Source organism: Manis pentadactyla, chromosome 1, assembly GCF_030020395.1.
Source record: "Manis pentadactyla isolate mManPen7 chromosome 1, mManPen7.hap1, whole genome shotgun sequence".
NCBI lineage: Eukaryota > Metazoa > Chordata > Mammalia > Pholidota > Manidae > Manis > Manis pentadactyla.
The window spans coordinates 38,903,783-38,975,871 of NC_080019.1; the positions used below are offsets into that span (position 1 = coordinate 38,903,783).

The window sequence follows — 72,089 nt, forward strand, 5'->3', positions numbered from 1 at the left end:
ATGTTAGAATGAGCAGACAAGGATTATTTTTTAAAATGTGTTCCACAGTTAAGCAAACAGCTTGTGACCATAAGAAAGCAAATTTCAACAAATTCTGAAAAACTGATACCATATAGTGCATGTTCTCAGACTGCAGTACAATTAACTTTACAATAAAAGTTAAAAAGACAATAGAACTTTCCTTATACATTTGATTATTAAGAAATACACATTTATAGATTGAGTAGAAAAAAAACAATGGGCATTAAAAATGTTTTTACTGGATGATATTGAAAACACTACATTTAGAAACTTGTAGGTTTTATTGAAGGTCAAACTTGGAGGGAAATTTATAGTCTTAAAATTAATATAGTTAAAAAAGAAAAAAGAAGGGCTGAAAATAAAGCCAAGCATCCATCCCAGTAACTTAGAAAAGAAATAGCAAAATAATAACAAAGAAAGTAAAAGGAAGGAAAATATAAGAACAGAAATGTATAAAATACAATATAGAGGGGATTCAACAAAATATAATAGGATTCAACAAAGCCAAAAGATGATTCTTTAAAACTGTGACTATAATTCACAAATGTCTGGTAAATCTTGTGAAGGAGACATATTTCTAGGTCCAAAATGATGTGCAGAATCTACATGTTTTTTAAAATGTTCTATAGGAGATATGATGTACAGTCATGTTTGGAAACCATGGAACCAAAATATATTTGCATTTTTAGCAAGAAATAATGATTTGGTTTAACTCATTTTCACACACTTTGCAAAGCCAGTATGGCCATGAGATACTTTTTCACCAATTCTATTACTATTTGCCATGAAATAACTCCCATAACTTAGGTGAAACTGGGCTTGAAATTCCAGCCCATTAGGGATATTTTTCTTTAGTTAGTTATTACTCCTTTCAGTTGTCCTTGTTCAAGTGCATATGTCTCTTAGTGGAGTGAAATATAAAATCACTAACCAATTTGTCAAACTTCCCTGACTAGGTATCTTTTTGCTATGCTTAGCAGCAAGAAGGATGGCAAAGGGGAAAGAGGACCTGAAAGAGGGGCAAAGTGAATTCTGACAGAGTCTGGTCCCAGTGTTGTTAGGTTTTAGTTCATATGTACCTGAGACTGTTTCCACTCACTACAAATACCTTCTGAAAGCTGAATACCTAACAGTAAGAAACCACAAAACAGTAAGAAACAGTAAGAAACCACCAGATAGTGGTGCTCTCACTGATGTATCAGCCTCAAGGAATGTACCTTCAAATTCTAATCTTGGTGAATGATAAATTATTAACATTTCAAACACCTTTGGTGTCACTGGTAATACTTGAAACCATAAATGTGAAATTCTTCAAAGTCAAAGATGTATATTGTAAATTGCAATTCAACTGAGCAGTAAGAAAACTGAGATGTCTTATCAATGCCTCAGCCATGTGCGAGTGTCTACAATCCCATGTATCAAAAGTTCTATGCAATATGCAGGTGTTGACAAGGCATAAGAATAAGGGACATGAACCTATGGTTAAGTACTGTTTTGGAGTAGAAACACAGAAGTGTTATTTTAACATTTTAGGACATACCTATTTCAGGCAGGGAAAGACATAATATAGAAAACAAGAACTATTCCTAAGTGTAGCACTAATAGGTTAGAATTTGACTTAACCTTATTGCTTTTTAAAAAATTCTAGACTTGAAAATCTCCATGAACTGGGTGGGGGAAAATGTCTTCCTTCACACTTATACCTAAGAAAAGCTAAATTTTGTCTTAACAATTAGTCTTTGACCAACTATAAGTCCCTGCCAGCATAGTCCTCCAAAGTTGTGACTTACTTACTATTAACTTTGTGAAAGGCTGTGATTCAAATAGAAGAGGTATTTACAATAAAAAAAAAAGTGGTGGCTATTCTGTGGGGCCCCTGTTGTCCCTACTCAGGTCATTCTCACCCTAAGGCCTTCACGGATTTGGAAGTGGAACAGCCAGTAAGACTCAGGCATTCTCCCAGACTTTACCAACTACTTTTCAAAGAAGGCCCTCTAAGAACATGCTTAAATGCCCTGGAACTTGGGCTGTCAGACCTCCCTGGGGCTTCCAGTTTTCTGTTCTTGGAAGCTAAAACAGCCAGATCTGAAAGTAGGTAGTTTGTCTCTAGCAGTATCTCCCTTCCCTGAAGCCTCTGTCTCCTCCACACGGGCCCAGCCTCCAACATGCTGCCCACCCCTTGCTGAATACCATTTTTTACAGCACCCCAATCTGTATTGCTGTACTTAAATAATTTCTGGGATTCTGGACTTCTTTTGATAGTTCCATTTCCAGATGGATAGTGATCTCAGTTAGCTCTTCTGATAAGCTACTTTAAAGTGTTAACAAAAATAATTTAGATATTACCTCCTTGAGGCTGAAGTTACTCCACTTCCAGAGAAAGGAGGTTGATCTAGACTTATCTAAGCTTTATTTGGATCTTGAAAATGGCCATTTTATATTTTTAGACACTCATGGATACTGAATCTTCTAAGAACTAAGGTTGGAAATGTTCTGTGGGCCATACTTAAGAGTGACTTAAAAAATCTAATGAAGATTAAAGAAAGCATCTCAATGGTTTTAAGAATAAGAAATGTAAATGATTTACTTTCTCATTTAAAATAATCATTTAGGGATTATATAATCTCAGTCCATAAAATTCTTATGTAAAATTGTCATGACATTAGTTCTTATTAAGAATGTGAAGTATATACAAATATGACAAAAAATATTGTCCTAATTAAAATTTGAATGTTAACATTAAGTGAATAAATAGGAAGTCTTTGCAAGACTGTTCAAGTTAGTCAAGGCAATGGATTTTCTGTCATGCAAAATCATACTGTTGCCTCCAGAATTTTGGTTTGGTAAAAATTATCTTTGATAGTTAAAGTTAGTATGTATGTACATGACTATCTTCTCAGTTTTAAATAAGGGTTAAAAATGCTAACTAAGCAGTTTTAGATACTTTATTTGTTAAACTACTAAGAAGATGAGTAAGAGTTCTTTAATTTCATGAATGAAGGACCAGAGACACAGAAAGGCAGAATGATTCTCCTGTGGTCACAAAGGAAGACAGTGGCACATTTCCAATATATTTGATGTATCCCATCTTACTAGACTACACTTCATTTAAACGGCTAAAGCACAGAAAACTCTGGGATTGGCTCACATAATTTTTTCCTTTTCCAAAAAGGTGTGAAAACACCCGCTGAAGTGTTAAGGTTGGGCAGTGAAGCCAGATGTGAGCAGATGGTACTCTGTGTGATTAGCCATGACTCCTGCAAGGTCAACAGAAGGCTGTGGGGCATTTGTTCAGTATTTACATTCCAGTCTATAATCTGTCAAGGCACAGAAGGAGGGAAGAGTCTTCCCGCCTTGCCAGGACAACCCTGTAGAAATGAAAATAGGCATTTCTGTAGGTCAGTGAAGGACCAGAAAAGAGAAGACAGTTGGTACTGACACTTGCATCCTCTCCTTCTTGCTGTCAGCCTGCACTTGCCCTTCCATTGCACGCACAGACTTACATGTGCACAAGGTAATGGATGCAAAGATGTTCATTGTAACATCGTGCGAGAGGGGAGAAAGACAAGCAGCTTGCTGTCCATCAGTAGGGTTGGGGACAGGTTCTGATTTTTTCATTATTAAGGCAGTTAAAGTAAATGAACTACATCTAAAGAATCATCAAGTTTCAATGGCATTATGTGACAGAAATCAAATGAAATAGGAGTTGCTGGTGCCTTTTAGCACTATCACTGGAGCCCCCTTTTGGTTGTAAAATCCTAATCAAAGCAAGACAAAGACTTTCCAAGAAAATCTACATCTTTGAAATCTTTGGTATTATATTTTCTAGTGTGTCTTCTACAGTAATATAATCTATAACATATTTATTAGAGTAGTGAGTTTCTCTTTTCCACTATATCTGTTAGAATTACAGCTGGCTCTGATAAATTCTATGTGCAGAATTCCTGTGATGTGGCACTGGACTACATACCTTGTATATGTTTAAAAAGAAAACTTAAATATAAACTCTTTATTAAAAGGCCCATTTACCAAATCAACTTTTAAGCTTTTAAATTAATATTTCATAAGCAATATATATAAATAATTCAGACACTGAAAAGAATAAAAGAGTACACAGAAAATATTTGCCCTACCTCTGTCTTCCATCTACTCAGTTCTCATCCCTACAACAGAAAAATGCTATTATTATTTTCATGTTATATTTTTTGAAGCCAACTGAAGAGATGTATGATAGCTATGTGGTCCTAGTAACTTATTTGTTAGGAAATGCATATATTTATACAGAAGCTGGAATATGGGAAGAATAGGTCAGACCCATTTTCTTCTACTGCAATGCCCGTCATCTAGGAAGGAAAACTAGCAAATTCAAATGTAATAAAAGTCCAGCACTGTCAGTGTGGGGTTCACCCCATTGTTGGAACCCATGAGGCCACAAGTGCCGATCATCGTTCTGGAAACATGGTACCATAAGCTGTAACCATAGAAGTTGTACGAATAAAAGAACACAAAATTACGTCTGACTTGTTAAAGAGAAGAGACATTTACTACTGTCTTAAATGATGTCTATGATGTTGACATTGAGGGGAAAAGCATTACAAATGGGAAAAACCATATTAGCAAATGTATCGGCATGGGTGAGCATGGACATGCATAAGGAATTATAGGCAAACTATTTTATTTGAAGGGTGGTATGTAGCTGATATTTTTGTTTATATTTTGGGAAACAGAGACAAGCCAGGAAAGTTTAATTTGTGACCATACAGTGTTAAATCCCTAAATACTGAGGTAAGTAAGCAGTTTGTATTTAATCCCGCACATATAGTGAAGCTATTGAACTTTTTTCTCTGGTGTGCGGAGTGATTAGTTCTGGGCTCCAAGAAGAGTAACTCAGTGACTGTACAAACCTATGTGGAGAAAGCGAAGGTCACTATGGCCAGCGCTCTCACCTGGCCCTGGTTGGCTTGCTCACTACACACATGTGGGCAATACGTTGTTGTTATGCTCTGTATAAAGAGCTCTGTCCAGTGCTCAGGACTGCTGCACTGCTGCACAGGTGCAGGAGAGCAGAGGCTGGAGTGGCGGCAGCGCCGAGAACAGAGGCTGAGATGGCTGTGGGGGCAGAGAGGCCTGGGGGCAGAGACTGGCTTGCTGAGTGCGGACTCGCTTTGAGTGGATGGGATTCTAGTGACTGACCTGCCACATGGAAATAAAGTTGGGTATAAACCCTTTCATCCCAAGAATGTTCCACTGTCATTTTTCGGGCTCACTGAATCCTTGGACTTGTCCGGGACTGAAACCCACTGGCAAGACAACCTGAGTGGGAAAATGTGAAAACTAAACAAAAAATGGTGAGTTGGGACTGGGATAAGCATGTGCTGGGTTATTTGTAGTTATACCTCTTTTCCTTTTATAATCATTAATAGAACATTATTTCAATCCCAACTATATACTGGTTTGGATTATAAATTAATATGCTTCCCCCCAGTTAGGAGACTTTCACAACATTCCAGGCATATGAAAGTCAGAACTGGGACTGGGGAAGCAGTTTCGAGACAGGGGAATCAGTCTTCATGGTGCTTGGTGATAAGATACAGGGGCGACAGGAAAGGTCTTGTCTAAGAACCGGTTGAGTATTTCGAGTCCATGGAATTAGAGGGAGAGAAGTGGTGCCAAGAAACAAAGCAGGGAAGTCAGGAGAAGGAGCAAGTACAGAGGTCAGTGTCCGGAGGCATCTCTGGTGGCCGGTCCCAAACTTTCCCTCCCCGCACCTCCGTCCCGCTAGGAGGGGCACAGCTGCCTTTGGCTGTAGTCATTCCTCTTTTGCTGCACAGCCTGTTCTGGGGGACGAGGAATCTGAATCACCCTAAGCCAATCCTGGAGACCCGTTGATCGCTGCCAGCGGTGGGCCTGGAAAGGGCCACACGGCCTGGTTCGGCCAGTGAGAGGTGAGAAGTCTGACGGGAGGGGACCTGTCTGGAAAAACTTTATTACCTCTTAGACACGTAGGGGAGGGAAAGAGTCCCTGACCCCGCCTTCAGACATCGGTACGTCCACCGCTGCTGTCCTGCTGCCGGAGTCAGAACGGACCACCCGGAGCTGCGCCGGAGCGCGGAGCCCGGGGCGTGAGGCGGAGGAGGACTCTCGACAGTGCCGGCTGCGCAGCCGGTCACTGCCGGCCGCTCCCGCCTCGGGGCTCCTTGTAGGAGGTGGCAACTCCTCCTACTGCTCAGAGCACTTTGAATTGTGTCCTCTATTACTTGTATCCCCCAAATTCTCCCAAGTGATACAGAGGTAAGTGCAGGTCTGGATTAGGGAGGGAGGAAATCATGACTTCTGATTAGTATCTCAAGCCGGAGTAAGTGCTTCATCACTTAAACTTCCACAGCATTCCATCTACACTTCCCACCTCCCTTTTCCATTTCTAACCAAAACTATAGCTATCAAAATAGATGTTCTGTTTCTCCCATTGGATTGCAAACCCTTCTAGATTAAGTTCAATTTCAGATTCAGGTTGTATTTTAGCAGCACAAATGCTTACATAACAGAAGTCCTGAATAAGTATTCCTATAAGTAATTAATGAATACATTGAACAAAACTAAATAAGGTACTTAGAAGGTAAACAGTCCCAGATGTCAAAAAAAAATTAGGCAATATTGTGAGCTAGACTTACTAGTCAGAGGTGTTTGAGAAAAGGTTATATGTATATCTGCCATTTTGCAGTCTGTCCTATTAGGATAATTTTAGCATAGAAATTAAAGGGTTTTTTTTTGCAAAATGAGTAAACTCATTTTAATAACTAGACATGCTCTTTGTAGAAATACCAAAAGCATGAGACTTAATCTCAATAGAATAACATATGCAATGGTCTTTAAAATCTCTCCACCCCCCCGGAAATGAGGAAGATAAATAACCTAATGTATGTGAAATCTCTTTGAGTTCTTTGGAAATTGCTGTATGAATCAAATATATTGTAAATACTAATGATCCATATTTGTAGTTTGCCAGATTTTTAACAGTGCACATTGATGCTCATGTCCCCAAAATAAAATTTATTTTATCCCAGAAAGTTCTAAAAAACAATAATACATAGAATAATGGTTATTGCTTTGCATAATTGTTGTTGCCAAGTTGAATTGTTAATGAATTACCATGGAACTCTAACACTTCACATCATTTGGAGCTTGGACACAATTTCATGCTTACTAACACTAGAAGCAGGAGAAGTTTGGGTTTGTCAGGTTATAAATATAAATCTGTAGTTTCTTGAAGCAGAGATTGATTTTAGAGGTATAGAAGGAGAGAGATAAGCTCTAGGTAACCATGAGCCAAATGCGAAAAGAACCATAGATAAGGTGACTCATTCATTATCCAAACCAAGAATGCTTTACATTAAAAGGGATCAATAAAAATAATCGAAAAAATGGTATTTTTGTGATAGTCATTTATTAAAAAATTTATTATATAGTGAATTTATAAAGTAGTTATATTTAAAACATTTTTGAAGTAAGTACACACTTATTTCAGGTATATAAACATGTATATATGAAATTTATTTTATACTTACAATAAAACTTTAACATTTTTAACTAATTAGTACTAACAATTTTATTTGGTATGATAGTTATATTTACTATTAGATTTGTTTATTGTATACTTAAAATAAATATGTATAAATCAAATATTAGCATGCATTCCATCAGTCTATATTAAATAAGAATTTCAAAAAAGTTTGTCAATTACCTGAACATAAAAAATACAAAAGCAGATAATAGTAACTATGTAATTTTTATAATTTCTCCAATCTCTTATTAATAGCAGTTTCTGAAAAAATATTTTTCTGAAACTTGTTAAAAGCTTCAAAAGTGGAGCTTTATTCACTCCATTTTTTTGATTATTTGAAAATATCTTCGATTGATTACTTTCTATAGACCAGGATCTTCTCAATAGAGAAAATATTCTTTCATTGGGTGCTGATGTGACTAATAAATTCAGAAAAAAACTTTGTCAGATGGATATAATAAAAAATTTTTTTTACATTAAGCACCAAAATATTTCCACAAGTACTGTCTTTCTGCCTCCATTTAGATTATCGTTCTTCAGCAAATATTTTTATAATACAAAACTCATCAATAAGTTACTTCTACTCATTATTCATTTGAATGTTTTGCCAAATTTAGACACCACAATATCTTAGGTCTTTTTAATTTGATTTCATTCCACAGCAAAACATAAATTTATATGAATAAAATATAAGCTACATCAAATAAAGGTCAAGATATTCCAAAGTATAACTATGTAATTTCAAAATTGTATCTTGTACACTGCTAGAACTCTCTTAGCTGAATTTGTTCGATTTCTTTCTTGCTTTTGTAGGGTAAATTTAAATATTTCCTATTTACAAATTTTGTTTTTATTAACTGAAATTTGTTAAAAGCTTCAAAAGTGGAGATTTATTCACTCCATTTTTTTGATTATTTGAAAAAAAATATCCAACTGACTCTAAACAGAATACAACCCCAATTAATATAAAAGATTTACTTTCAAAAAGGTGCAATATCATAGTAGAACACATTAGGTTGACTTAAAAAAATGAGTTCTATAAAGAATCAAAAATTTTACAAATATAATTTGTGATGAGCAGTCAAAAGAGGAATGACATACTAACATGCTAAATTTTTATCAACATAACCTCTGAACCACCCCTCACCATTCCAAGTACATTTTTGCTTAATAGATTTCTTAATTTAGCAAAAATATTTTTTCCATGTTTGTTTTTATTCATCAAAATTTGTATTTGTATTTTCACTGAAAAGCAATGAATTTTTTTCTTCAATCATGAATATTTTAAATGAATTCCCATTCATAGTAACAAGACATATTTTATTTTTGACAGAACGAAACTCTAAAATACTATGATTCTTTTAATTGGATTTAAAAACAAAATTATTAGTGAAATTAGTTGATTTTCTATTGAAGCATCTGATGATACTGAATACCATTCTGGTATTAAAAGTCATTTAAATATTTTATTTCTTTCTTTAGTACTGGAGCTAACATATTTAAAAATAATGCTCTCACATGTGCACAAAAACTTGGATATGAGTGAAACAAGTTATTTAATGTAAATGAAAAGCCATGCTCTATGAAGTCTTATATTAACTTATCATTTACAGCTTGTTGTGTTAAATCATCATTTTTGGATACAGTATTTCTAAAATACTACTAATTTTTAGGTAGATTCTGATGTTTCCTTATCATATTTGTATCTTCTAGTTTTATAGTCTGTGATGTCACTATGGTCCTACTGGGGTTAAATGTTAACAATCATCTTGTGTAAGTTACAAGTTCATTATAGTCATGAACTTTCATGACCAAAAAATTAAGTATTTGTTAGAATTGCTTAGTCTCTATTTTCTACACATATTTCATACCTAATCTATTTTGCCCATGTTTCTCAGTAACCTGCTGGGTAGGTGCAGTTTTGTGCTTCTCCAAGCACTTAATGTACCCGGTACAGGAGCTGATACACTGAGCAGCCAGTGTGCTCTCCAAAGTCACATACTTCTCCCTCTACCATTAGACAACAGAATGAGGGGGGCGTCTACAGCTACTTGTATCTAAGCATACATAAATTCATCAGCAAGAGCTATGCTCTAAAATAAGGAGTGGTAGATCATTATACTAATGGCCTCTAACATAGCCTGCCTTTCTGCATAAGCGCTTTGCGGCAATGGCATGTCGTCACACTTGCTTCAAGAGACAGAATCTATTTTTCTACTCTTGTAATGTGAATTGACCTTATGTCTTGCTTTGACCAGTAGTGTGTGGTGGAAATGATGTTGATTGAGCTCTGGACCCTGAGCCTGAACAGGAAGCCTTACAGTCTCCACCTTGGACCAAACAGCCTGGCCCAGCCACCAACTACAGGCGACCATCTGAGTGATCCCACAGGTGACCAGCAGAAGAAGCACCCACTCAGTCTACAGAATTGCTAAAAAGATGATAAACCATTGTTATTTTAAGCCACTAAATTTGGAGTGGTTTAATATGTCACCACAGATAGCTGATACAGAAGGTGCTAATTACATTCTATCTGAAATGGGTCAGCCAAAGAGGAATAAATTAACACTGGTAATCCTTCAGATTTAGCCACTTGTTAAGTGTGAACTATAATCACTACATGTGTTTTACCTGTCACTAGATGAGGCCACATCAGAAGCAGAAAGTACAAAATGGAGGTCTATGAAACTCACCCTGGCTTATTTTCATGCAACTATTATTAATAACAATAATTTAAAACAATGTTTAAATGCATTTTGGACTAAGTCAAGTGAGATGCCAAGATACCAGGGACAAACCATGGCTGTTCCAGGGAAATGGGGAATCTGGTCACATTAGCCATAGTCCAAATGAATTCCTTATGATCAGGGAGTCAGAGTTTTACCAATTCTATGCAAAATTCAAAAGGAAGATCTTGAAAGTGCTCAAATCCCATTGGGCCCAGTCTGAGCAAACAGAAAATTGCTATTTCTGTGGCTCTGTGAACTTTTACCTACGTGGTGAGAAAGTAAGATATCAAGTCTCTTACTAGTAAATATTTTTAGATTTTTTTCCTTCAAGAAATTCACAGTTCTTAAAACCTATGATATCCAATCTCATAAACCCCTCAGAGCACTGTGACATCTGTGAGCCAAGAGTTCTCTTGCACCCACACTGAGAATTGTTTAAAGTGTTTTGATAACACCCTACCACATTTTTGAAATCTTACTTTTCTTTTTTTTTTTTTTTTTTTTTAGATAATTATTTTTTATTGAAGGGTAGTTGACACACAGTATTACATTACATTAGTTTCAGGTGTACAACACAGTGATTCAACATTTATATACATGATAATTCTAGGTACCAGCTATCACCATACCAAGTTGTTACAATATTTTGACTATATTCCTTATGCTATACATTACATCCCGGTTACTTATTTATTTTACAATTGGAAGTGTGTACTTTTTTTCTGGTTGTTGTTGTTAGGGCATCTCTCATATTTATTGATCAAATGGTTGTTAACAACAATAAAATTCTGTATAGGGGAGTCAATGCTCAATGCACAATCATTAATCCACCCCAAGCCTAATTTTCGTCAGTCTCCAATCTTCTGAAGCATAACGAACAAGTTCTTACATGGAGAACAAATTCTTACATAGTGAATAAGTTACATGGTGAACAGTACAAGGGCAGTCATCACAGAAACTTTTGGTTTTGCTCATGCATTATGAACTATAAACAGTCAGTTCAAATATGAATACACATTTGATTTTTATACTTGATTTATATGTGGATACTACATTTCTCTCTTTATTATTTTTAATAAAATGCTGAAGTGGTAGGTAGATACAACATAAAGGTAGAAAACATAGTTTAGTGTTGTAAGAGAGCAAATGTAGAGGATCAGGTGTGTGCCTGTAGACTATGTGTTAATCCAAGCTAGACAAGGGCAATAAAACATCCACATATGCAGAAGATTTCTCTCAGAACAGGGAGGGTGAGGTTCTAAGCCTCACCTCTGTTGATCCCCAATTTCTCACCTGATGACCCCCCTGCGACTGTGACTGTCTTAGGTTGTTCCTCCCTTGAGGAATCTTACCCGTCTCTGGCTAACCAGTCATCTTCCGGGGCCATACAGGGAAATGTTAAGTTGGTAAGTGAGAGAGAAGCCTTATTGTTTGAAATGGTTAGCTTTTTATTTCTTTGCATATTTATGCCCTGTGGCTTCCATGCCCACCATTTGTCTTGAGGTATCTTTACCACTTGAAGGAGTTATGATACTCGGTAAATTTGATATGAGACACGAATTCTATTTAAGAATTCGTTGTAATTAGGAAGGAAGAAGAAAAGCTATAGAAGTAGCAGGCGGAAGAAAACATGGGAAGATTGATTATTTCTTTGACATATCTTCTTGTAGAGTAACTTCAGCATGTATAGATTTTAAACTACTACTTAAATTGCGCACACACATTAACATAATAGGAGTATAGTTACATAACCCAAGCATACCTGTAATTACCAGACATCTCCAGTGAAACGAAGAAAACCAGTTAGGCACCCTAGGCATTTGTGAAAACTTATCAATGATATGATGGTTATTATCTAACTGAATTTGAATAGTTTGAGAAAAATCAGACAAATTAAAACAACCCATTCCTGGGCACTGTTCACATCCCATATGTTCTTTTAACAGTAAATAGTCTGTAGTTGTAAGATTTTGGAGCGCTACAGTTTGCACTTCTCCTAATTCTTGGTTGAGTTCCAACAGTATAGATCCAGTCAAATTTGTTGTTTTACTGTATGCACAGGCCAGCTTAGATATCTCCTTCATTCCCATGGCAAGTCCAGGAGCTGGTGGGATGAGTGCATCTACAGCTGTAGCAGTGCGTGGATCTTTGTTGGGGTTTTTTGATGATCATCTTCTGGCATGAGTCTTCCCGAGAGTGCTGATGTTGGAAGTTCTCTTTCATATCGTATCTTAGTTCATTTTCGGGGTAGCCAAATTAGGCTTTGATCCTCTGTATAAACACAAACAGACCCTTTGCCTACACTTTTATATGTCCTTTATATCATTGTGTAGAACTCATTAGAGGTCACCACATAGGAACTGCATTTTTTTTTTAATCATTAATCTACACTTACATGATGAATACTTTGTTTACTAGGCTCTCCCCTATACCAGGTCCCCCCTATATACTCCTTTACAGTCACTGTCCATCAGCGTAGCAACCTGTTGTAGAATCACTACTTGTCTTCTCTGTGTTGTACAGCCCTCCCCTTTCTCCCACCCCGCTATGGATGCTAATCTTAATACCCCCCTACTTCTCCCCCCCTTATCCCTCCCTACCCACCCATCCTCACCAGACCCTTTCCCTTTGGTACCTGTTAGTCCATTCTTGAGTTCTGTGATTCTGCTGCTGTTTTGTTCCTTCAGTTTTTCCTTTGTTCTTATATTCCACAGATGAGTGAAATCATTTGGTATTTCTCTTTCTCTGCTTGGCTTGTTTCACTGAGCAAAATACCCTCCAGCTCCATCCATGTTGCTGCAAATGGTTGGATTTGCCCTTTTCTTATGGCTGAGTAGTATTCCATTGTGTATATGTACCACATCTTCTTTATCCATTCATCTATCGATGGACATTTAGGTTGCTTCCAATTCTTGGCTATTGTAAATAGTGCTGCGATAAACATAGGGGTGCACTGATCTTTCTCACACTTGATTGCTGCATTCTTAGGGTAAATTCCTAGGAGTGCAATTCCTGGGTCAAATGGTAAGTCTGTTTTGAGCATTTTGATGTACCTCCATACTGCTTTCCACAATGGTTGAACAAGTTTACATTCCCACCAGCAGTGTAGGAGGGTTCCCCTTTCTCCACAGCCTCGCCAACATTTGTTGTTGTTTGTCTTTTGGATGGCAGCCATCCTTACTGGTGTGAGGTGATACCTCATTGTAGTTTTAATTTGCATTTCTCTGATAATTAGCGATGTGGAGCATCTTTTCATGTGTCTGTTGGCCATCTGTATTTCTTTTTTGGAGAACCGTCTGTTCAGTTCCTTTGCCCATATTTTAATTGGGTTATTTGTTTTTTGTTTGTTGAGGCGTGTGAGCTCTTTATATATTCTGGACGTCAAGCCTTTATCGGATGTGTCATTTTCAAAGATATTCTCCCATACTGTAGGGTTCCTTTTTATTCTATTGATGGTGTCTTTTGCTGTACAGAAGCTTTTCAGCTTAATATAGTCCCACTTGTTCATTTTTGCTGTTGTTTTCCTTGCCCGGGGAGATATGTTCAAGAAGAGGTCTCTCATGTTTATGTCTAAGAGGTTTGTGCCTATGTTTTCTTCCAAGAGTTTAATGGTTTCATGACTTACATTCAGGTCTTTGATCCATTTTGAGTTTACTTTTGTATATGGGGTTAGACGATGGTCCAGTTTCATTCTCCTACATGTAGCTGTCCAGTTTTGCCAGCACCATCTGTTGAAGAGACTGTCATTTCGCCATTGTATGTCCATGGCTCCTTTATCAAATATTAATTGACCATATATGTCTGAGTTAATGTCTGGATTGTCTAGTCTGTTCCATTGGTCTGTGGCTCTGTTCTTGTGCCAGTACCAAATTGTCTTGATTACTATGGCTTTATAATAGAGCTTGAAGTTGGGGAGTGACATCCCCCCTACTTTATTCTTCTTTCTCAGGATTGCTTTGGCTATTCGGGGTCTTTGGTGATTCCATATGAATTTTTGAATTATTTGTTCCAGTTCATTGAAGAATGTTGCTGGTAGTTTCATAGGGATTGCATCAAATCTGTATATTGCTTTGGGCAGGATGGCCATTTTGACGATATTAATTCTTCCTAGCCATGAGCATGGGATGCGTTTCCATCTGTTAGTGTCCCCTTTAATTTCTTTTAAGAGTGACTTGTAGTTTTCAGAATATAAGTCTTTCACTTCTTTGGTTAGGTTTATTCCTAGGTATTTTTTTTTTGATGCAATTGTGAATGGAGTTGTTTTCCTGATTTCTCTTTCTGTTGGTTCATTGTTGGTATATAGGAAAGCCACAGATTTCTGTGTGTTGATTTTGTATCCTGCAACTTTGCTGTATTCCGATATCAGTTCTAGTAGTTCTGGGGTGGAGTCTTTAGGGTTTTTTATGTACAGTATCATGTCATCTGCAAATAGTGACAGTTTGACTTCTTCTTTGCCAATCTGGATTCCTTGTATTTTTTTGTTTTGTCTGATTGCCGTGGCTAGGACCTCTAGTACAATGTTAAATAACAGTGGGGAGAGTGGGCATCCCTGTCTAGTTCCTGATCTCAGCGGAAATGCTTTCAGCTTCTCGCTATTCAATATAATGTTGGCTGTGGGTTTTTCATAGATGGCCTTTATTATGTTGAGGTACTTGCCATCTATTCCCATTTTGCTGAGAGTTTTTATCATGAATAGATGTTGAACTTTGTCAAATGCCTTTTCAGCATCTATGGAGATGATCATGTGGTTTTTGTCTTTCTTTTTGTTGATGTGGTGGATGATATTGATGGACTTTCGAATGTTGTGCCATCCTTGCATCCCTGGGATGAATCCCACTTGGTCATGGTGTACGATGGTTTTGATGTATTTTTGAATTCGGTTTGCTAATATTTTATTGAGTATTTTTGCGTCTACGTTCATCAGGGATATTGGTCTGTAGTTTTCTTTTTTGGTGGTGTCTTTGCCTGGTTCTGGTATTAGGGTGATGTTAGCTTCATAGAATGAGTTTGGGAGTATTCCCTCCTCTTCTATTTCTTGGAAAACTTTAAGGAGAATGGTTATTATGTCTTCTCTGTATGTCTGATAAAATTCCGAGGTAAATCCACCTGGCCCGGGGGTTTTGTTCTTTGGTAGTTTTTTGATTACCGCTTCAATTTCATTGCTGGTAATTGGTCTGTTTAGATTTTCTGTTTCTTTCTGGGTCAGTCTTGGAAGGTTGTATTTTTCTAGGAAGTTGTCCATTTCTCCTAGGTTTCCCAGCTTGTTAGCATATAGGTTTTCATAGTAGTCTCTAATAATTCTTTGTATTTCTGTGGGATCTGTTGTGATTTTTCCTTTCTCATTTCTGATACTGTTGATTTGTGTTGACTCTCTTTTCCTCTTAATAAGTCTGGCTAGAGGCTTATCTATTTTGTTTATTTTCTCGAAGAACCAGCTCTTGGTTTCATTGATTTTTGCTATTGTTTTATTCTTCTCAATTTTATTTATTTCTTCTCTGATCTTTGTTATGTCCCTCCTTCTGCTGACCTTAGGCCTCATTTGTTCTTCTTTTTCCAATTTTGATAGTTGTGACATTAGACCGTTCATTTGGGATTGCTCTTCCTTTTTTAAATATGCTTGGAGTGCTATATACTTTTCTCTTAAGACTGCTTTTGCTGCGTCCCACAGAAGTTGGGGCTTAGTGTTGTTGTTGTCATTTGTTTCCATATATTGCTGGATCTCCATTTTGATTTGGTCATTGATCCATTGATTATTTAGGAGCGTGTTGTTTAGCCTCCATGTGTTTGTGAGCCTTTTTGCTTTCTTTGAACAGTTTATTTCTAGTTTAATGCTTTTGTGGTCTGAAAAGTTGGTTGGTAGGATTTCAATCTTTTGGAATTTACTGAGGCTCTTTTTGTGTCCTAGTATGTGGTCTATTCTGGAGAATGTTCCATGTGCACTTGAGAAGAACGTGTATCCTGTTGCTTTTGGATGTAGAGTTCTGTAGATGTCTATTAGGTCCATCTGTTCTAGTGTGTTGTTCAGTGCCTCTGTGTCCTTACTTATTTTCTGTCTGGTGGATCTGTCCTTTGGAGTGAGTGGTGTGTTGAAGTCTCCTAGAATGAATGCATTGCATTCTATTTCCTCCTTTAGTTCTGTTAATATTTGTTTCAGGTATGTTGGTGCTCCTGTATTGGGTGCATATATATTTATAATGGTTATATCCTCTTGATGGACTGAGCCCTTTATCATTATGTAATGTCTTTCTTTGTCTTTTGTTACTTTCTTTATTTTGAAGTCTGTTTTGTCTGATACCAGAATTGCAACACCTGCTTTCTTCTCTCTGTTGTTTGCTTGAAATATCTTTTTCCATCCCTTGACTTTAAGTCTGTGCGCGTCTTTGGGTTTGAGGTGAGTCTCTTGTAAGCAGCATATGGATGGATCTTGCTTTTTTATCCATTCTATTACTCTGTGTCTTTTGATTGGTGCATTCAGTCCATTTACATTTAGGGTGATTATTGAAAGGTATGAATTTATTGCCATTGCAGGCTTTAAGTTTGTGGTTACCAAAGGTTTAGGGTTAGCTTCTTTACTGTCTTACTGTCTAACTTAACTCGCTTGTTGAGCTATTATAAACACAATCTGATGATTCTTTATTTCTCTCCCTTCTTATTCCTCCTCCTCCCTTCTTCATATGTTGGGTGTTTTGTTGTGTGCTCTTTTTAGGAGTGCTCCCATCTAGAGCAGTCCCTGTAGGATGCCCTGTAGAGGTGGTTTGTGGGAGGCAAATTCCCTCAACTTTTGCTTGTCTGGGAATTGTTTAATCCCTCCTTCATATTTAAATGATATTCGTGCTGGATACAGTAGTCTTGGTTCGAGGCCCTTCTGTTTCATTGCATTAAGTATATCATGCCATTCTCTTCTTGCCTGTAGGGTTTCTGTTGAGAAGTCTGATGATAGCCTGATGGGTTTTCCTTTGTAGGTAACCTTTTTTTTTTCTCTCTGGCTGCTTGTAATACTTTGTCCTTGTCTTTGATCTTTGCCATTTTAATTATTATGTGTCTTGGTGTTGCCCTCCTTGGATCCCTTGTCATGGGAGTTCTGTGTACCTCTGTGGTCTGAGAGGCCATTTCTTCCCCTAGTTTGGGGAAATTTTCAGCAATTATTTCTTCAAAGACATTTTCTATCCCCTTTTCTCTCTCTACTTCTTCTGGAATGCCTATGATTCTTATATTATTCCTTTTTTTTTTTTTTTTTTTTTTTTTTTTTTAATAATTATTTTTTATTGAAGGGTAGTTGACACACAGTATTACATTACATGAGTTTCAAGTGTACAACACAGTGGTAGAACATTTATATACATAATTCTAGGTTCCAGCTATCACCCTACCAGGCTGTTACAATATCTTGACTATATTCCTTATGCTATACATTACATCCCGGTTACTAATTTATTTTACCATTGGAAGTCTGTCCTTTTTTTTTTTTTTTTTTTTTTTTTTTTTTTTTTTGTGAGGGCATCTCTCATATTTATTGATCAAATGGTTGTTAACGACAATAAAATTCTGTATGGGGGAGTCAATGCTCAATGCACAATCATTATTCCACCCCAAGCCTAATTTTTGTCAGTCTCCAATCTTCTGAAGCATAACAAACAAGTTTTTACATGTAGAACAAATTCTTACATAATGAATAAGTTACATAGTGAACAGTACAAGGGCAGTCATCACATAAACTTTCGGTTTTGCTCATGCATTATGAACTATAAACAGTCAGTTCAAATATGAATACTCATTTGGTTTTTATACTTGATTTATATGTGGATACCACATTTCTCTCTTTATTATTATTATTTTTAATAAAATGCTGAAGTGGTAGGTAGATACAAGATAAAGGTAGAAAACATAGTTTAGTGTTGTAAGAGAGCACATGTAGATGATCAGGTGTGTGCCTGTAGACTATGTGTTAATCCAAGCTAGACCAGGGCAATAAAACATCCACGTATGCAGAAGATTTCTCTCAGAACGGGGGGGTGAGGTTCTAAGCCTCACCTCTGTTGATCCCCAATTTCTCACCTGATGGCCCCCCTGCGACTGTGCCTGTCTTAGGTTGTTCCTCCCTTGAGGAATCTTACCCGTCTCTGGCTAACCAGTCATCTTCCGGGGCCATACAGGGAAATGTGAAGTTGGTAAGTGAGAGAGAAGCCTTATTGTTTGAAAAGGTTAGCTTTTTACTTCTTTGCATATTAATGCCCTGTGGCTTCTATGCCCAGCATTTGTCTTGAGGTATCTTTACCACTTGGAAGAATTATGATACTCGGTAAATTTGATATGAGGCACGAATTCTATTTAAGGGTTGTAATTAGGAAGGAAGAAGAAAAGCTATAGAAGTAGCAGGCGGAAGAAAACATGGGAAGATTGATTATTTCTTTGATATATCTTCTTGTAGAGTAACTTCAGCATGTATAGGTTTTAAGCTACTACTTAAATTGCACACACACATTAACATAATAGGAGTATAGTTACATAACCAAAGCATATCTGTAATTACCAGCCATCTGCAGTGAAACCAAGAAAACCAGTTAGGCACCTTAGGCATTTGTGAAAACTTATCTATGATATGGTGGATATTGTCCAAATGAACTTGAACAGTCTGAGAGAAATCAGACAAATTAAAACAACCCATTCCTGGGGACTGTTCACATGCCATATGTTCTTTTAACAATAAATAGTTTGTAGTTGTAAGACTTTGGAGCGCTACAATTTGCACTTCTCCAAATTCTTGGTTGAGTTCCAACAGTATAGATCCAGTCCAATTTTGTTGTTTTACTGTATGCACAGGCCAGCTTAGATATCTCCTTCCTCATTCCCATGGCAGGTCCAGGAACTGGTGGGATGAGTGCATCTACAGCTGTAGCAGTGCGTGGATCTTTGTTGGGGTTTTTTGATGATCATCTTCTGGCATGAGTCTTCCAGAGGGTGCAGATGTTGGAAGTTCTTTTTCATATCGTATCTTAGTTCATTTTCGGGGTAGCCCAATAAGGCTTTGATCCTCTGTATAAACACAAACAGACCCTTTGCCTACACTTTTATATGCCCTTTATACCCTTGTGTAGAACTCGTTGGAGGTTACCACACAGGAACTGCCCTTTTTTTTTTTTTTTTTTTTTTTTTTTTTTTTTTTTTTTGCTATCACTAATCTACACTTACATGACGAATATTATGTTTACTAGGCTCTCCTCTATACCAGGTCTCCCCTATAAACCCCTTTACAGTCACTGTCCATCAGCATAGCAAAAAGTTGTAGAATCACTACTTGCCTTCTCTGTGTTGTACAGCCCTCCCTTTTCTCCTACCCCCCCATGCATGTTAATCTTAATAACCCCCTACTTCTCCCACCCTTATCCCTCCCTACCCACCCATCCTCCCCAGTCCCTTTCCCTTTGGTACCTGTTAGTCCATTCTTGAGTTCTGTGATTCTGCTGCTGTTTTGTTCCTTCAGTTTTTCCTTTGTTCTTATATTCCACAGATAAGTGAAATCATTTGGTATTTCTCTTTCTCCGCTTGGCTTGTTTCACTGAGCATAATACCCTCCAGCTCCATCCATGTTGCTGCAAATGATTGGATTTGCCCTTTTCTTATAGCTGAGTAGTATTCCATTGTGTATATGTACCACATCTTCTTTATCCATTCATCTATTGATGGACATTTAGGTTGCTTCCAATTCTTGGCTATTGTAAATAGTGCTGCAATAAACATAGGGGTGCATCTGTCTTTCTCAAACTTGATTGCTGCATTCTTAGGGTAAATTCCTAGGAGTGCAATTCCTGGGTCAAATGGTAAGTCTGTTTTGAGCATTTTGATGTACCTCCATACTGCTTTCCACAATGGTTGAACTAACTTACATTCCCACCAGCAGTGTAGGAGGGTTCCCCTTTCTCCACAGCCTCGCCAACATTTGTTGTTGTTTGTCTTTTGGATGGCAGCCATCCTTACTGGTGTGAGGTGATACCTCATTGTAGTTTTAATTTGCATTTCTCTGATAATTAGCGATGTGGAGCATCTTTTCATGTGTCTGTTGGCCATCTGTATTTCTTTTTTGGAGAACTGTCTGTTCAGTTCCTCTGCCCATTTTTTAATTGGGTTATTTGTTTTTTGTTTGTTGAGGCGTGAGAGCTCCTTATATATTCTGGACGTCAAGCCTTTATCGGATGTGTCATTTTCAAATATATTCTCCCATACTGTAGGGATCCTTCTTGTTCTATTGATGGTGTCTTTTGCTGTACAGAAGCTTTTCAGCTTAATATAGTCCCACTTACTCATTTTTGCTGTTGTTTTCCTTGCCCGGGGAGATATGTTCAAGAAGAGGTCACTCATGTTTATGTCTAAGAGGTTTTCGCCTATGTTTTCTTCCAAGAGTTTAATGGTTTCATGGCTTACATTCAGGTCTTTGATCCATTTTGAGTTTACTTTTGTATATGGGGTTAGACAATGGTCCAGTTTCATTCTCCTACATGTAGCTGTCCAGTTTTGCCAGCACCACCTGTTGAAGAGACTGTCATTTCGCCATTGTATGTCCATGGCTCCTTTATCAAATATTAATTGACCATATATGTCTGGGTTAACGTCTGGATTCTCTAGTCTGTTCCATTGGTCTGTGGCTCTGTTCTTGTGCCAGTACCAAATTGTCTTGATTACTATGGCTTTATAGTAGAGCTTGAAATTGGGGAGTGAGATCCCCCCTAATTTATTCTTCTTTCTCAGGATTGCTTTGGCTATTCGGGGTCTTTGGTGTTTCCATATGAATTTTTGAATTATTTGTTCCAGTTCATTGAAGAATGTTGCTGGTAGTTTCATAGGGATTGCATCAAATCTGTATATTGCTTTGGGCAGGATGGCCATTTTAACGATATTAATTCTTCCTAGCCACGAGCATGGGATGAGTTTCCATCTGTTAGTGTCCCCTTTAATTTCTCTTAAGAGTGACTTGTAGTTTTCAGAGTATAAGTCTTTCACTTCTTTGGTTAGGTTTATTCCTAGGTATTTTATTTTTTTTGATGCAATTGTGAATGGAGTTGTTTTCCTGATTTCTCTTTCTGTTGGTTCATTGTTAGTATATAGGAAAGCCACAGATTTCTGTGTGTTGATTTTGTATCCTGCAACTTTGCTGTATTCCGATATCAGTTCTAGTAGTTTTGGGGTGGAGTCTTTAGGGTTTTTTATGTACAGTATCATGTCATCTGCAAATAGTGACAGTTTAACTTCTTCTTTACCAATCTGGATTCCTTGTATTTCTTTATTTTGTCTGATTGCCGTGGCTAGGACCTCCAGTACTATGTTAAATAACAGTGGAGAGAGTGGGCATCCCTGTCTAGTTCCCGATCTCAGAGGAAATGCTTTCAGCTTCTCGCTGTTCAATATAATGTTGGCTGTGGGTTTATCATAGATGGCCTTTATTATGTTGAGGTACTTGCCCTCTATTCCCATTTTGCTGAGAGTTTTTAACATGAATGGATGTTGAACTTTGTCAAATCCTTTTTCAGCATTTATGGAGATGATCATGTGGTTTTTGTCTTTCTTTTTGTTGATGTGGTGGATGATGTTGATGGACTTTCGAATGTTGTACCATCCTTGCATCCCTGGAATGAATCCCACTTGGTCATGGTGTATGATCCTTTTGATGTATTTTTGAATTCGGTTTGCTAATATTTTGTTGAGTATTTTTGCATCTACGTTCATCAGGGATATTGGTCTGTAGTTTTTTTTGGTGGGGTCTTTGCCTGGTTTTGGTATTAGGGTGATGTTAGCTTCATAGAATGAGTTTGGGAGTATCCCCTCCTCCTCTATTTTTTGGAAAACTTTAAGGAGAATGGGTATTATGTCTTCCCTGTATGTCTGATAAAATTCCGAGGTAAATCCATCTGGCCCGGGGGTTTTGTTCTTTGGTAGTTTTTTGATTACCTCTTCAATTTCGTTGCTGGTAATTGGTCTGTTTAGATTTTCTGTTTCTTCCTGGGTCAATCTTGGAAGGTTATATTTTTCTAGGAAGTTGTCCATTTCTCCTAGGTTTCCCAGCTTGTTAGCATATAGGTTTTCATAGTATTCTCCAATAATTCTTTGCATTTCCGTGGGGTCCGTCGTGATTTTTCCTTTCTCGTTTCTGATACTGTTGATTTGTGTTGACTCTCTTTTCTTCTTAATAAGTCTGGCTAGAGGCTTATCTATTTTGTTTATTTTCTCGAAGAACCAGCTCTTGGTTTCATTGATTTTTGCTATTGTTTTATTCTTCTCAATTTTATTTATTTCTTCTCTGATCTTTATTATGTCCCTCCTTCTGCTGACCTTAGGCCTCATCTGTTCTTCTTTTTCCAATTTCGATAATTGTGACATTAGACCATTCATTTGGGATTGCTCTTCCTTTTTTAAATATGCTTGGATTGCTATATACTTTCCTCTTAAGACTGCTTTTGCTGTGTCCCACAGAAGTTGGGGCTTAGTGTTGTTGTTGTCATTTGTTTCCATATATTGCTGGATCTCCATTTTGATTTGGTCATTGATCCATTGATTATTTAGGAGCGTGTTGTTAAGCCTCCATGTGTTCGTGAGCCTCTTTGCTTTCTTTGTATAGTTTATTTCTAGTTTTATGCCTTTGTGGTCTGAAAAGTTGGTTGGTAGGATTTCAAACTTTTGGAATTTTCTGAGGCTCTTTTTGTGGCCTAGTATGTGGTCTATTCTGGAGAATGTTCCATGTGCACTTGAGAAGAATATATATCCCGCTGCTTTTGGATGTAGAGTTCTATAGATGTCTATTAGGTCCATCTGCTCTACTGTGTTGTTCAGTGCTTCCGTGTCCTTACTTATTTTCTGCCCAGTGGATCTATCCTTTGGGGTGAGTGGTGTGTTGAAGTCTCCTAGAATGAATGCATTGCAGTCTACATCCCCCTTTAGTTCTGTTAGTATTTGTTTCACATATGCTGGTGCTCCTGTGTTGGGTGCATATATATTTAGAATGGTTATATCCTCTTGTTGGACTGAGCCCTTTATCATTATGTAGTGTCCTTTTTTATCTCTTGTTACTTTCTTTGTTTTGAAGTCTATTTTGTCTGATATTAGTACTGCAACCCCTGCTTTCTTCTCACTGTTGTTTGCTTGAAATATGTTTTTCCATCCCTTGACTTTTAGTCTGTACATGTCTTTGGGTTTGAGGTGAGTTTCTTGTAAGCAGCATATAGATGGGTCTTGCTTTTTTATCCATTCTGTTACTCTGTGTCTTTTGATTGGTGCATTCAACCCATTAACATTTAGGGTGACTATTGAAAGATATGTACTTATTGCCATTGCAGGCTTTAAATTCGTGGTTACCAAAGGTTCAAGGTTAGCCTCTTTAGTATCTTACTGCCTAACTTAGCTCGCTTATTGAGCTGTTATATACACTGTCTGGAGATTCTTTTCTTCTCTCCCTTCTTGTTCCTCCTCCTCGATTCTTCATATGTTGGGTGTTTTGTGCTGTGCTCTTTCTAGGAGTGCTCCCATCTAGAGCAGTCCCTGTAAGATGTTCTGTAGAGGTGGTTTGTGGAAAGCAAATTCCCTCAGCTTTTGTTTGTCTGGGAATTGTTTAATCCCACCGTCATATTTGAATGATAGTCGTGCTGGATACAGTATCCTTGGTTCAAGGCCCTTCTGTTTCATTGTATTAAATATATCATGCCATTCTCTTCTGGCCTGTAGGGTTTCTGTTGAGAAATCTGACGTTAGCCTGATGGGTTTCCCTTTATAGGTGACCTTTTTCTCTCTAGCTGCCTTTAACACTCTTTCCTTGTCCTTGATCTTTGCCATTTTAATTATTATGTGTCTTGGTGTTGCCCTTCTTGGATACTTTCTGTTGGGGGTTCTGTGTATTTCCGTGGTCTGTTTGATTACTTCCTCCCCCAGTGTGGGGAAGTTTTCAGCAATTATTTCTTCTAAGATACTTTCCATCTCTTTGCCTCTCTCTTCTTCTTCTGGGACCCCTATAATACGGATATTGCTCCTTTTAGATTGGTCACACAGTTCTCTTAATATTGTTTCATTCCTGGAGATCCTTTTGTCTCTCTCTATGTCAGCTTCTATGCGTTCCTGTTCTCTGATTTCAATTCCATCAATGGCCTCTTGCATTCTATCCATTCTGCTTATAAACCCTTCCAGAGTTTGTTTCATTTCTGCGATCTCCTTTCTGGCATCTGTGATCTCTTTCCGGACTTCATCCCATTTTTCTTGCGTGTTTCTGTGCATCTCTGTCAGCATGTTTATGATTCTTATTTTGAATTCTTTGTCAGGAAGACTGGTTAGGTCTGTCTCCTTCTCTGGTGTTGTCTCTGTGATCTTTGTCTGCCTGTAGCTTTGCCTTTTCATGGTGATAGGAATAGTCTGCAGAACTGGGACGAGTGACGGCTGGAAGGACTTCCTTTCTTGTTGGTTTGTGGCCCTCCTCTCCTGGGAGAACAGCGGCCTCTAGTGGCTTGTGCTGCGCAGCTGCGCGCAGACAGGGTTTCTGCTTCCTGCCCGGCTGCTATGGAGTTAATCTCCGCTGTTGCTGTGGGCGTGGCCTGGCTCGGGCAGCTACTCCAAAATGGTGGAGTCGCGTTGGAGCAGGAGCTGCTGGGAGGCTATTTATCTCCGTAAGGGGCCTCCCTGCTCCCTGCAGCCCAGGGGTTAGGGTGCCCAGAGTTCCCGGATTCCCTACCTCTGGATTAAGTGGCCCGCCCTGCCCCTTTAAGACTTCCAAAAAGCACCCGCCAAAACAAAACAACGACCACAAAAAAAAACAAGAAAAAAAAATTTTTTTAATTAAAAAAAAAAAAAAAATTTAATTAAAAAAAAAAAGGTGGTCGTTCGTTTTTCTTTATTCTCCGGTGCCAGCCTCAGGCCTCTGCTCACCGGTCTTTCTGCCCTGTTTCCCTAATATTGGGGTCCCTGTCCCTTTAAGACTTCCAAAAAGCGCTCGCCAAAACAAAGCAGCAAAAAAGCAAAAAAAAAAAATGGTCGCGCGCTTTTCTTATGTCCTCTGTCGCCCAGCCTCCAGTGCCTGCTCACTGTTCTTGCTGCCGTGTTTTCCCAGTATCGAGGGCCCTGCACTCTGTCCCGGATGGCGGGGGCTGGGTGTTCGGCAGCCCTGGGCTCCGTCTCCCTCCCGCTCTGCCTGCTCTTCTCCCGCCGGGAGCTGGGGGGAGGGGCGCTCGGCTCCCGCGGGGCCGGGGCTTGTATCTTACCCCCTTCGCGAGGCGCTGGGTTCTCTCAGGTCCGGATGTGGTCTGGATATTGTCCTGTGTCCTCTGGTCTTTATTCTAGGAAGGGTTGTCTTTGTTATATTTTCATAGATATATGTTGTTTTGGGAGGAGATTTCCGCTGCTCTACTCACGCCGCCATCTTCCGCCCCCCCCAAAATGATTATTTTTATAATAATTATTATTTTTATAATCAGAGAACACAACCACACTCTTTTTACTGCTAAGTTACAAAAAACATACAGAGATTCCTAACTGGAGTTTCCCCTCTACTAATCCCAAGATATCTGTTACAGTTACTGGAAGAAGTGTGAATGAGATGTTTATATTTGTGAAAAGTCAGCATTTTAAAGGGCCAAGAAACACTGCAGTAGGAAGAACTGGTCAGCCCTGTGAGCCCAGTGGGAGTCCAGGCTCCAGGAAGTAGGCCTGAGAGACAGGGAGAGCTTGAATCTTCCCAGTTTTCTATTTGATCAGAGCTCTCAGCCAGTCCTCAGAGGTCTGAGATAGTCCCTGGCCTATCTGCTGTTCATTTACATAGAAAAATAAAACATGTGCTTGGATTTATAAAGAATGTGGGCCCTCACTTTCCCTCATATAATTAGCAGGGCCTTACTAGTTTTAGAAAACCAAATAATTTTTTGTTACACCTGACCGATATAATGGTTGCCTTGCCAATGGGTTTCAGCCCCGGGTAAGTTCACTGTGGATTCAATGTGACCAAAGAAATTGACAGCAAAACGTTCTTGGGGCTAAAGGGTTACACCCAACTTTATTTCCACGGCAGCAGGTCAGTCACTAGAATCCCATCCACTCGGAGCGAGTCTGCACACAGCAAGCTAGTCTCTGCCTCTGGGCCCCTCTGTCTGTACAGTCGTCCGACACAGCTGTCCTCTGGGCCTCTGTCCTTGGCACTGCCTCCACTCCAGTCTCTGCTCTGCTCTCCTGCAGCCTTTCAGCCCTGCCATCAGGTCACACCCAGAGCACTGGGCAGAGCTCTTTATATAGAGTCAAATTGCCCACAGGTGTGCAGTGAGGTAGTCAACCAGGACCAGGTGAGAATCTGGGCCAAAGGAACTCTCATTTTATCCACATGGTAATATCCCAGCTCTCTCTTTTTACCTAGAGGTCTGGAAGATCTTTCAAGTCCAAAACCATTCTCTGTCTCCTCTCCGCAGCTCTAAGAACAGTTTTAAAAGAAAAAAGACTTTACATGATTTGAGAAGAAAACTTTCTTTTGCAGAAGGATTGTGAATCACCTTCCAGTCTTAATGGAACCTTGAACATGAGTTGAAATGAAATTCTTAGGACATCGGAAAAACAGCTCTTCACCTCTAAGTACAAAAATAGTTTCTAATTAAAGAGAAACAATCTAATTAAAGAGAAAATTAAGGCCTTCTGCCATTGCAAACAATTTGTTAATGAGATATTAAGAACTGCCTAAAAATATGAGTTTTTTTTTATTTCAGATGTGTTGGATGTTTTTCACTGGACTTAGATGCCCAGCCTCTGTGGGCACAAAATGCAACTACTTTGCGATTCATTTGGGGACCAGCACAGAATGGAAGTGCAAATACCATTTCAGCAATTCCAAGGTTTTCTGTTTACTTCAGTTCTAAACATGCCTTTTTGTCCCTTTCACCACTCTGGAAAATTTCTGTACAGAAAATAAGTATCTTTCTTTTCAATTTAGATGACTTAAAATGTTATTTTGAGAAACTGTTCAGAATTTCATGACACCTCTTGAAATAGCTAATGACCCTTGGGATGCTGCAAATCCAAATACTGAAAGCATTAAAAATAGCAGGAAAAAGTCACCAGAAGCAACCAAGGATGAAATTTTATATTTCTACAGTATATATGTTCACAAACACACACACACACACACACATGCCATATTCAAATATTCCCATGTTCACTCTCAGCCAAAAATTTTATCTTTCCAGAATTTTGAAATACTTTAATAGCATTCTCATTACATAATATAATCATGATTTTTTACAGCATTAAATATTTTTTTTCCAATTTGATTTCATTAATCCTTATATCCTGAGGGACAACAATAATAAGAGCATGTCTTGCCAATGTTTTCAGCCCCAGACAAGTTCACTATGGATTCATTGACACCAAAGAAATGACAATGGAACATTCTTGGAGTGAAACGGTTTATACCCAACTTTATTCCCAAGGTGGTAGGTCAATCACTAGAATCCCATCCACTCAGAGTGAGTCTGAATGCAGCAAGCCGGTCTCTGCCTCTGGGCCTCTACCTACACAACCATCTCAGGCTCTATCCTTGGCGCTGCCATCATTCCAGCCTCTGCTCTGCTCTCCTGCAGCCTTACAGCCCTGCCACTGTGTTGAGCAGAGCACTGGGCGGAGCTCTTTATATAGAGTCAGTAGAAATGTATTGCCCACACATGTGCAGTGAGCTAGCCGACCAGGGCCAGGTGAGAATCCTGGCCACAGGAACCCTCACTTTATCCACAGTATCTGAACTTAAATAACAAAAACAGAAAGCATTAAATAACAAAAATTCACCTAAGTAAATTTAAAGATCTAATAGCAGCTATCAACCATGTCATGAAACAGGCAGCATCCCATCTACCAAGCAGAGTTGAATTACAGAGAAGGAAAGGTTTTAAAGGTAGAGAGGGAGCAGAAGAAAGGAAACTATTAGCAAAGAATCTATTGCTCAGGCGAGATTGCCTTCCTAAGGGAATGGGTGGGGGTCTATCAGTAAATCTCCTAGTGTTGACCAGGAAACTCCATGTTGACTGGTTACATTCCTGGGTGGGAAGGGGGCTGAAACTGCTGTTAGGTTTGGTATTAAATTGTGGTTTGCTGATGTAGGGCCATTAACATGAGTGACTTCATTTTGGAGGCTGAGGTTTTCTTTTTAACTCCAGTATTTTAAGAAAAAAGTAAGGCAAAGATGGGGCTTGAGTGGCCTATGTGATTAAATTAATTGATGTTTCTCACTTATCTAATTTTATAAAAATTTTGCTGTTTTAAGGTTTTGCTTTGGGGATTTCTTTGTTTCTCATCAAGAAAAGTTAAGCTTTTTAATTATTGTGGGGAAAATTGAAGTTCCTATGGCCAGGATCCTCACCTGACCCTAAACTACTTGATGACATAATTGCCTGCTGCTAGGCTACTGCTTCCACACCCGTGGGCAATAAGCTATTACTGACTGAGTCACTGTATAAGGAGCTCTGCCCAGCGCTCTGGGGGGAGTCAGAGACCAGGGAGGATTACAGACCTGCAGACTGCTCAGTGCAGACATGATTCTAGTGCTCAGCCTATTGCACAGAAAACAAGCCAGGTAATAAATCCTTTCTTTTACCCCAAGAACATTCCATTATCATTCCTTGGTCTCACTGAATCCATAGTGAACTTACCTGGTTCTGAAACCCATTGGCAAAACAATTATTAATACTTCAATCTTAGCATTGAAGTGAAAGTTAAAAATAATCCAGACCAGTGGCTGCCAGAGTGTGGTTCCTGAACCAGAAGCATCAATATTAACTGAGAACTTGTTAAACATGTGAATTATGGGGATCTTCTCCAGCTCTGCTGTAATACAGCAGCTCAGTCCTGGCAGGTTCCAACTGGATTCGGCCAGACTGAGAAATGACAAGGCTATACGACTCATACCAAGCTTCTATTCTCGTAGCAGCTGGTGGAGCGTTGAGGTTACATCTGCTACATCTGCATGTAGAAGGTCTGCAATCCACCATCCTCACAGGACACTGGGCGGACGTCCTGCCACTAGCCACCCAAGCCTGCACATGCTTGGTAGACAGCATGAGCTCATGATGCATGCCACCATGAGTCAGGAGACAGCATAGGTGTCTCGAGTGGGCATGGGGTCACACAGGCATCCTGGCCATGGGAACCCCATTTTCCCTACACCTACTGAATTAGAAACTCTGGGAGCAGGACCTAACAAGCTGTGTTTTACCAAGTTCTCTATACTAAGGAGTGAGAACCACTGATCTAGACCTCTTTTCAGCCACTGGTGAATTCTCTACCAGGGCAATTCTGACTAATAAATCCATACATGTGATAACCTATGAAGTACCCCTATCACAGCCTGGCATATAGTAGACATTTAATATATTAAAGTGATAATAACAATTAAATATAGATATAATAAACACCACCATTATCATCATCCGCCATTTACATAATAACTCCATTGTCAGTTGCTAACTAGCTACCAACACCCCATTCTTTTAGGATACATCTAATTGTCAGAAAATTCTTTCATGTTTAGTTTAAAATTTTACCTCTTTGTAAGAATGACCTACCGCTGACTCTTATTCTGACTTTTTCAGTTACAGGGATCAGATTCTGTTGTCCTTTACTATGACTTTTCAAATGTTTAGACAGAGGAATCAAATAATTTAAGGGATTCAGGTCATAAAGGCCTCATCAGTTTCAAGCACCACATTTTATACAAGAATCTGAGTCCCAAAGAGCTAAATGACTTGAAAGTCCTTCTCCATGTTTCCCACCGTCTTTTCTTCTCCAGACTAAAATTCCAAGCTCCCTCAACCTTTTTCTAATTGGCATGACATCCAGGGTCATTACCCTTCCTATACTGCTTTCTGAACATGCTCCTGTTGATCAGTACCTCTCTTAAAATGTGGTATTCAGAAACTCACACAAGACTCAAAACATGGTTTGAATACTGAATGGTGCATTGGAAATGTTTCTTTCCATGATTTGGGGTCTTCTTTTAATGCTTCTTAAAGATTGTATTTAGTTTTTAGTTTTTTTCCAGCTTCATTGAGGCAGAACTGACAAACAAAAACTGCCTCTGTATAGGGTGTACAAGACAATGATGATAAGAACAATACCCCATTCACCTCACAAATGTCATTCACATTCCCTATGACTGATCTTCTGCATGCCAAGCTATCTAATAGCGTACCATCTCCTTTTCTACCATCAGATCAAGTATGTTTTGAAAGTCTCTGTCCATTGTTTTGCTGAAATAAAGATATGCTATTTTTTTAGCATTTCTTGATTAACACATCAGTAAACTTATCTAAAATATTAATGGAATAGATTTGGAACAACTTACTTTTTTAATGGATACATCTTGACTGCAGGTTTTCATTTTATCATTTTCTCTTAAGCCAGTTCTTAAGTTTCCCAGAGGTTAATGTCAAGTCTCTTGATTGTAACTTCTGAAACTTTATCATTTCTTACCCTGGGTACACTTGCTTGTGTCTAGTCTTCTGCAGACATTTCCCCACACTCCATGACTTCTCAACTCTGACTGACATTGGCTCTGAGAGTAACCCAAGCTTTATATTCAGGCTGCAAAAAATATCATTTTTCTGGGTCTTAAGAATTGACTTTATTCAAAGAATTTACAGGGTCCTATACTACCCCCTATCTTGTCTTGATTTCCTATTTTCCTTAATCATGTTTTGCCATTTTCAATTTAGAAAAATGTTCCATTTTCTGGAAAAAGTTCTTACAAAATAACATAGCAGTTCTGTCATCTGTAAGCCTTATTCCATTTTACACAAAACATATGTAAATTGGTATTGCTAAGTGGTTAGGAGCTCAGGCTTGAGGTCATACAAAACAGTGCTTTGTTGAGGTCTGTGAGAAGACTAAGCCAACTGACAAATAGAATCCCCCAAAATGAGGCCTCTGGGAAATAAAAATATCTGCATGATTGCTCAAGCTGGCACTGGGGAATCTGACATGCCTGGCAACCAGTTGGCTAGCCGCACACCAGGCCTTGATAGGCCTTTGCAGTAGGTCACAGTCAGCTCTGGACCACGCAGACCCTCACGGGGAGGGCGGCTGCCTCTAAGGCACCTCAAGGCTAAGCATCTGAGAGCACTGCTTGCAGACGCAGCTCCCTCCCAGGAAAGAAGGAAGAAGGGGCTGGTCAACACAGTTTCTCCATCCAGGCTCACCAGTCAGGTATGTGATCCTCCATCACCCACTGGAGGGTGACAGAGATGGATCAGGGCCTGGACTGAGGCATGTTCCTCCACATGGAGAGAGACACAGCAAGGAATAAGTGTCCTTCACTGGTTTGAAATCTCTGCTCCACTCCTTAAAAAACATGATATCACAGAAGGTACTTTACCTCTAATGCATCCTAGTTTTCTCCTTTATATGGTAGAAGAAAAAAATAATATATGTTTACTTCATGGTTTGTACTACTTGACATATAATCAAGCATGTTAAATGACATCGTATTGTCCTCAGTGCTTTTCGTTTTCAAGTCTCTACTCACTTCGGTCTTTCACTTCCCTGACACTGTTCCTAAGAGTTCACGCAATTGTTTGCACTTGCCTTTGCTTTTTCTTGCTTTCCCATTTTTGACAGATCCTTGAAAAACCTGAGCTTGTGAGAGAGCTCCCTACACAACCAGGCTGGTATCCCCTGATGTTCGCCCCGGACCCCCGTCGCTTATTGGAATTGGTTTAATTATTGTCAGAATTTCTTTCTTCAAATCTTTGATCTTCATGAGTTATTTTTCCATTGCATCTCTGGCTGTTGGCATTTATTCATGCTTCCTAGAACTTCTTAAAGCCAGCTTTTTAAAGTCAGTCTGGAATACATGTCCAGAAATGCCCAGCCCCTCACTCCCTCTCTTCTGTGAACCCCAGGATAACATGGCCCCTTCCTGTGTTTGTCACTCCTACAGGGCCGTCAAGTCCTCCTTTGTTGGCGGGGGCTCAGCCTCCAGAGGCACTTTGTAACTTCTCTTAGTTTATGACATTTTACTTGAGGGCCTAGAATTTAAATTAATAATTCTGGGTGGAAACAATGTATATGGCCCTGAGCTGTTTAAATGTCAAACATTCACTCATTCTTTAGATTTTTATTGTATGTTCTTCTTTCTATCCTGCCAGCTACCATTAAAAAAATTCTGTAGGTATCTTATAATTCATCTCTGTATTCATCCATTACTATAATAACCTATTTTTTAAGTAAATAAACTCTTGATAAATATAAAAAGATAAGAGTTTTCTGGAAAATAGGGTTAGTTCTCTCCTAACAGGGTGGTGATTGATAGAAACTTTAAAAAAGTTAAAAATCTCTTTCAGTTCACATTTGTGAAAATTCATATTTTTTCCTAAGTGAATATCCTTAGAAGAAAATACCTTTAGAAAGAGAAAATGTTTATTTTTAAGAAAACGTGTAGACATCTGCACTGGGAGCGCAGACACACAGTGCATGGGGTGCTGCTGGATACTAGGGAAATGTAACAGTAAAACCTGCAAGTCGATCCCCACAGCCAGCACCCCTGGGACAAAGAAAAGGGAGTGCTTTTTGAAAGTCTTAAAGGGATAGGGACCCCACAGCCAGACGGGGGCATCCCAGGACACTCAGCCTAGCAGCTCGGAATACCGGGGAACTCCGGGTGCCCTAACCCCCTGGGCGGCAGTGCAGCTCGGAGGCCCCTCACGGTGATAAATAGCCTCCCGCCTGTTCGCCCTCCAGCATGGCTCTGCCATAGTGGAGAAGCAGCCTGAGGCTGGCAATGCACACAGCAACCCCGGAGCTCCACAGTGGCTGGGCAAGAATCAAAGACCTTTCTGTGTGCAGCTGCACAGCACAAGCCACTAGGGGTCATCATTCTCCCAGGAGAGGAAGGCCACAAACCAGCAAGAAGGGACGTTCTCCCAGCCGACACACACGTCGACTCCCCACAACTACCTCTACTGCCATGAAAAGGCAGAGAATTTGATCCAGACCAAAATCACAGAGACTACCCCGGAGTAGGAGCTTCAAGAGATAGACCTAACCAATCTTCCTGAAAAAGAGTTCACAATAAAGGTCATAACCATGCTGATGGAGCTGCAGAGAAAAATGCAAGAGCTAACAGACAAAGTAGGGAGGGAGACTACAGAGATAAAACAATCTCAGGAAGGACTTAAAAGCACAATGGATGAGATGCAAGAGGCCATTAACGGAATAGAAACCAGAGAATAGAAACGCATAGAAGCTGACACAGAGAGAGAGAAAAGGATCTCCAGGAATGAAACATTAAGAGAACTGTGTGACCAATCCAAAAGGAACAATATTCGTATTACAGGGGTACCAGAAGAAGAAGAGAGAGAAAAAGGGATAGAAAGTGTCTTTGAAGAAATAATTGCTGAAAAATTCCCCAAACTGGGGAAGGAAATAATCGATCAGACCAATACACAGAACTCCCAACAGAAGGGACCCAAGGAGGACAACACCAAGACACATAATAATTAAAATGGCAAAAATCAAGGACAAGGACAGAATTTAAAGAAAGCTGGAGAGAGGAAAAAGGTCACCTACAAAGGAAAACCCATCAGGCTATCATCAGACTTCTCAACAGAAACCTTACAGGCCAGAAGAGAATAGCATGATATATTTAATGCAATAAAACAGAAGGGCCTTGAACCAAGAATACTGTATCCAGCACGATTATCATTTAAATACAAAGAAGGGATTAAACAATTTCCGGACAAGCAAAAGTTGAGGGAATTTGCCACCCACAAACCACCTCTACAGGGTATTTTAGAGGGACTTCTCTAGAAGGGAGCACTCCTAAGACTAAATAGATGTCACCAGAGAAAATAAAATCACAGCAAAGAAAGCAGACCATGCAAACACTAACTAAGGCAAAAAACAAAATCAACTACCCACAAAAGAAGTCAAAGGAAACACAAAAGAGCACAGAATAAAACACCTAACATACAGAGAATGGAGGAGGAGGAATAAGAAGGAAGAGAAATAAAGAATCATCAGACAGTGTTTATAATAGCTCAATAAGCGAGTTAAGTTAGACAGTAAGATACTAAAGAAGCGAACCTTGAACACTTGGTAACCATGAATCTAAAGCCTGCAATGGCAATAAGTACATATCTTTCAATAATCACCCTAAATGTAAATGGACTGAATGCACCAATCAAAAGACACAGAGTAACAGAATGGATAAAAAAGCAAGACCCATCTATATGCTGCTTACAAGAGACTCACCTCAAACCCAAAGATATCCACAGACTAAAAGTCAAGGGATGGAAAAGATATTTCATGCAAACAATAGGGAGAAAAAAGTAGGTGTTGCAGTACTAGTATCAGACAAAATAGACTTCAAAACAAAGAAAGTAAAAAGAGATAAAGAAGGACATTACATAATGATAAAGGGCTCAGTCCAACAAGAGGATATAACCATTATAAATATATATATGCATCCAACACAGGAGCACCAGGATATGTGAAACAAATACTAACAGAACGAAAGGAGGAAATAGAATGCAATGCATTCATTTTAGGAGACTTCAACACACTATTCACTCCAAAGGACAGATCCAACAGAAAGAAAATAAGTAAGGACACAGAGGCACTGAAGAACACACTAGAAAAGATGGACCTAATAGACATCTACAGAATTCTACATCCAAAAGCAACAGGATACACATTCTTCTCAAGTGCACATGGAATATTTTCCAGAATAGAACACATACTAGGCCACAAAAAGAGGCTCTGTAAATTCAAAAGGACTGAAATTCTACCAACCAACTTTTCAGACCACAAAGGTATAAAACTAGAAATAAATTCTACAAAGAAAACAAAAAGGCTCACAAACACATGGAGGCTTAACAACATGCTCCTAAATAATCAATGGATCAACGACCAAATTAGAGATCAAGCAATATATGGAAACAAATGACAACAAGAACACTGAGCCCCAACTTCTGTGGGATGAAGTGAAAGCAGTCTTAAGAGTAAAGTATATAGTAATCCAGGCATATTTAAAGAAGGAAGAAAAATCCCAAGTGAATAGTCTAACATTACAATTATAGAAATTGGAAAAAGAAGAACAAATGAAGCCTGAAGTCAGCAGAAGGAGGGACATAATAAAGATCAGAGAAGAAATAAACAAAATTGAGAAGAATGAAACAATAGAAAAAATCAATGAAACCAAGACCAGGTTCTTTGAGAAAATGAATAAAATAGATAAGCCTCTAGCAAAACTTATTAAGAGAAAAAAAGAATTAACACACATCAACAGAATCAGAAACGAGAAAGGAAAAATCACTACAGACCGAGAGAAATACAAAGATTTACTAGAGAATACTATGAAAACCTATATGGTAACATGCTGGAAAACCTAGAAGAAATGGACAACTTCCTAGAAAAATACAACCTTCCAAGACTGACCAAGGAAGAATCACAAAATCTAAACAAACAAATTACCAGCAAAGAAATTGAAGTGGTAATCAAAAAAGTACCCAAGAACAAAACCCCTGGGCCAGATGGATTTACCTCGGAATTTTATCAGACATAGAGAGAAGACATAATACCCATTCTTCTGAACGTTTTCCAAAAAATAGAAGAGGAGGGAATACTCCCAAACTCATTCTATGAAGCCAACATCACCCTAATACCAAAACCAGGAAAAGACCCCACCAAAAAAGAAAATTACAGACCAATATCCCTGATGAAGGTAGATGCAAAAATACTCAACAAAATATTAGCAAACCGAATTCAAAAATATATCAAAAGGATCATACACCATGACCAAGTGGGACTCATCCCAGGGATGCAAGGAGGGTACAACATTCAAAAATCCATCAACATCATCCACCACATCAACAAAAAGAAGGACAAAAACCACATGATCATCTCCATAGATGCTGAAAAAGCATTTGACAAAATTCAACATCCATTCATGATAAAACTCTTAACAAAATGGGTATAGAGGGCAAGTACCTCAACATAATAAAGGCCATCTATGATAAACCCACAGCCAACATCATAACGAACAGCGAGAAGCTGAAAGCTTTTCCTCTTGAGATCGGGTACAAGAGAGGGATGCCCAATCTCCCCACCGTTATTCAACACAGTACTGGAGGTCCTAGCCATGGCAAATAGACAAAACAAAGAAATACAAGGAATCCAGATTGGTAAAGAAGAAGTTAAACTGTCACTATTTGCAGATGACATGATATTGTACATAAAAAACCCTAAAGACTCCACTACAAAACTACTAGAACTGATATCGGAATTCGGCAAAGATGCAGGATACAAAATTAACACACAGAAATCTATGGCTTTCCTATACAGTAACGATGTACTAACAGAAAGAGATATCAGGAAAACAATTCCATTCACGATTGCATCGAAAGAATAAAATACTTAGGAATAAACCTAACCAAGGAAGTGAAAGACCTATACCCTGAAAACTATAAGACACTCTTAAGAGAAATTAAAGAGGACACTAACAAATGGAAACTCATCCCATGCTCTTGGCTAGGAAGAATTAATATAGTCAAAATGGCCATCCTGCCTAAAGCAATATACAGATTTGATTCAATCCCTATCAAATTACCAACAGCATTCTTCAACAAACTGGAACAAGTAGTTCAAAAATTCATATGGAAACACCAAAGACCCCGAATAGCCAAAGCAATCCTGAGAAGGAAGAATAAACTGTGGGGGATCTCACTCCCCAACTTCAAGCTCTACTACAAAGCCACAGTAATCAAGACAATTTGGTACTGGCACAAGAACAGAGCCATAGACCAGTGGAACAGAATAGAGACTCCAAACATTAACCCAAACATATGGTCAATTAATCACGATAAAGGAGCCATGGACATACAATGGGGAAACGACAGTCACTTCAACAGATGGTGCTGGCAAAACTGGACAGCTACACATAAGAGAATGAAACTGGATCACTGTCTAACCCCCTACACAAAAGTAAATTCAAAATGGATCAAAGACCTGAATGTAAGTCATGAAACCATTAAACTCAGAAAAAAACATATGCAAAAATCTCTTGGACATAAACATGAGCAACTTCTTCATGAACTTATCTCCCTGGGCAAGGGAAACAAACGCAAAAATGAAGAAGTGGGACTATATCAAGCTGCAAAGCTTCTGTACAGCAAAGGACACCATCAATGGGACAAAAAGGTACCCTGTAGTATGAGAGAATATATTCATAAATGACAGATCCGATAAAGGGTTGACATCCAAAATATATAAAGAGCTCACACACCTCAACAAACAAAAAGCAAATAATCCAATTTAAAAATGTGCAGAGGAGATGAACAGACAGTTCTCCAAAGATGAAATTCAGATGGCCAACAGACACATGAAAAGATGCTCCACATCGCTTGTCATCAGAGAAATACAAATTAAAACCACAATGAGATATCACCTCACACCAGTAAGGATCGCCACCATCCAAAGACAAACAACAACAAATGTTGGGGAGGTTGTGGAGAAAGGGGAACCCTCCTACACTGCTGGTGGGAATGTAAATTAGTTCAACTATACTGTGGAAAGCAGTATGGAGGTTCCCCAAAAAGCTCAAAATAGAAATACCATTTGACCCAGCAATTCCACTTCTAGGAATTTACCCTAAGAATGCAGCAACCCAGTTTGAAAAGACAGATGCACCCCTATGTTTATCACAGCACTATTTACAATAGCCAAGAAATGGAAGCAACCTAAGTGTCCTTCAGTAGATGAATGGATAAAGATGTGGTACATATATACAATGGAATATTATTCAGCCATAAGAAGAAATCCTACCATTTCTAACAACACGGATGGAGCTAGAGGGTATTATGCTCAGTGAAATAAGCCTGGCCAAGAAAGACAAGTACCAAGTGATTTCACTCATATGTGGAGTATAAGAAAGAAAAACTGAAGGAACAAAACAGCAGCAGAATCACAGAACCCAAGAGTGGACTAACAGTTACCAAAGGGAAAGGGACTGGGGAGGATGCGTAGGAAGGGAGGGATAAGCACGGGGAAAAACAAAGGGGGCATTTTACGATTGGCATGTATAATGGGAGGGCATGGGGAGAGCTGTACAACACAAAGAAGATGAGTAGTGATTCTACAGCATCTTACTACGCTGATGGACAGTGACTGTGAAGGGGTATGTGGGGGGGATTTGGTTTAGGTGGGATCCTAGAAAACATAATGTTTTTCATGTAATTGTAGATTAATGACAAAATAAATAAATAAATAAATAAACAAATGAAAAACTTGACAAAATCATTCAACCAAGCAAAGTAGAAAATAATGCTCAAGGACATTGCTAACACACTAAATATTTGCACATCTCTCTCTTTTGTTGCTTTAAATAGTCATTAAAATATGACAAATATCATGCTACTTGTTTAGGGTATGAGTTTGTGTAATGAAGGGCTAGTGCTTTAATATGTGTGTATTATTTAATATAGATTTAAAGAAATTCCATAACTAGAGCATTATTGTTGGCCTTTTTGGGGATATTAGTCTGTTGAAAATGATGATGTACTTTCTCCCCAGAAAAGACATGTACAAAATTATGCATAAAATCTTTCATAAAGAGTTCTAGCTCCCTCAAAAACCATTACTATGTGCCAGATACTTAGCTTATGTATGTTTGCTTTCATTATTTGAGAAGTTGATCTATTAACCTGTAGGGCTCAAACTGTGTACAAAAAAAGTAACTGGTTAGTATTATACTTTGCATTTGCCTAATCATTTAATATACACAGGACACAGCTATTTGGCAGTAGACATGGGAATAATTAAAATGTCTAAATAATTCAGATTACTCAATTTTGCCTTTAGTTTTATTGTTGCTTTTGCCAAACTACAAAAACTTCATATGTAAGTTTATTGGATAATTTAAAGATCTCAGCTCTTCTATCAGCTGGATTGTCACTAATAATGAGTCAGAATCAAAACAGGCTGGGCATGTCACTACTGTGCCTGGCCACCAGGACATTTAGGCTTGCATCTCACCACATCTGGGCACTTCCCTACTTTTCTTCCTTCTTACCTGTTTCCTCCACTGTGTTATCTATTAAAAAGTCTCCTGGGAAGCTATTAACTTGCTAGGTGGGGGCGTCCATTCTGCAATCACCTGTTTAGAGAAGTAGCTATGTGTTGTTCTGAAGGCTCAGCATCTCCTGAGAGCAGGGAATGCTGCAACAGGGCATGACGGGTTAACACAGGCCGGCTGCCACAGGACTGTGCGGGATCCATCACTGGCTGAGTAAGATGGAGCAGAGGGGAGGGAAGGTGCCACTCCTGGCAGGGAACAAAGAGCCCACTCTGCTCCTTCTCTGAAGAGAGTAACACCTGAGGCCTGAGAGCCTTGGCATGGGGTGGGAGAAGAGCTCAGTGTTTGGGCCAGCTGGCGAATCTCTACTGTGGAGGAGTCCAGTGTGCTTAGGAAAGATATTACCAGGGGCGATGACAACCAGAAGTGCCATCCTTTCCTCTGAAAGCCAGTGATCTCATAAGCACACCCTCCATCCCTCCCTCAGACTATTTGGAAGTTGCCCATCAAGTTCTTGTAGCTTAATAATTAACCTAGAGGCATCCACAGCCTGGGACTTTCTCTGGCACTCGAGGATGGAAAACACGGCCTGGAAGGGGCCTGTTGATGTGCCAGTGGAGTCAGCAGGGAATCAGAACTTCAGGAAGTTATCAATGTAATATTGGCTGCTGCTCCTCTCATCCGGTGGACAGCGATGTTTTTGTTCAAAAGAAAGTCAGGAGATTGTCCCTCTTATTTCTGTCAATGAAAGACAAGTCATTTCCCTGGCCCAAGGGTACATCATTAATTTGTGTGGTTTCTAAAATCATTCCCTTTGGGCACCTCTTGGTTTATGAGAGCTGATAGGTGAGTAGGGGTTAAGCAGTTTTACACAGATGTCAACAACTTTGGGGAAATGGGATGGAGACTATGACCACTGACCTCTTTTGAGTTTCATTTTGATAAGATCCTCTGTGTTGTTTCCTACCAGAAAAGGCCACACAGGGCCTCTTGGTAGGATGCTTCAGGCAAGGAGGGTAGTCGGCAGTGCGCTTGCATTGTGTTCTCAGCTGGAAGCTGATCGTCCAACGCCCCCGTCTGCAGAGGGTATAGTACGACAGCCATCTGCCACCTTTTCTCACCCGTCAGACTGACTCAGTCTGTTTGCAGTGCTGTAACAAAACACTATAGATTGGGTGACTTATAAACAACAGATATTTATTTCTCACAGTTTTGGAGACAGGGAAGTCCAAGTTCATGGTGCTGGCAGATCCGGCGTCTGGTGAGACCCAGCTACCGCACTGATGGCTATCTTCTTACCTCACAAAGGGTGGGAGTTTCCTTAGGCCTCTTGGATAAGGGCACTAATCCCATTTGAGATGGCTCTGCCTTCATGATCTGATCACCTCCCAAAGGCCTCACCTTCTAGTACCATCACACTGAGCATAAGAATTCAACATGTGAACTTGGGGGACACAAACATTCACACCATTGCACTGGCAAACAGTGTGTGACAGCAGATTCTGTTGGCAAGGCTGTGAGACAACAGGTGTGCTTACACCTTTCCAACAGGTGGGCATGCAAGCTAGTATAACTATGTAGAAGAAAACCTGTCAATATCTAACACAAGTACCTACATACTTACCTTACATCAGAAATCTCACTTCTGTGAATGTCGCCTGAAGGGACTCCTCCAGCAACACAAAAATGCACTCTTTTAAGGAAACGGCACCTGATATGGGCTCTGGAACAGTGGCATCACCACTGTGGCGGAACAGAAAAAAACACTGGAACAAAAGAGGCCACTGTTTGGCAATAGCAGCTTCTGCCTTCCTCCGAAACACAGCAGCAATCATCACGCACCGTCAGATTTCCCGAATCTCTCTTAACCTAGTTTTTGGAAGAACAAACAGAATATTCAGGTTTGAAAGCAAACCTGATCCCAGTCCCACCCACAGCAGGGCTCTTAGATAATTTAGGGAAATCTAGTGATCAATTTTAATATTCAGGTTTGAAAGCAAACCTGATCCCAGCCCCACCCACAGCAGGGCTCTTAGATAATTTAGGGAAATCTAGTGATCAATTTTAATATTAAGATGCAGTTGATTATGGGACTATATCAAGCTGAAAAGCTTCTGTACAGCAAACGACACCACCAATAGAACAAAAAGGCATCCTACATTATGGGAGAATATAATCATAAATGAAAGATCCAATGAAGGGTTGACATTCAAAATATATAAAGAGTTCACGCACTTCAACAAACAAAAAGCAAATAATCCAATTAAAAATGGGCACAGGATCCAAACAGACACTTCTCCAAAGAAGAAATTCAGATGGCCAACAGGCACATGAAAAGATGTTCCACATCGCTAATCATCAGACAAATGCAAATTAAAACCACAATGAGATATCACCTCACACCAGTTAGGATGGACAACATCCAGAAGACAAACAACAACAAATGTTGGCGAGGGTGTGGAGAAAGGGGAACCTCTACACTGCCAGTGGGAATGTAAACCAGTTCAACCATTGTGGAAAGCAGTATGGAGGTTCCCCAAAAAGCTCAAAATAGAAATACCATTTGATCCAGGAATTCCACTCCTAGGAATTTACCCTAACAATGCAGGAGCCCAGTTTCAAAAAGACATATACACCCCTATGTTTATCGCAGCACTATTTACAATAGCCAACAAATGGAAGCAACCTAAGTGTCCATCAGTAGATGAATGGATAAAGAAGATGTGGTACATATACACAATGGACTATTATTCAGCCATAAAAAGAAAACAAATTCTACCATTTGCAAAAACATGGGAGGAGCTATAGGGTATTATGCTCAGTGAAATAAGCCAGATGGAGAAAGACAACTATCAAATGATTTCACTCATCTGTGGAGCATAAGAAGAAAGAAAAAACTGAAGGAACAAAACAGCAGCAGACTCACAGAACCCAAGAGGGGACTAACAGTTACCAAAGGGAAAGGGACTGGGGAGGATGGGTGGGAAGGGAGAGATAAGTGGGAAAAAGGGGCATTACGGTTTGCACACAAAATGTAGGGGGTGGGGTGGCAGGGGTGGCAGGGCATGGGGAAGGCAGCATAACACAGAGAAGATAAGAGGGATTCTACAGTGTCTTACTACGCTGATAGACAGTGACTGTAATGGGGTATGTGGGGGGGACTTGATAATACAGAGAGAGTCTAGTAACCATAATGTTGTTTAAGTAATTGTACATTAACAATATCAAAAAAAAGTTTACACCAAAATACATACAATAAAATACACAAATCATAAAGCTCGATGAATTCTGAGATATGTACACACATCACCATTGCGTAGATAAAGATATCAAATATTCTCATTTTCTCACCCCTCACCTACCTCAAAGACATTTATTTTTGCCAAGGAGGCATACAGACGGCCAACAGACATAAAGATGCTCAATATCACTCATCATCAGGGAAAAATGCAGGACTAAACCCTAGGGGACATCATGTCACATCAGTCAGAATGTCCAAAACCCAAGAGACAAAAAATAACAGGTGTTGGCAAGGATGTGGAGAAAATGGAATGCTGGTGGGACAACGGCTGCAAGTTGGTGCAGCCACCATGGAAAGCACGAGGAGGTTTCTCAGAGAACAGCTGTGCTCTCTGTAATGCTATGGGATGAGGAAGGACACTGAATGGTGGATGGCTAAGGATGCTAAAGGGAATTACCTACCTGCCTCGTGTGACCCTGGAGGTAGAGAACAGCAGATGTTTGCAGAAATGGATCAAGCTGAATTTTCGTAAGTTGACTCCAGACAGACGAAGTTGTTCCCTGTGGAGACCTTATAGGGAAAAAAAAATGTCACTAAGAGGGTGAACCTGACCCACTGGGCTTCCCCACTAAGAAGGGACAGTCCACTAGCAGATGGCTTTTGGGAGGCAGGGAGGGTGAGTCACAGGGGAAGCCCTGATGTGCAGGCAACCTGCCAGGTGGAAGGGGGTAAGGAAGGATGCTCTCATCTATGACTATGCATGCTCCAGGGGCCTCCCTACTGAGGCCAATCTCCCCAGCAGCCCGCCCCAGTCTCCCCACCTGACTTCTCCGCTAGGCGATTATAGAAAGCCAGCTGCCTTCCTCCAGCTGTCCTAGTGCACAGGCACCCAGACACACAAACACTGTCCCAGGCCGCACAGTGCTCTCACACACACGTACCACCACACGTGCCAGAGCTACCACACACAGACACATGAAGGAGGGCAGCCGACACCACAGCAATACACTCACAAGTGGGCCAAGCCACCAACATGCAGCCGCAGGGATCTTGACACACACTCTGGACTCCCGCGCTGACCCGTTTGGGAGCACAGGAGGCCCCCCGTCCCCACGGGTGCACCCTCGCGGCACCCATGCCCGCGTGCCCACGGACCAGACACCCAAACCATTGCCCGCAGTCAGAGAAGCTGGCGGGCCTGGGGAGCTCCCGGCTGAGACCCAGTCACCTTCCTGGCTGGGTAGGTGCGTGCGCTGCCCATGGCTTTCCAACGCCCACCCACAGCTTTCCACTTTCCTCCCAGGGACCATGCAACACCCCAAACTCCCTGATCAAAAAGCCAACGTAGGGGCGGCTACTTACTATGACCTGAGGTTGCTGCACGGTGGAGAGGCCTGCGTGGGAACCAGGGAGCCGGGTCCCTGGCAAGGGGTCTCTGTTGGTGGTGGTAGGAGTCTAAGGGCGAATGGCAGCGGAGGGCCGTAAGCGTTGGCGGAGGCAGCAACATCGGCGTCAGCGGGAGAAGGCATTGGAGGGCGGCGGTGGCGGCAAGCGTCTGAGGCGGGTGTCATCAGAGGCACTAGCGGGCAGGGACAGGCGGGAGGCGGGCTCCGGGTCGTTGGCAGCACTTTCGTGAAGGGAAGCCGCGTCGGAGGCCATTGGCTTTGTCTGGCGGGGGAAGAGTGCTGGGCATCGGCTGCGTGCAGACTCCGTCCCCTTACACCGCTGCCCGTACGCCCCCGGAACCGAAACCAACCAACACTGCTAGCCGCCGCCAACTGTCGCTCACCACCACCAGGTCCCGCGCCCAACCGACGCCATCGCCAACCATGGACGCTGCCCTCCCACTGCCATCGCGGCCGCCGCCTCGCCCTCGCCTCTAGCTGCGCACCTGCCGAGGGCAGCCTCGGAGGGCCGCCCCGCACGCGCACAAACACCTGCGCCTCCCGCCGCTGCGGACGCCACGGCCTACCATGAAGCGCAGCCCATCCACGCTGCCCCCCACTGGAGACCCCGCTCCTCGCCACCCGCCGCCGCCTCTGCCGCCTCTCACGGCGAACTTGCAGACGGCGGGCTGGACTCCGCCCCCGGCCGCAGACCCCGCCGCCGAGGCGCCCAGCCCACAGCTCCCCGCAGCGGACGCCTTCCCCGCCCAACCCCGGCCCGACCGGACGCCGCCCACACCCTGGGGGTGGCTGCTAACCGTGAGCTGCCGGTGCGAGGCCAGGCCTGCGTGAGAAAGAGAGCGCAGGGTCCCTGGCGAGGGGGTGCCGCTGGAGCCGGCGGGGGGCCGCTGTTGGGAGGTCGCCGGTCGGCGGCACGGGGCTTTGGCGGGCGACGGTGACGTCAGCGGGAGGCCTTGGCGACGGCGGCGGCAGCAGTGGCGGGACGGCAGCCAGCGGGGAAGATGTGAGCGGGAGGCACAGGCGAGCAGCGGGCAGGCTGAAGCGGGAAACTCCCTCTGCAGCGGGTAACTGCGCACCTTCTAAAGGAACACGGCGAACAACGGAAGTGGGCGATGCTGGCCGGCGGGAGAGCGTGCGCAGCGTCGGTTGCGGGCGGACCCCGCCCCCTTGGGCGCTGCCCCCAACCCCCCAACCCCCCAACAACGGAGCGCGCGCCCATCAATCACACACTCCCCTCAGTGCAGCATCCATGTAAAATAAAGGACTGCATACAACGAAAATTTAGGAGCTCAACTAGAGGGTATTATGCTCAGTGAAATAAGCCAGGCGGAGATAGACAAGTACCAAATGATTTCACTCATCCGTGGAGTATAAGAACAAAGGAAAACTGAAGGAACAAAACAGAGGTAAACCCACGGAACCCAAAAATGGACTAACAGTTACCAAAGGGAAAGGGACTGGGGAGGATGGGTGGGAAGGAGGGATAAGGGGGAAAAAGGGGCATTACGATTAGCACCATATAATGTAGGGGAGGGGACATAGGGAAGGCAGTAGAGCACAGAGAAGACAAGTAGTGATCCTATGGCATCTTACTACACTGATGGACAGACAGTCACTGTAAAGGGGTATGTGGTGGGGACTTGATAATGGGGGGAATCTAGTAACCACAGTGTTGCACATGTAAGTGTATATTAATGATACCAAAAAAAGTGGGCATATAAAGAAAGGAATAAATAAAAATAATAAATCTCTGGCTGTGATAGTGGATTCATCCCTTTCTCCTTGCAGTCCTATCAGTTTTTGGCTCATGAATTTTGATGCTTTGTTAGTAGGCACATCACTTTAGCAATTATAATGTCTTCTTGGCAAACTGGCCCCTTTATCATTGTGTACTGGCCCTCTTTGTGCTTGATAATTTTCCTTGCTCTGAAGTCTGCTCTGCCTGAAATTAATATAGCTACTCAAACTTTCTTTTGACTAGTATTAGCATGGTATATCCTTCTCCATCACTTTAATCCATATGTATTTTCATATTTAAGGGAGATGTCTTGTATCTAGTTGGCTGGGTCTTCTTTTTCGATCCTGTCTCACAGATCTCTCTCTTTTAATTGGTGTATTTAGACCACTGGCATTTCACTTACTGACATAGTAAATTACTCCAATGATACTTTTACTTTTTTGTATCTGATAGCCTGTGCCCCTCAGCCATGCCCTCACAAGTACCTCTTAGTTTTCTCCCCTACCTTAGGAGGAACAGAATAGATAAAAGGGGCTGGAGTTGGCTATTTCCCTGTCCCCAGGTCAGTCAGGCACGGCAGAACTCCAAAGGGTTAAGCCTCTGGTAAAACAGCTTCTCTTGAAGGCAGCAGGCCTTGGTAAGAATAACAAAATTTTCTGGTATATTTCAAAATTGTTCCTTTCCTCTCCTCACTGCCAGAACCCCAAAGGGATTTTTTTTTTCTCTGATTATTATACAACAACCTGGTAGAGGTCCAAGAGGTAAAACGCACAGAAGTATGCGGGCTTCCCTAGAGGCTCTGACTCAGACTTGTCCATGGTGAGCCTCCAGGTATTCACCAATTACAGTTCAGGTTTTCCTAACCTCTGCACTGGCTTCCACAGAGGGTTTCCACTCCTGTGAATCCCAAAGAGATGTCACGAGCCAAGGTTTCTGTCCTGGTAAATCACTGTTCTCTGCATCTGCCCAGGACCTGCCTTGTAACCTCGCTTCTCTGACGGACCTGAGAGAAGTGCCGTGGATTTTTCAGTTTGGTCCAGTTTTCATCTGTTGCTGGACTAGAAACTAGAAGCCTTGTATGTTTCCTACAATGGAATAAAACATGTTAATTCTCAATATTTCTAATGTAGATTGCAGTGTATTAACTATATCTAAGGTTTACTATTTTTAAAACTAACTATACCTTTATAAGCTACAGGAAGAGAGTTTCTAATGTTTTGTCACAAAATGTTTAAGGTCATGAAACAATCATATTTTTACTAATATTCTCATGCCTTCAAACAGATATTTTCTTACTATATCCAATTTTTCTAATATTTCTCAGTCCTCACCTGATCTCAATTTTCCTTGGGAACAAAATTTAGAACTTTATGTTTAAAGTTATTTTTTACTGTCTATATTTATTCAGTTTCTACAGGTATCTCTTTACCTCACCGTCCAATCTAGTCTATTCTGTGCTATGATAGGAATTAAGTGAGGTGTTATCAGTGACACTGTGTATATTGGGGGAAACCACTGATGAGTGACATGTTGCTTATCTTTTTCCTCTCTTTGTTGATTCTGGCAGCCCAAGATGCCCTTTTTTGATTTGACCCAACTGCCCAAATAAGGAAACCACTATGGCAAAGACCTGCCTTTAGTTAATGTTGGCGTGTCAGGAATAGCTGGGTGAGGAACACCAGGCTGAACTTTTCTCCATGGGTGTTTTGCAGCATCTCCCAAAGTCCTTTCATTTTTCTCCTGCCAATACTGCTCAGGTGGCTGAGGCTTTCCAAGATGAGTGAGACCTTCTCTCTCCTGAGCTCACCTGTGGGCTCATGGCCCTGTTTTCTTTCTCTCCATCCAATCATATTCACTCATACATTCCAAAAAGCCCTCAAAGTACCCTTTCTCTTTTTACCAATGTTGTTAAATCTTAATCACATACTTGCATATTCCTTTCTTAATTACAATGGAATATTGGAAGAGCAAATCATTAATTTTGAGCCCCATCCACCTATGACTCACACAACACCTCTCCCTTGGGCCTCCCAGCCTGTGATATCCATTTGGCTTTCTGATATCTTTAAATGTTCTAGATGCGTAATGATTTGGCTAATTCCTGAGTTGTGTGACAATAAGAAGCAGTCAACTAGGCACTACAGAAGTGTAGCTTAGAGCCAGGGACTAGAAAGAAAGACTTGAAAACCTAGTAACCAGTAAGTTTTATTTGTGCTTCATGGTTAACAAGTCCTTAGTGTGAATGGAAAGTGGGGGAGAGCAGTTTAATCTAATCTAATGTCACAGTTCCCTGCATTGAAATGAAAAAACAAAACGAAACAAAAAAAAAACTACATAGTTCCTGGCTCAAGTCATTCTAATCTGCTTGTATAAACAGTAACACATAAGGAAAACAAACACTATTAAATGATGGAAGCAATCAGTAATTAATTACCAGGTCAGGGAGCACACATTAGACTGGCTATGTGGATTCCTTAAATGAGAATTCCCAAAAGCATTGGCTTCTTCTGGGAAGACTTCTTGAGAAAGATAGGGTTTGAGCTAAAACTTGAACAGATATGTAGGAAGGAGAACAAAGGGCCTTCAAGGCAGGGAACAAGACAGACAGTGTCAGGAAGGAGCACAGAGGGTTTATGAAATGAGAGCAACCCTGGCTGATCAGGGGACTGGTACATGATGGGGAACAGTGGGAGTGAGGCTGGCTGAGGCTGGTTAAATAAAATAGATTTAGATTGAACAGGAAGAGGGTGGAAAGACAGAGAGAAACTGTGGAAAGCCCTTGAAGATGTAGACCAGCATAACAGTACTGGGAAATCAGTGTTACTTTGACACTACATGAATGTCTAATTTTAAATAAGCAGGGGGACACAAAAAAAGAAACAAACCACTGGTATACTTGATACAGGCCAAGATGCCAGACCCAGGAGGATACAGTGTTTCCACGTGTACATGTGCTGACAGAAGTAGTATAAGGGTTATCCCTGAGGAATACAGAGTGGGAAGATGTGAGAGAGACCATTTTAGGGTCCTAGAAATGTCTTATAATTTTTCTGGCATTGAATACATGCAAGTATAAACATGTAGAAACTCACTTATGGTCAGGGCAATTAGTGTCTGTTGTTTGTGTGTATACCTTTAAAAAACTGATTAGGATCACGAGACTGTCCATGAAGGAAACTTTAGTCAAGGAATAGCTAAGGTATTAATGCCGTAATAAGTTGTAATGTGCTCAGAGTGGACTAAAATGTCACTATTAGAAATAAGACTCAATATGGGTAAGAAAAGAGACCAATTTTCATGGTTGGATGAGCTGGGTACATTAGATGATTCTGCTTTCAATTTAAGAACTTTGGCAGTGTTTGGATACCTCTGGACAAAGAAAGAAGGCAAATATAATTTTATTGAGCATATGCAGTATGTCAATCCCTGGGCTATGTTTTATTCATTTAATATTACATCTTGTAACTAAGAAAGTGAATGTGAGGGAGGTAGCTGATTTTGATACTACAGGTTGAGGAACCTACCAATTAGCTCACATTCATAAGAAGTTTGAAGTCACAGGAAAGAAATCAAGAGGAAATGAGTGGTAAGTGCCTAGAGCCATGAAACATACCTGGGAGCTCTCAGTAACCACCTGAGATGAAGCCAGGAAAGTTCTTGAGCTGTTTGAGAAGCACAATGAGTCAAATAAAGGCAGAAGGCTAAACCCTGCGTTCTGCAAAGTGATAAATGTTAGAGCATGAAATAGTGAAACATTCTAACAAAAAAAAAAAAATCACATGCCTGCCCCAACACAAAAGTATCCTTAGCCCCATGCCAGCATTTGTCAAAGGGCTTCCACAAAATACAGGCCATCAGCCGAGTGAAGGTCGCTTTGCAGAAAGGGTTGTTGTCAAGTAAATCTGAGTAAGACTGAATTAAGCAAGTTAAATCAATGCTTCCCTCCAAAGCGTTTCAGAGTCCATAATGCAGCACATAAGGGGAGGTGATGGACAGCTTTTCCCAAATGCTTCAGACCTGCATTAATATCATGTAAAACCAGTGCCGTGCAAGGCAGAAACTGTGAAATGCTGCTCTCACCATGTAATATCATGTGCCATTCTCAAAATCCAGTCTTTCTTCTGCATTTGCTCACATTGTTCCTACCACCTGAAATGCCCCACCTATGCTCCACATGCCAAAACTCTACCCATCTTTTAAGATCCAAGAGATAAGGAAAGGCTTGTAGTACTCAAAAGTGAGAGAAAGAAATCCTTTGATCTACAGTCCCTGCCTAAGAAAAAAAGAGAATCCTAAAACCTACCACAGTGCCCTTAATTCTGTGAGTGATTGAGCACTGTAAGGTCAGTGTGCTGCAATACGTATATGGTATTTGATCTCTGACACATTTTCCTGGTGACTTTCATGAATCAGCTTAATTACTGAAGAAGCCATTGTTTTTGGTTCAGCCCTCATACCCAGGGAATATTAAAGTGGAATGCTCCACCTCTCCATCCCTTGGGAACACCTATTGATATGGAGAAGGCTAGGCAAGAGATTCTGAAAATGCTGCAATTTTACCCACACTTAGCACCCAACGAGGCACTAGGAGTCTATAAAGAAATGGGACCAGATCTCTGCTGGGGCATCTCCATTCTTCTTTGGTGACCATGGACAGAATTATTTCTTCTGGTTTGTCAAAGAGAAACAGGCCCACAAGTTCTTGGCAGCACTGCTCACCATACCCAAAAGGTAGAAACAACTCAAATGCCCATCAAGGGGCAAACGGATGAGCAGAACAGGGCTGACCCATAAACTACATTATTCTGCCATATAAAGAAATAAAGAAAAATGGTCCAAAGCTGCTTTGATAACTGTGTGTGGGGGCGGGGGAGGATGGGGAAGGTGTCCCCAGAAACTCAGATGTAGAATTAATGTATGATCAGCAATTCCATTTCAGAGCATTTGCCCAAATGACAGGAAAGCAAGGACTTAGCTATCTGCACACCCATGTTCATTCACAGCAGCACGATTCACAACTGCCAGAAGGTAGAGACGACCAGGTGTCCACAGACAGACAAATGGATGAAACTGTGGTCTCTACACAGTGAGTGGAGTAAGCAAGGAAGGGAAGTCCTGGCACCTGCTGCAAGGATGGACCCTACCTAAAACCACTATGTTATGTGAAATACACCCATCACACAAGGACAAACACTACATGATCCCACTTATGTAAGGTGGCTGGAGAGTTCCACTGAGGTAAGTCTGGGAAGAGTTCCAGAAAAAGGAAACAGGATGAGAATGAAAAGACGAGTGCACACAGCTGGGATGGGTGGTGACAGCCGTGGGGGGTCTGTGTACTGGGTTATCATGTGGAGACCCTAACACTTCCCCCATTTGAGGTCAGGTGGTAGCTTCCTGGGCTTGTGTACCTGTTTGGCACAGACACTCCAGCATTTTGTGTGAAGTGGAGAAATGGGATGCTGGGGAATTCAGTGTAAAGAGTATTTGTACTGACACTGAAAGTTTTCCGTATGCTTGAAATTGCCAGAAACTAATTTCAACTGCAAAATGACCAAAAAGAAAATCAAACCAAAAAGAAAATCTGCACAACACCTCAGGTTCCATGATGAGTTTTAACACCCAACACCAAAAGCCTAACCACAAAAGAAAAACAAATAATCACATGGGTTTCACAGAATTATAATTTTCTACTCTAAAAACCTTGTTCAGAGGACCCAAAGACAAGACAGAAACTTGGAGAAAATATTTGCAAAATACATATTTGATAAAGGATTTGTACTCAAAATATAAAAAAATCCATAAAACAAAAAAGAACCATTAAAAATATTTTACCATTAAAAAAAATAAATCTTATCTTAGGATCCAAAATTGCTGCTCCAGTATTTAGACAACTGCTTTGAAAAACTATGTCCCAACAAAAACCACCACGTGATTTTACACAGCAGCTCTATTCATAATGGCTAAAAACTCACAGATATCAGAATGTTCTTCAGTAGATGAATGGGGTAGTAAATTGGGGTATACCCATGGGAAGGGTCGCAGAATATGCCACCCCAAAATATGCCTCTTTGGCACAGGATTATGTGGGGCTGATTAATTTTTTAAAACAGCAGACAGACGGACTCTCTAGAAATTGAGTAGAAGTTGCCCTGTTATGAGGCACATTTGCATTTATGCCGGAAATCCACATGTGTAAGGGTGTCTCCCTCTGCACCAGGAGTGGAAGGCTAACTAAACCTCTAGAAACTTCTATCAGTGGAGTCTGGCCTGGGCTCAAATCTGCATGACAACCATGCACTTGTTATTATTCTGCTTTGCCTGATAACCTCCCAGTTAACTAGCTTCCCTCCTCCCCTAACACCTTTCTTGTGCTTAGCTTAAGATAGATTTTAAGGTGGTAATTTGGGTCATTTGGGGGAGTTACTCTGTTCCTGGGCATCTCCCATGCACACAGGAAGTACACATGTCATGACATTTTTGTCTGCTTTTCTCCTGTTAAGCATTCTTTAATTCTGGGCAGGAGGATCAGCTGTCTCAGGCAGGAACCAAGAAGGGCAGGGGGGATACTATTCTGCCTCCCCTACACAAGCAAAGGAAACAATTCAGCAACAGAAAGGAAGGAACTGCCAGCCCGTGCAGAGACATGGGTGAGTCTGCATTCATGATGCTAAGTGACAGGAGCCAACCTGAAGAGGCCACACACTGAGGGACCCCATCCATGTATATGACGCTCTAGACAAGGCACAGCTACAGAGGCGGTAAATGGGACATGGTGGGGAGTGTCCCATGGGACACTCTAGTGAGGGACACTGCCCACTATGCATTTGTCTAAACCCACAGATCCTTAGAGCCTAACAATTAAATCATAATCTATTAAAATTAAGTCAGTTAGTATGTGAGAGTGTCACGGGGTGGAATACAAAATTTAACAAAGAATCTAAATGTATTAGAAATGTCTGGGGAAAAGCTCACTGCTGGTGGTGAGACAGGGTGCTGACCGGGGGACACCGGGAAATGAGCAGAGTCTGTAGACTAAAGGGAGGATGTACTGTACAGACAGCGGACTATGTTTTATCAGCTATTTCCATGCAGGTCCTCGCTGACAACCCTGAAAACACTGCATCTGTAATCTGGGATGAGCAGTGAATTAAGTAAGTGACAGATAGTCGGAGCCAGGTTTCTCCCTGTTGGAGGGGGGAGTTACAGGTAAGCAAGGAGAGAAGGTTACAAGATCTATGCTATCATGGATCAGGTTGAAGACGTCGGTACAAATTCACCTGCAGTTTAATGTAGATGTGGGGAGCTCTGCACAGAAATCTTTATAGACAGGCACGTGCACGTTGTGAACACCGTGAACGAGGAACACGACCGGAACCACGTCAGAACGGAGGCGCAGCAGCCTCCAGAGAGAAGTTGCCTCACCCGCTTTCGTCTGACTGGGCCAAAACCTGTGGACTGGGCAGAACAGCAATTGTCTGAGTGGCCAGCAGGAGGACGGGCATCTGACCACAAGTCTGATGGATATAGACTTCCTGAAGATAGAGTCAGTGTTCAGTGTATAACCCAGAGTGGATCAGCTTATTAAAACGCCCATAGAAAACTTTTCTCTTGGCTTATGTAACTGCCACGCCCCTTCCTGTACTTCATAAAATTCTTTTTTTCACCCTACAAGTGGGAACATTATTTGGGTACCTGCCTGAATCTGACAATCTGACACAGGTCCCTGGCCATCTGGGAGGAGCAGAAGCAGGGAGGTGGGCCTGGCAGGGTCAGATGTCTGTGGCCCGGTGCTGGTCTCTGTCTTTGCAGGTATCCTTAAGGAAGACTGTGGGGCTGGAGAAAACCCGCCCCTCTCCCCCAGTGAGGGGCCAGTGAGGCACATCACTGAGGAGGGTCAGCGCTGGCCCAGGGTGAGTGTGGCCACAGAGTGATCGGCGGAACCTGGGCCTGGAGATGCCCAGAGAAGGCCACCTGTGCAGAGTTGGCCCACGTCTATGCCCAACCCTACATTCCCCACTCAGACCTGCAGCTCAGCTCCATCTTGCCCCAACCAGCCCGGGGGGTACCTGGAGACCACAGAGGCTAAGTCCGAGGGTGAGAGGACCTGGTGGGTACATGACAGAGCCTGGGAAAGGGTGGGGGTGATGGGCACATGGGGAGGAGCCCCAGAGGCTGCTGTTGGGTCAGGAGCAAAGATGGGCCTCAGACCATCCACTGTTGGATGCAGCTGGGGAGGTGCCCTGAGTGGGTTCCTGGCCTGGGCTTGTCTAGAAGGCTCCACGATGATTCTGTGTCTGGAACGGCGCATGCAAAGGCGGGCTCGGGGTGACCTTTCATCCTCTTGCAGGTCCAGCCCCATCTCAGGAATGAGGGCTGGCTCAGGAACCAACACCCTGGACCTTCCCAGGAGCCGGGTGTTGGTGCCGGAGCCAGGGAAGCTCCATAGCCTGAGGACGTTCCACCTTCAGCCACAGGGTTCCCTCCAGAAGCTGCAGCCAACACCAAGGGCTGCCAGGAGCCATGCTACTCAAGCTGTGTAGCAAAGCTCAGGCTGGAGGAGACCCCCACAAAGCAGGGGCCTTCGCAGCTGGCTGCCCCTATTACCCACCTTGATTTTGTTATTCTCCATTATACTATTGGCTTTGTTTTTGCTTGCATTGTTGCCAAGGGCTAAGCTAACCTTTGCTAAGCAGCACAGAAAGGAGGAGAACATAAACCTCCCAGAAGCTTTTCAGGACAGTGGTCCTGAAGAATAGAACACACAGGGGCCAGATGGCGATCTTGGCATAGAATACCAAAACCTACAGTTAGTTAGTCAAACATTGACTACCCCAGCTCCACCTAAGTGGCAATGCACCCCCTCTTCTATTTTTTAATGCTAGTGAAATTAGTGATGAAGAGTTTTATAGGAAAATTAGAGAAATAGAGTTATAGGGGAATACTGAATAGAATAACCCTGTCTGACACTTAATCAATCTTCTCATGTTTTTTTATATTTGCTACTTCTATAGCTTTTCTTCTTCCTTCCTAATTACAGCCCTTTAGTAGAATTCGTGCCTATATGTGAAATTACCAAATACCATAATTTTCCAAGACGTAAAGAAACCTCAAGACAAGTGCTGGGCCTCAAAGCCACAGGGCATAAATCTGCAAAGTAAAAAGCTAACATTTTCAAAGAACATTACTTCTCTCTCACTTACCAGCTTTACATCTCCCTGTATGGCCCCAGAAGATGGCTGGTTAGCCAGAGATGGGTAAGATTACACACAAAACTGGAGTGTCCCGGTGAGTAAAAGCAATGCCTTGAAGATGCCTTTGTAGTAAAGTGTCAGAAACTGCTGCAGAAGAGCCTTATGCCAAACTCTACTGGGGAAACAATCCACCGTGCACCAAGGAGACCCTCCCTGAGAGAATACTATGCTGATTTCCCCCTGCATGCAACTTGCTCCTGTGTGATATAGAAAACTTAGTCAACATTGCAGTAGAAGGCTATATACTTGATCTCTTTTGTGTTTTTTGTGTTGGTTGTGTGTGTAGTGTGCTGTAAGTGTTGGTATATGGCAGGGAGTGATTTGTGGTGTGTTTTTGTGATTTCTGAGCAGTTATGCACCTTGATGTGCTTAGTACCATTCTCTGTTGTGGTACGCTGTGTGTGCTGTGTTCTTGTGTGTTTTGCGTTGTGTTGCCTATGGTCTGTGGGTCTTGCTTGTCTTCCGTTTGTTGTGTGTTGTCCGTGTTGTGTGTATTTTGTATGTAATATGTGTGGTATATGTCACTTACTGCTTGCTTAGTACACTGTTCTGTGTATTTTTCACCGTGTGGTGTGTTATGCGTGTTGGTATTTGTGAGTTCTGCTGTGTTTGTTGAGTGGATTTTTTGTGCATTGTGTATTTTGCCTTTTCTGATGAGTTATCTGTTGGCTGTTATACATGTTGTGTGTTTGTTGTGTGGCTTCCAGTCTAATGTTTAGTGCGAAATGTGTCTGGTCTTTCTGTTGTCTGTTGTGTTATGTACTGTGTTCTGTGTTGTGTGAGTGCTGTCTATAGTCTTTCTGTGTGTTTCATACTGGGTAGATGTTGGGTGGGCTGTGTAATTTGAGCGTTGTGTGTAATGTTGATTTAGCCTTGTGTCAGACATGTTATGTGCATGTGTATGTTGTGTGTGTGTTTGTGGGTTTTGGTTCGTGCTGTCTGTGTGTGGGTCTGTGTGTGCTCTGTATTGTATGCTTGTGGTTGTGTGTGTTGTGTGTAGTGTGTTATATGTGTGTTGCATGTGTTTTGGTCAGTTGTGTGGAGACTTGTATGTGCTGTGTCAGTTTTGTGTGTGTGATTGTGATTTGTGTGCTGTTGTGTTAGAGAGGCTGTGTGTGTGTTTGCTGTTTGAGTTATGCACATGATGTGTGATGTGTTGACTGTGTGTGGTTGTGCTTGTTTAGTACGTCTCTTGGTGTGTGCAGTATGTGGTCTGTGCAATGTTTTTTGTGTGTATTGTGAGCAGTTATGTGCCTACAAGGGTGTGGTGTGTGTATTTGTGACTGTTGTGTTGCCTGTTTCTGTGTTGTGTGTGTGTTCTGCATTGTGCTCCTGTGTGAGGATGTATGTGTGGTGTGTCTGTGCAGGGTTGTGTATGTAGCGTGTAGTGTGTGAAATGTGTCCTCTTTGTCTTCTTTGTTGGTTATGTGTATTTTGCCTATGGATTTGTGAGTGTTGTGTATTTTGCATGTGTGATTGTGATTTGTGTGTGGGCATGTTTGAGTGGTTGAGGTTATGTTTGGCTGTTTGTGATATGCGCATGATGTGAGATGTGTTGACTCTGTGTGGTTGTGCTTGTTTAGTATGTCTAATGGTGTGTGCAGTATGTCATCTGTGCAATGAATTTCATGTGTATTGTGAGCAGTTATGTGCCTTGATGTGTTTGGTGTGTTTCTTGTGACTGTTGTGTGGCATTTTTCTGTGTAGTGTGTGCTCTGTTTGCACTCTTGTGTGAGGATATCTGAGTGGTGTGTCTCTACGTGGTTGTGTGTGTAGTGTGTAGTGTGTGAAATGTATGCTGTCTTCTTTGTTGGTTATGTGTTTTGCCTTTGGATTTGTGAGAGTCGGGTGTGTTTTGTGTTTGTGATTGTGATTTAGTAGTGGTTGTGTGTGTGGTACATGTGTGATGTGAGATTGGTTGTCTGTGTGGTTGTTCTTCTTTAGTGTGCCTCATTGTATGTGCTGTGCATACTCTGGGAGTTGTTGTTCACATGTGTTTTGAGCAATTATGTGCCCGGTGTGTGTCTTGTGACTTGTGTTGATACATTTTGGGTTTTGTGTGCGTAGTGCAGCCTGTGCATGGATATGAGTGTGGGGTGTCTGTGCGTGGTTGTGTGTGTGGTGTGTAGTGTGTGAAATGAGTGTTATGTGGGTTTTTGTTGGTTGTGTGTGTATTGCATTTATTTTTGTATGTGGTGTGTCTATTTTGCGTGTGTGACTGAGATTTGTGTTTGGCTGTGTTTGAGAGGTTGTGTGTGTGTTTGGTTGAGTTATGTGTATGATGTGAGATGTGTTGTCTGTGTGTGGTTGTGCTTGTTTGTGCGCCTCATTGTGTGTGTTTTGTGTACTCATTGAACTGCGATTTGTGTGAATTGTGTGCTTTTATGTCCTGTGATGTTTTTGGTGTGTGCTGTTTTCCATGTTGTGCTGTGTGCATGTTGAGAGGTTTGGTGTGTTCTCTATGTATGTGTTTGTGAGTGTTTCTAGTGTGTGTTGTGGTTGTTCCTTGAGTGTGTGTTGTGTGTGGCTTTATGTGTGGTGTGTAGTGGTTGTGTTGTTCGGTGTGTGCTGCTTTGTTAATGCAGGGTGTTCTGTGTGTTATCAGTTGTGATAGTACTTCCTATGTGATGCTTGTGTGTGTCATGTGATGTGTTGTTCTATGATTTGTGTTTGTATTGTGTGTATTCTACTCTGTGTGTTCTTTGGTCTGTGTGTTTTGCAAGTTGAGTGAGGCATTGTGTGTTATGACTGATATCTTTGTGTATATGTTGTGTGTTTGGCATTGTGCATTCTGTGAGGCTCTGTGTGCTGTATGTTTTATGTGTGTTTGGAGTGATGTGTGTAGCATGTGAAATGTGTGTTGCATAAATTCGGTGTTCCTTTTGTTGTGGTTTGTGTGTGTTGTGCATGTGGGTTTCTATGTCTGTGGTTGTGTTTGACAGGTTGTGTGTGTGTGGTTGGCTGTTTGAGTAATGAGTGTAATTTGCGATGTGTGTACTGTGTATGGTCAAGCTTGGTCAGGGTGCCTCACTGTGTGTGTTATGTTCACTCTGAGAACCATGGTTCATGTGTATTGTGTGCAGTTATGTTCTCGGTGTGTGTGGGGTTTGATGTTTAGTGTGATGTGCTGTTTGTGTGTTGAGAGGCTTCTGCATTCAAGTGCACAGAAGACAGCCTCTCATGCTTGTCCGTTTTCTCCACAGGTTTTTAATCCTCCAGGAGGACCTTGTTTCCTGAGGACGCTAGAAGAGTTCACAAAGAGCCACCTCATCCCTTTAAAAGCAATGCCCTGAAGATGCCTTTGTAGTAAAGTGTCAGAAACTGCTGCAGGAGAGCCTTATGCCAGTCTTTGCTGGGGAAACAATCCACTGTGCACTGAGGAGACCCTCCCTGAGAGAATACTAGGCTGCCTTCATCTTGCATGCAATTTGCTCCTAAGTGATAAAGAAAACAGTAAACATTGCAGTAGAAGGTGGTCTTCTCTGTATGTGGGCTTTGAATAGGCCTTTGCACTAGCCACAAAGGAAGTTGCAGAATAAGATGCTTTGAAATAACAGCAGTGAAGGCAAGTCAGCTTTGGAGTCCGCTTATGTCGGCGAAAGAAACTGTGCCGGATGGCCCATTCAAGGAATCACTGAAGCCATTGCAGTGGATGCTGAAACTGAGCTCGCAATGTGCTTTCCGTGTCTGTCCTGTGTGCCTGCACTCTAAGCACCTGAGTGAAGTCTGCTGTGTAGAGCTCTCTTTTGCTGAGCGGCAGGTGCTCTCTTGTGTGGCCATTAATGTGAGGCCGTTCTGAGGAAGCCTGGCTGTCAGAAAAATGCCTGCATACAATGAATTTAGCTTGGAAGTTTAAAAAGTCGCTTATTTCTGCTACTACCTGGCTGCTTCAGAGAGGCTCAGGTTGGTCTGTGGGGTATGTAAGCCGATCTCCCGTGCCACAGTCTGAGCTTTGAAAACTAAGTGCCCATTGGCTTCAGTCCCCAAGCATCATGTCAGCAAGAGGTGTGTGCAAGCCTCTCCAAAGCCTGGTGGTGGACGGGCCCTAAGCCTCTGAGCTGTTGTCTTGCAGAGAAGGCTCTGAGTCTGTCTCAGTCCAAGTGATTTGCTGCTCAGCCATATCCGGACTGGCAGCTAAACGCTGCTGTGTCAAGGAGAGCTTCTTATATATACTTATACTCCCAGACACAAGGATACTATGAAGAGGTCTTCTGCCCAGCCTCAGGGGAAGAGGCAGAGAAAGTTGCTTTCTGTACAGCATTGGAAGCAGGACGTTTGGGCGTTCTGTTCAACAGGTGAAAAGTAGGCAGCACCAGGAGCCTCTGTCAAGTAAGCTCCTCTTTATGGCTAGTGAAGCTCAATTCAAACCTGTAATGGAAATTGTTCCGGGGTAACTGAGCTCTAATTTCACGGTCTATAACTTTCAGTTACTTTCTCCTAACTCATACAGAGTGCAATGGCCAAATGTAGGTGTGTATGGTGTCCTCTCTGAATCCACCTTAAGTCCAAGAGATATGTGTGCTGTGAATAGGACTTGCAACTAGTTTAAGGGAAGATGCTGTTGGGACTCGTTCAGCTGATCATCCTTTCATTGGAACAAAGCTCTTCTCTGGGCCAGAACTCTATCAGCCTGAACTAACCATGTGCAGCACAGCTCTCTCTTTGTGATCTGCAGGGAGAAACCATCCTTTGCTATGATTCTAAAGCTAAATGCTTAAGGGCAGTCCTAAGACTTCTGCATTCAAGCACACAAAGAAAGCCTTTCGTGCTTGGCTGTTTGCTCCACAGGTTTGGAATCATCCAGGAGGTCCTTGTTTCCTGGGGCTGCTAGAAGAGGACACACAGAACTGGAGTGTCCTGGTGAGTAAAAGCAATGCCTTGAAGATGCCTTTGTAGTAAAGTGTCAGAAACTGCTGCAGAAGAGCCTTATGCCAAACTCCGCTGGGGAAACAATCCACCGTGCACTGAGGAGACCCTCCCTGAGAGAATTCTATGCTGATTTCCCCTTGCAGGCAACTTGCTCCTGTGTGATATAGAAAACTTAATCAACATTGCAGTAGAAGGCTATATACTTGATCTCTTTTGTGTTTTTTGTGTTGGTTGTGTGTGTAGTGTGCTGTAAGTGTTGTTGGTATATGGCAGGGAGTGATTTGTGGTGTGTTTTTGTGATTTCTGAGCAGTTATGCACCTTGATGTGCTTAGTACCATTCTCTGTTGTGGTACGCTGTGTGTGCTGTGTTCTTGTGTGATTTGCGTTGTGTTGCCTATGGTCTGTGGGTCTTGCTTGTCTTCTGTGTGTTGTGTGTTGTCTGTGTTGTGTGTATTTTGTATGAAATATGTGTTGTATATGTCGCTTACTGCATGCTGAGTACACTGTTCTGTGTATTTTTCACCGTGTGGTGTGTTATGTGTGTTGGTATTTGTGAATTCTGCAGTGTGTGTTGAGTGGTTTTTTTGTGCATTGTGTACTTTGTCTTTCTGATGAGTTTATCTGTTGGTGGTTGTATATGTGTATGTTTGGTGTGTGGCTTCCAGTCTAATGATTAGTGTGAAATGTGTCTGGTCATTCTGTTGTCTGTTCTGTTATGTACTGTGTTCTGAGTTGTGTGAGTGCTGTCTATAGGCTTTCTGTGAGTTCCATACTGGGTAGATATAGGGTGGGCTGTGGAATCTGAGTGTTGTGTGTAATGGTGATTTAGCCCTGTGTGGACATTTTGTGTGCATGTGTAAGTAGTGTGAGTGTTTGTTGGTTTTGGTTCGTGCTGTCTGCGTGTGTGCTCTGTTGCCTTGTATGCTTGTGGTTGTGTGTGTTGTGTGTAGTGGGTTATATTTCTGTTGCATGTGTTCTGGAAAGTTGTGAGGAGATTTGTATGTGCTGTGTCAGTTTTGTGTGTGTGATTGTGATTTGTGTGTTGTGTTGGAGTGGCAGAGTGTGTGTTTGCTGTTCAAGTTATGCACATGATGTGAGATGTGCTGTCTGTGTGTGATTGAACTGGTGTACTATGACTCATTGTGTCTGTTGTGCGTAATTGGTGAACTGTGGTTGGTGTGAATTGTGTGCTTTCATGTCCTCTGATGTTTGTGCTATGTATTCTTTCATTTGTTGTGCTATGTGCGTTGTAAGTGGTGGTGTGTGTTCTATGTGTATTTGTGTGTCTGTGGGTGTTTTCTAGTGTGTGTTCTGGTTATTCCTTGAGTATGTGTTGTGTGTGGCTTTATGTGTGGTATGTAGTGGTGGCAGCTTTCTGTGTGTGTTGTGTTGTTAATGCTGGGTGTTGCGTGTTATGAGTTGTGATGTTTATTTTTGTGTGCGATGTTTGTGTGTGTCATGTGATGTGTTGCTCTGCAATTTGTGTTTTGTTGTGTGTGTTGTGGTAAAGTTTTGATTTGTTTCTTTTAATGAGTGTGTTGTGTGTGTGATGTTTGTGTGTGCTGTGTGTCATTCTTTGTGATCTGTTTTGTGTTTGTTGTGGTTTGTGTTGTGTGTGTGGCGTGTTGTTTGTCTTTTGTTATATGGTAGGTGTGTTTTCTGGTGTTTGTTGCATGACTGTGGGTTGATTCTATGCTGTGTTACATTTTGTGTGCTGTGTTATTGTGTGTTTCTTTGTTGTGATGTCTGTGATCTGTTGCTTTTGTGTGCGTGGTGGTGTTTATGTGGTTGTGTGTGTGTTTCCTGTGTGTAGTGTTTTTTCTGTGTTGTGAGTGTTGTGTACGTGATGTGTGCGGCTTCAGATCTTTGTTATTTTTGGGTATGTTCTGTGTGTATTTCTCTGTGTGGTGCTATGTGATTGGTGTGGTTGTGGGTGGCTGTGGGTTGTACATGGTGTGCATTGAGTATGTCTTGGTGTGTTGCATGTTTTCTGTCTTCAGTGGAGCGTGTAGTGCTCGTGGTTTTGTATGTTGTGTGTTCTGTGAATGGCTTTCTGTTTCATAAACAGTGTGATGTGACAGCACATGTGTTGTGCCATGTATTGTGATCTCTGTTGTGTGTGTGTTGTGTGCATGCTAATCTGCCTGACCGTACTGGGCATGCTGTGAGTTCTGTGTCTTTTGCGTGTTGTGTGAGATATTAATTGTGTGTTGTGTCTGCTATGCTTTCTGTACGGGATTACTGTTTCACATTGTGCTGTCTGTGAAGCTCTGTGTGCTGTATGCTTTATGTGATTTGTTTGATGCATGCAGTGTGTGAAATGGGTTTTTTATAAATTCGGTGTTCTTTGTGTTTTTGTTTGTGTGTGCTTTCAATGTGGTTTGTATGTGTTGTGTGTATTGCACGTGTGACTAATTTGGGCGTGGTCCTCTTGGAGAGGTTGTGTGTGTGTGTTTGGCCGTTTGAGTAATGAGTGTAATGTGAGCTGAGTGTTCTGTGTGTGGTCGTCCTTGGTCAGTGTGCCTCAATGTGTTTGCTGTGTGTACTGTGAGTACTGTGGTTCACGAGTATTGTGTGCAGTTATGTGATTGATGTGTGTGCAGTGTGTTGTTTAGTGTGATGTGCTCTTTGTGCATAGAGCGGTTCTACGTATACTCTGGTTTTGCATGTTGTGGGTATTTTGTGTGTGTGTTTGTATGTGATGTGTTTGCGCTTTCCACGTGTGTTGTGCGTGGCAGTGTGTTTTGTGTCTTCTGTGTGTGTTGTTTGGTATGTGTTGTGTTCTCTGTCTTGTGTGTAGTGTGTGTCCATTGTGTTATCTGTTGTGATGTATATTTTAGTGCATGGTGTGTTGAGTGTGCTGTGTGTCATTCTGTTTCTGTTTAACGTGTTCGTGTGTGCGTTGTGTGTTATGTACGCTTCCTCGGTGTATTGTGTGTGTTTGAGCTGCATTGTGTCTGTCGGGTTTGTTGTGTGTCTAGGGTGCTGCCTGTATTGTTGTTATATGGTAGTGATTTGAGATGTTTGTTTTGTGTTTCTGTGTGTATTCTCTGTTGTGCCATGTGGTGTGAAATGTGTTCTTGAGTGTTTTATGTTGTGTTGTCTGTGATCTGTGCGTCTTGTTTGTTTTCTGTGTGTTGTGTACGTAATATGCGTGGTATGGGTCCTTTACTGCTTGTTGATCGCCTTGTTCTATGCGTTTTTATCTGGGGCATGTTATGTGTGATATGTGTAGTTTTGAGCTGTGTGTTGTGTGCATTGAGTGGATCCTGGTGCATTGTATATTTTGCCTTTCGATGAGCTTTCTGTTGGTGGTTGTGTTGCGTGTCTGGTGCGTGGCCTCCTTTGTCATGCTCAGGGTGAAATGTGTCTTTCTCTGTGTTGTGTGTTGTGTTACGTACTGTGTTCTGGGTTGTGTGAGTGCAGTCTACATGCTTTCCTGAGTGTTAAGTATAGGGAAGGTGTTGGGTGGTCTGGGTATTTTGAGCATTGTGTGTGATGTTAATTGTGTGGTGTGTGTGATGTGCGTGTGTGCTTATTGTGTGTGTGTTGCGTGTATTGGGTTGTGCTGACAGTGTGTGGGTCTGAGTGTGCTCTCTATGGTATGTTTGTGGTTGTGTGTGTTATGTCGTGTGTTGAATCCATGTTTTGTACGTTCTTGGCAGTTTTGTGGTTTTGTATGTGTTGTGGGTGTTTTGTGTGTGTGAATGTGATTTGTGTGTGGCTGTGTTAGAGAGTTTGTGTGTGTGTTTGGTGGCTTGAGCTATGCGCATGAGGTGAGACATGTTGACTGTGTGGTTGTGCTCACTTAGGGTGTCTCATGTAGTGTGCAGTATATACCTGTGCGAAGATTGTCATGTGTATTGTGAGCAGTTTTGTGCTTTGAGGTATGTGGTGTGAGTCTCGGGACTGTGGTGTGTTTCTGTGTTGTACATGTGTTATGTGTTGTGCTCCTGTGTGAGGATATATGTGTGGTGTGTCTGCATGGTTTTGTGTGTTGCGTGTAATGCATCAAGTGTGTGCTATGTGTGATCTTGGTTGTGTGTGTTTTGCCTAGGTTTTATGTGTGTTGTGTGTGTTTTACATGGGTGATTGTGATTTGTGTCTGGTTGTGTTTGGGTGGATTTGTGTGCGTTTGGTTGCTATGTGTGTGATGTGAGATGTGTTGTCTGTGTGTGGTTGAGCTTGTTTAGTGTGCCTCGTTGTGTGTGCTGTGTATACTCTCTCAAATGTGGTTTCTTTGTCTTGTGAGCGATTATGTGCTTTGTTGTGTCTGCTGTGTGTCCTGTGACTGTTGTTTTGTTACTTTATGGGTTTTCTGTGTGTGTGATTTACGTAGTGCTGTCCTGGGTGAATATGTGTGTGTGGTGTCTGTGTGTAATTGTGTATGTGGTGTGTAGTGTGTGGAATGTGTGTTTTGTGTGTTTTCTGTTGTTTATGTGTTTTATGTACGGTTCTGTATGTGTTGTGTTTGATTTGTGTTCGGTTGTGTTTGAGAGGTTCTATATGTGTGTATGTGTGTGTGAGTGTGCTTGAACTCTGAGTGTGATGCGAGATGTGCAGCCTGTGTGTGTCTGTGCTGGTGTACTGTGCCTCATTGTGAGGGTCGTGCGTACTTGGTGAACTGTGCTTGGTGTGAATTGTGTGCTTTTATATCCTGTGATGTTTGTGCGGTGTATTCTTTCACTTGTGCTATGTGCGTTGAAAGTGGTTGCGGGTGTTCTATGGGTCTTTGTGTGTCTGTGGGTGTTTTCTTGTGTGTGTTGTGGTTATTCCGTGAGGTTGTGCTGTGTGTGGATTTATGTGTGGTATGTAGTGGTTGCGGCGTTCAGTGTGTGTTGTGTTGTTAATGCTGGGTGTTGTGTGTTATGAGTTGTGATGTTTATTTTTGTGTGTGATGTTTGTGTGTGTTGTGTGATGTTCTGCAATTTGTGTTTTGTTGCGTGTGTTGTGGTAATGTTTTGACATCTTTCTTTTAAAGTGTCTGCTGTGTGTGATGTTTCTGTGTGTTGTGTGTCATTTTTTGTGATGTTTTGTGTGTTGGTGTTTGTGAGGTGTGTGTGGTATGTTGTCTTTTGTTATATGGCAGGGTGTGTTTCCTGTGGTTTGTTGCATGACTGTGGGTTTATTCTATGCTGTGTTACATTTTGTGTGATGTGTTATTGTGTGTTTCTTTGTTGTGATGTCTGTGACCTGTTGGTTTCGTGTACATGGTGTTGTTTATGTGGTTGTGTGTGCGTTTCCTGTGTGTAGTGTTTTTCTATTTTGTGAGTGTTGTGTACGTGATGAGTGCGGCTTCGGATCTTTGTTATTTGTGGTGTGTGTTCTGTGTGTATTTCTCTGTGTTGTGTTGTGCGATTGGTGTGGTTGTGGGCGGCTGTGGGTTGTGCATGGTGCATTGAGTGTGTCTTGGTGTGTTGCATGTTTTCTGTCCTCAGTGCAGCATGCAGTGTTCGTGGTTTTGTATGTTGTGTGTTCTGTGAATGGTTTTCTGTTTCATAAACAGTGTGTGATGTGAGCGCACATGTGTTGTGTGTTGTGCCATGTATTGTGATCTCAGTTGTGTGTGTGTTGTGCTTATCTGTCCGAATTGTGTCTGTTGTGTGTCCCGTTTGTTGTGCGTGCAGTGTGAGATATTAATTGTGCGTACTGTCTGCTATGCTTTGTTTATGTGTTTTGTGTTTTGCATTGTGCGGTCTGTGAGGCTCTGTGTGCTGTATGCTTCATGAGATTGGTGTGATGCGAGCAGTGTGTGAAATGGGTTTTGCATAAATTCGGCCTTCTTTGTGTTTTAGTTTGTCTGTGTTTTGCATGTGGTTTTGTACTTGTGTGTGTGCTGTGTGTTTTGCACAGGTGACCGATTTGGGCTTGGTCCTCTTGGAGAGGTTGTGTGTGTGTGTTCAGCCGTTTGAGTAATGAGTGTAATGTGAGATGAGTGTTCTGTGTGTGGTAGTCCTTGGTCAGTGGGCCTCAATGTGTGTGCTGTGTGTACTCTGAGAACTGTGGTTCACGTGTATTGTGTGCAGTTATGTGATCGATGTGTGTGCAGCGTGTTGTTTAGTGCGATGTGCTCCTTGTGTGTAGAGTGGTTCTACGTATACTCTGGTTTTGCATGTTGTGGGTATTTTGTGTGTGTGTTTGTATGTGATGTGTTTGCACTTTCCATGTGTGTTGTGCACGGCAGTGTGTTTTGTGTCTTATGCGTGTGTTGTTTGGTGGGTGTTGTATTGCCTGTCTTGTGTGTAGAGCGTGTACTTTGTGTTATCTGTTGTGATGTATACTTTTGTGCATGGTGTGTTGAGTGTGCTGTGTGACATTGTGTTTCTGTTTTACGAGTTGCTGTATGGGTTGTGTGTTTTGTATCTTTCTTCGGTATGCTGAGTGTGTTGGAACTGCGTTGTGTTTGTCGGGTTTGTTGTGCGTCTAGGGTGCTGCCAGAGTTGTTGAAATATGGCAGTGACTTGTGGTGTTTGTTTTGTGTTTCTGTGTGTATTCTGTTGTGCCATGCGGTGTGCCATGTGTTCTTGAGTGTTTTGTGTTGTGTTGTATGTGATCTGTGCGTCTTGTTTTTTTTCTGTGTGTTGTGTACGAAATGTGCGTGGTATGGGTTATTTACTGCTTCTTGATCACCTTGTGCTCTGCGTTTTGATCTGGTTCATGTTATGTGTGATATGTGCAGTTTTGAGCTTTGTGTTGTGTGAATTGAGTGGATCCTGTGGTGTTGTATATTTTGCCTTTCGATGAGCTTTCTGTTGGTGTTTGTGTTGTGTGTCTGGTGCGTGGCCTCCTTTGTCACGCTCAGGGTGAAATGTGTCTTTCTCTGTGTTGTTTGTTGTGTTACGTACTGTGTTCTGGGTTGTGTGTGCTGTGTACATGCTTCCTGTGTGTTACGTATGGGGAAGGTGTTGGGCGGTCTGTGTATTTTGGGCATTGTGTGTGATGTTAATTGTGTGGTGTGTGTGATGTGCGTGTGTGCTTATTGTGTGTGTGTTGTGTGTATTCGGTTGTGCTGACAGTGTGTGGTTCTGAGTGTGCTCTATATGGTATGTTTGTGGTTGTGTGTGTTATGTGTCGTTTGTTGAGTGCATGTCGTGTGCGTTCTTGGCGGTTGTGGGTGGTTCTGTATGTGTTGTGGGTGTTTTGTGTGTGTGACTGTGATTTGTGTGTGGCTGTGTTAGAGAGGTTGTGTGTGTGTTTGGTGGCTTGAGCTATGCGCATGAGGGGGGACATGTTGACTGTGTGGTTGTGCTTGCTTTGTGTGTCTCATGGAGTGTGCAGTATGTACCTGTGCAAAGACTTTCATGTGTATTTTGAGCAGTTTTGTGCCTTTGATATGTGCTGTGAGTCTCGGGTCTGTTGTGTGCTTCTGTGTTGTGCTCCTGTGTGAGGATATATGTGTGGTGTGTCTGCTTGGTTGTGTGTGTTGCGTGTAATGCACCAAGTGTGTGCTATGTGTGATCTTTGATTTTTTGTGTGTGTTTTGCCTTGATTTAATGTGTGCTGTGTGTCTTGCGTGGGTGATTGTGATTTCCGTGTGATTGTGTTTGAGTGGATTTGTGTGCGTTTGTTTGTTATGTGTGTGATGTGAGATGTGTTGTCTGTGTGTGGTTGTGCTTGTTTAGTGTGCCTCGTTGTGTGTGCTGTGTATACTCTCTCAAATGTGGTTTGTGTGTCTTGTGAGCTATTATGTGCTTTGTTGTGTCTGCTGTGTGTCCCGTGACTGTTGTTTTGTTACTGTATGGGTTCTGTGCACGTGTGCTTTGCGTAGTGCTGTCCTGGGTGGAGACAGGCATGGGGTGTCTGTGTGTGTTTGCGCACTTGGTGTGTAGTGTCTGACATGTGTGCTACGGGCTGGGATGTGTAGCGTGTGAAATGTGTGTTTTATGTGTCTTTTGTGTTTGTTGTGTGTCTGGGGTCCTGCCAGAGTTGTTGGTATATGGTAGTGATTTGTGGTGTTTGTTTTGTGTTTCTGTGTGTATTCTGTTGTGCCATGTGGTGTTCCATGTGTTCTTGAGTGTTTTATGTTGTGTTGTCTGTGATCTGTGTGTCTTGTTTTTTTAATCTGTGTTGTGCACGAAATGTGCGTGGTATTTGTTTTTTAATGCTTGTTGATTGCCTTGTTCTCTGCGTTTTAAACTGGGCCTTGTTATGTTTGATATGTGTAGTTTTGAGCTGTGTGTTGTGTGCATTGAATGTTTCCTGGTGTGTACTATATTTTGCCTTTCGATGAGCTTTCTGTTGGTGGTTGTGTTGTGTGTCTGGTGCGTGGCCTCCTTTGTCATGCTCAGTGTGAAATGTGTCTTTCTCTGTGTTGTGTGTTGTGTTATGTACTGTGTTCTGGGTTGTCTGAGAGCAGTCTACATGCTTTCCTGTGTGTTATGCATGGGGAAGGTTTTGGGTTGTCTGGGTATATAGGGTATTGTGTGTGATGTTAATGGAGTTGTGTGTGTGAAGTGAGTGTGTGCTTATTGTGTGTGTGTTGTGCGTATTGGGTTGTGCTGACAGTGTGTGGGTCCGACTGTTCTCTATATGGTATGTTTGTATTTGTGTGTGTTATGTGTCATGTATTGAATGCAGGTCGTGTGCCTTCTTGGCGGTTGTGGGTGGTTTTGTATGTGTTGTGGGTGTTTTGTGCATGGCTGTGTTAGGTTGTGTGTGTGTTTGGCAGCTAGAGCAATGCGCATGAGGTGTGACATGTTGACTGTGTGGTTGTGCTTGCTTAGTGTGTCTCATGTAGTGTGCAGTATGTACCTGTGTAAAGATTTTCAAGTGTATTGTGAGCAGTGTTGTGCCTTGAAGTATGTGCTGTGAGTCTCGGGACTGCTGTGTAATTCTGTGTTTTGCTCCCGTGTGAGGATATAAGAGTGCTGTGTGTGCTCGGTTGTGTGTGTTGCGTCGAATGCACCAAGTGTGTGCTACGTGTGGTCTTTGTTGGTTGTGTGTGTTTTGCCTAGGTTTGATATGTGCTGCGTGTGTTTAGCGTGGTGATTGTGATTAACGTGTGATTGCGTTTGAGTGGATTTGTGCGCATTTGTTTGTTATGTGTGTGATGTGAGATGTGTTGTCTGTGTGTGGTTGTGCTCGTTTAGGGTGCCTCATTGTGTGTGCTGTGTATAATCTCTCAAATGTGGTTTCTGTGTCTTGTTAGCTATTATATGCTTTGTTGTGTCTGCTGTGTGTCCTGTGACTGTTATTTTGTTACTGTACAGGTTTTGTGCCCGTGTGCTTTGCGTAGTGCTCTCCTGGGTGTATACGCGCGTGGGGTGTTCGTGTGTGATATGTGCGCTACGGGCTGTGATGTGTAGCGTGTGAAATGTGTGTTTTGTGTGTCTGTTGGGTTTGTTTTGTGTCTGGGCTGCTGCCAGATTTGTTGGTTTATGGTAGTGATTTGTGGTGTTTGTTTTGTGTTTCTGTATGTATTCTTTTGTGCCATGTTGTGTGCCATGTGTAATTGATTGTTTTGTGTTGTGTTGTATGTGATCTGTGCGTTTTGTTTGTTTTCTGTGTGTTGTGAACGAAATGTGCGTGGTATGGGTTATTTACTGCTTGTTCATTGCCTTGTTCTCTGCGTTTTGATCTGGGGTGTGTTATGTGTGATATGTGCAGTTTTGAAGTTTGTGTTGTGTGAATTGGGTGGATCCTGTGGTGTTGTATATTTTGCCTTTCGATGAGCTTTCTGTTGGTGGTTGTGTTGTGTGTCTGGTGCGTGGCCTCCTTTGTCTTGCACAGGGTGAAATGTGTCTTTCTCTGTGTTGTGTGTTGTGTTACGTACTGTGTTCTGGGTTGTGTGCAGTGTACATGCTTCCCTGTGTGTTACGCATGGTTAAGGTGTTGGGCGCTCTGGGTATTTTTGGCATTGTGTGTGATGTTAATTGTGTGGTGTGTGTGATATGCGTGTGTCCTTATTGTGTGTGTGTTGTGTGTATTGGGTTGTGCTGACAGTGTGTGGTTCTGAGTGTGCTCTATATTTTATGTTTGTGGTTGTGTGTCTTATGTGTCGTATGTTGAATGCATGTTGTGTGTGTTCTTGGCAGTTGTAGGTGGTTTAGTATGTGTTGTGGGTGTTTTGTGTGTGTGACTGTGATTTGTGTGTGGCTGTGTTAGAGAGGTTGTGTGAGTGTTTGGCGGCTTGAGCTTTGCGCATGTGGTGTGACACGGTGACTGTGTGGTTGTACTTGCTTAGGGTGTCTCATGGAGTGTGCAGTATGTAACTGTGAAAAGATTTTCATGTGTATTGTGAGCAGTGTTGTGCCTTGAAGTATGTGCTGTGAGTCTCGGGACTGTTGTGTAATTCTGTAATGTGCTCCCGTGTGAGGATATAAGTGTGCTGTGTCAGCTTGGTTATGTGTGTTGCGTGTAATGCATCAAGTGTGTGCTACTTGTGATCTTTGTTGGTTGTGTGTGTTTTGCGTTGGTTTTCGGTGTGCTGTGTGTGTTTTGCGTGGGTGATTGTGATTTGCGTGTGGTTGTGTTTGAGTGGAATTGTGTGCGTTTGGTTATTACGTGTGTGATGTGAGATGTGTTGTCTGTTCATGGTTGAGCTTGTTTAGTGTGCCTCGTTGTGTGTGCTCTGTATACTCTCTCAAATGTGGTTTCTGTGTCTTGTGAGCTATTATGTGCTTTGTTGTGTCTGCTGTGTGTCCTGTGACTGTTGTTTAGTTACTGTACGGGTTTTGTGCACGTGTGCTTTGCATAGTGCTCTCCTGGGTGGATACGGGCGTGTGGTATCTGTGTGTGATTGTGCACGTGGTGTGTAGTGTGTGACATGTGTACTACCGGCTGTGATGTGTAGCGTGTGAAATGTGTGTTTTGTGTGTCTGTCGTATTTGTTGTGTGTCTGGGGTCCTGCCAGAGTTGTTGGTATATGGTAGTGATTTGTGGTGTTTGTTTTGTGTTTCTGTGTGTATTCTGTTGTGCCATGTGTTGTGCCATGTGTTCTTGAGTGTTCTGTGTTTTGTTGTCTGTGGTCTGTGCGTCTTGTTTGTTTTCTGTGTGTTGTGTACGAAATGTGCGTGATATGGGATCTTTACTGCTTGTTGATCGCCTTGTTCTCTGCGTTTTGATCTGGGGCATGTTATGTGTGATATGTGTTGTTTTGAGCTGTGTGTTGTGTGCATTGTGTGGATCCTGGTGTGTTGTATATTTTGCCTTTTGATGATCTTTCTGTTGATGGTTGTGTTGTGTGTCTAGTGCGTGGGCTCCTTTTTCATGCTCAGGGTGAAATGTGTCTTTCTCTGTTTTGTGTGCTGTGTTATGTACTGTGTTCTGGGTTGTGTGAGAGCAGTCTACAAGCTTTCCTGTGTGTTACGCATGGGGAAGTTTTTTAATGGTCTGGGTATCCTGGGCATTGTGTGTGAATTTAAGGGAGTGATGTGTGTGAAGTGCGTGTGTGCTTACTGTGTGTGTGTTGTGCGTACTGAGATGTGCTGCAGTGTGTGGGTCTGACTGTGCTCTACAAGGTATGTTTGTGGTTGTGTGTTATGTGTCATATGTTGAATGCATGTCGTGTGCGTTCTTGGCGGTTGTGGGTGGTTTTGTATGTGTTGTTCGTGTTTTGTGCGTGTGGCTGTGATTTGTGTGTGGCTGTCTTAGAGAGGTTGTGAGTGTGCTTGGTGCTTGAGCTATGCGCATGAGGTGTGACATGTTGACTGTGTGGTTGTGCTTGCTTTGTGTGTCTCATGGAGTGTGCAGTATGTACCTGTGCAAAGACTTTCATGTGTATTGTGAGCAGTTTTGTGCCTTTGAGTATGTGCTGTGAGTCTCGGGTCTGTTGTGTGCTTCTGTGTTGTGCTCCTGTGTGAGGATATATGTGTGGTGTGTCTGCTTGGTTGTGTGTGTTGCGTGTAATGCACCAAGTGTGTGCTAAGTGTGATCTTTGTTTTTTTGTGTGTGTTTTGCCATGATTTAAAGTGTGCTGTGTGTCTTTTGTGTGGGTGATTGTGATTTCCGTGTGATTGTGTTTGAGTGGATTTGTGTGCGTTTGTTTGTTATGTGTGTGATGTGGGATGTGTTGCCTGTGTGTGGTTGTGCTTGTTTAGTGTGCCTCGTTGTGTGTGCTCTGTATACTCTCTCAAATGTGGTTTCTGAGTCTTGTGAGCTATTATGTGCTTTGTTGTGTCTGCTGTGTGTCCTGTGACTTTTGTTTTGATACTGTATGGGTTTTGTGCACGTGTGCTTTGCGTAGTGCTTTCCTGGGTGGATACGTGCGTG

At 41.7% G+C, this 72,089-nt stretch overlaps 1 long non-coding RNA gene across 3 annotated transcripts; it reads right to left on the minus strand.

Annotated features, from left to right (window-relative positions):
• Positions 1 to 26,303: 26,303 nt before the first annotated feature.
• Positions 26,304 to 45,094, minus strand: LOC130683560 (uncharacterized). 3 transcript variants are annotated; one of them, XR_008997446.1, is made up of 6 exons: positions 44,815 to 45,094; positions 43,974 to 44,279; positions 43,073 to 43,181; positions 40,995 to 41,239; positions 40,292 to 40,664; positions 26,304 to 26,734 (listed from the first exon to the last, which is right to left on the minus strand). It is a non-coding gene; the product is annotated as an uncharacterized LOC130683560 (long non-coding RNA). The 3 variants fall into 3 exon arrangements; XR_008997376.1 differs by having other exon boundaries at positions 40,292 to 41,239; XR_008997404.1 differs by lacking the exon at positions 44,815 to 45,094 and adding an exon at positions 44,584 to 44,721 and having other exon boundaries at positions 40,292 to 41,239.
• Between the last annotated feature and the right edge of the window lie 26,995 nt (positions 45,095 to 72,089).